A 72,089-nucleotide genomic window follows, 5' to 3' on the forward strand; every position below is an offset into this window, starting at 1 on the left:
GGTGAGGAACTTGTGACATGGTGATGCATGCTCAACTCTCTCCTTGGCTTGCCAAAGGAAAACACCTTTCCATTCTTTTCTACTCTTGCAGAGAGGATGTAGATCTTAGAGTTTAGATTCGTCCATTTTGATGAGCTGAAAGTATTTACTGTGTAAAATCTACGGTTTTCTCATTTTGAGGACAACAAAATACCTCCAGTGCTGGAACACCTCTACTTGCCATTCAGGAGTCCAGCAAGGGAGAAAGCTAAAGATCTGTGTATTTTCTGACTCAGTAATGCACACCCACATCACCAGATGCAGTGATTCAGTGATGATGCAATTATAGTGATAAAAGGAGGTCTGAACTTAGCTGATCAATAGAAGCTCTCTAGATAGCATACCCCTTGCATCTAGTTTTTATGCCTGATATCAGAAAATACATATATGGAGGTTCATAAGGAGCCAGTCCAAGATTTTTCCATACAGCACATTCAGGACTATCTAAAGGGTACAAAAAAAACCCAAGCAACTACAAGTCTGAAAGCAGGCTTGAAAGTCATATCTGACGCTTTGCTGAAGGTTCAGTTTTCATCTTTTTCTTCTATTCCAATACCTAGCATTGTTTTTACAAAATATCTCACCTAAAAACTAAGTTCTGTAGTAATTATAGCCTTAAAACACTACTGTGAAATGTACCATCTATGCATCTATCACAAATAGATTACTGCATGCCACTGTGAGAGTATTTGCTCTTTCAGAGACTATTTTTTTCCCCTACAATCCCTCTCCCTGTTCCAGCTAAGTTCCCCAATGGAAAGGCTGGTTACCAGTGCTTATAACAGAATGCCATGCCAGATACAAGTTAAGGAAATACATACCGATGCTGCTATGCTAATGTTATATTCATGATCACCTAGAATCTTCACATATGTGGTGGAATTTAATCTGCGAGGGTAGTGATGCAGAGATGTAGTTGCTGCTTGCAGTAGAAAAGCTCCGAAGTAAAAGATGAAAGTAGCACCATGGAAAAGGAAGTCCTGAAAAGCAAACAACAGGTTCAGCCTGGGCTGCTACATTTACTTAATTCTTCCAGTCTCAGTATAAATGAAATCCAACACTGAATCACAAAACAAGCAGTGATAACAATAATCATCCATAAGCAATTTTTAAATATAACATATTTCAATAATTGCCCACAATTAGAAGCAGCTCAACATAACTAGTAATAAACGGTAGCCCTCCCTCTCCCCAAACCCTACATACTTTCAAATTAAAAGGCACGTGTTCATCTATATGCACATACACTGATCTTTTAAGATCACTTCAGAGCTAAAAGTGGGAGCTTACAGAACTCCCCCTTAGTGAGGCTTAGATAAAAAATAAGGGAGATAAAGGTCAACTCCATCACAATACAAACAATACAATACAAGCTTGCAGTCTCCAAAATCCCTTCTCAGCTATAACCTGAACTCCAAAAGCTCCCCCTTTCATGCTTAAGTTTTGCTCATGGAAACGCCCAGAAACACACCAGCCCTGACACAGCTGAAATTTTCTTCTAGGCACACAGTCCAAGATCTGCAGCATTTCCACACCTCTCTCTGATGGAGCTCTATACAAAATGCAGTAATTTGGAAATACTTTGTGATACCACTGAATAAAATATCTGGGACTTGAGAAGAGCTACGATTTGCTTTATATTCACATCTCTCCTAGCCTTCTCTAGGCAATTCCCTGTGCTGGGGTGTACAGCAGCTAAATACAAGGTTTAGACATCTAACACTTCTGGCTCTAATACTAAAGCACATGAAAAAGCAGCTTTGTTGTCTCAATCTTTCTGTGGGTTGTGTTTCACAGTGTTCCATGCAGAAAGATCCAAAATGTCTAAAATAAAACATCCAAAATGTTCTTCCACAATCTCCCTCTGTTGATTCTGCAAAGCAGACATTTGCACATCACTCAGTTCCTGATTCTATACACCACACACTTAGTGCACATACATATTCAGGTCTGCAAAAGCAGTCATTTTGAGTATTATACACCAGTATAAGTATGCCTGTTGAAGACAATCATGATAAATGTCCTATGTCTCACACACTAATGAAATCATTACATACCTGTAATGCTGGTTAGCAGTATGTCAAGACTGAGAACTCAGGAAGCACTGCATGTGATTAATCACAACAGCAGACAGCATTCAGATGCACTGGAAGTTACTGTGCAATACTCTTATCTATAGATTATCAAGGTAGGAATGCGCTGCCTTTCCCTATTTAGAGAACACTTCCCTGTTCAGACAATTATTTCTTCACAGGTGTTAGGTTCTTTAAGCTTACTGAAAGAATTTCCTTTTCAAATTAATCATTCCATATTTGTTAGCAGCTAATGCCACTTTAAACTGCACACTGCTCAGTTCTCTAAGTTATGAAATGAGGTGCTACTAAAGTTTTCACTGTGTGACCAATACCAGATCCATCATGGCCTGATACATACATTTCACAGCACAGGTTTCCAGCAACTCAAAACTCTGCATATATACATGCAGCTATGTGTACAGATAATCAAGGATGTTTCCTATTTTTGGGCTACTGAGCATGAAACTACTTCAGTGTTACAGGCTGCACACATTTGGCTCCACAGCTCACCAAGAAGCACAAATAGCTCCGTGAAGAAAGAAGTGAGAGGCACGTTCAAAAGACAAACTCTGTAATTCCCTCCATTCTCCTGCCAAACTGTAATTGTCTTCTGGCAGTGATTACAGCGAAGCTATACAGCAAGATTTCACATTCACATGGCTATAGTTTCTATAACCAGGAAACCCAACATGTTGCTGCTGAAAGGATATATATATATATATATATATATATATATATATATATATATATATATATATATATTTAAAATAACTGTGCACTTGCTGCCTAACTCTCCATTACATTAACACTTGTATAATCACTGAAACCTCCAACAAAAAATAAATAAATCAGTTCCAGGTCTGTGTGATATGTTAGTTCACACCTGATTTTGTAAATGAGTGCTGTGAGTCAGGTCACAAAAAACCCTATTTGTCACAACACCTGCTTTAATTCAGATGTATTAAGGCTCATGTTTTTCTCCAACTTTTCAGTGTGCAACATCGTATTTTTTTTTTCTAAGTATGAGTTCAGTGGAGCTAATTATGTCATAAAGTATTACAAAATGTACATCTGTAAAAAATCCCATGCTGTCCTTCAAATTTACACTTAAACTTCCGGAATCTGAGCCAACATTTCTTCATGAATCTATATATGGGACATCAGCACTCTAACATAACCAAACCATGACCACCCATTCAGATGTAACTGAACGGCCTGCATCTTCTGAGTTCCACTGCAAATTTAGCTCCTGAAGTAGCAAAAATGTGTATTTACATAAATACACGTTAACTTAAAATAAACGGGTATGTCCTTTTATTGAATAATAATATGAAATAATTTCACTACTTCTAGTAATTACTTATTTGAAACAGAAGGCAAAAATCCCTGTGAAGTGCTAGTGAAGACTCTAGTGCCAAGTTGGAGAACATTGGTAGACCTCAGAACAGTGATCAAATGACATATCTAGTGTTATTTTTGTTGAAGAGGGTGGATTTCAGCTATCATGCTAGAGATGAAAAGATTCACAACTTTACTTCAGACATTTAGTTAAGACAGTAAGTTAGAGTCCCACTGACACAACTTTTATACAAGCCATCCAGCAGTTTCCTGACACTGAAAGTCTCTCAGTGACTTATCATACACAAGGAGAGAAAATGAACAGCACAACCAAGCACTGTCAGCATCAAGCAGCCAATATGTAAGACACAAGGTTGTTAAAGATGAAGATTTTCAATCTAGAGAAGACTATCCCCTCATCCAGTACTCTTAAGTAGATTCATAGTTGTAAATTGGCAAATAGTTTCAATGAAACCCAGGACACTACTAATTTACTTAAGTGATGCACACGCTCAAGGCTTGGTTACATCATAATTTGTGAGGATGTCATAGTGCAAATCCTTGCAAAGCTCTCTGTAATTGTAACTCATTATTAGCTTAATTACTGCCTGCAATGCATTGGAAAGCTGAGATTGAACGTGTATTTGTTTTAATAGCATCCTGTTCATTTTAATAGAATCCAGTTTGTTACCATTGATGGGGTTTGAAGTCAGAGCCTCACGAGGCTCTGTAACTGTGCTTTTAAGAGTATTAGTCTCAAGGGGATGTCTGTGAATAACTAGAACAGACAGATAACCAAATACGCTGAAGCTGGATTTCTGCTCTTCAGCAATGATCAAGAAGTGTCAGTAAGAAAATGAAGGGACATAGGAGCAAAGTGAAGGTGATCAGCAGTTACAGACAAACATGCTTTAATATTTTAGAAGTTTTGATACTTTTGAAAGATTATTTTGATGATTCACACTTTGATGACAATTCAGCCATCTGCTATTACTCATTCCCAGTATTAGAGTTGTACCACCTTACATTCAAACACTTGAGCACCAAAAACCTCAAAAAGAACACCCTGTTTATGACAACCAAGGAGTAGATACATTAGCAGCCAATAAGCCAAGATATCTGCATGGTTGGTAAAAACCAGAACCACAGCTTCCCTTTCTAATAGGAAGGTACAGTCTGTGAGAACTTCTGGCACAAGCCACAATGTTCCATTAGAGCACGAATTAAGTCTTATCTTCACACGAGAGAGAAACTGAGCAGAACATAATGAAGTCTGCAGTCCACCCGAGATTCCTTTAAGGATGACAAACATCTCCTAAAAAAATGTTAAGCAATACCACACTGCAGCTTATGCCTTCTTTGACTATCTAAGCTGTAACAGTCAGCTGTTAGTGGAGTCCTGGCATTAAGGAGCTGACCCACCAGGCAGCTGAAGACATTCTTAGGAAATGAATGAGACAACCTGAGTGCTTTGGTCTGGTGCTATCCCAGGCAACTACATCACACAATGAGTTCAAAAACGTATGTAATATTTTCAAGGAAATGATGCATCCTTACACCTCACTTCTCCAGTAAAATGGAGATGTTGGAATGTTGGAATAATGTTGGAAAATATTTTTTAATTTCCAGTTCATAATTATTTCTGTTTGAATCAACTTATTTTCATGTCTTACTAAACTTGTCCTCTTCCTACAGCTTATGCCTTTCACGTGCTTATAGAGGAAAAGTACACTGCTTCAATCACTTTCAAAGCTAAGAACTTCCAGCCACCATTGTAAAAAGGTCCAGTACTTCCCTTGTCACCCTTGTAGCCCTACTCTGTCCTTTTCCAGTTCTGAATTCCTGTTAAGCAGGAAGCCAGGCATTCAGACTTGGCATTAAGTACATTTAAATATTTTCAATATATAAAACAGAATATACATTTTTTACAAATACACATGAATGAACATAATGCATTATTTCTATTTCTACATATTTATATTAAAAATATATTTCTCAAATGTCTTACTGTCTGGTTCCAGTTGACAGCAATTCTATTTGCATAACCGAAGAGGAACACACACAGGAACACAACGGACAGGAACCACGCAGTCACTGCTACAAACATTACCCATCCCTGCAGCAGTGGCAGTGGAACTTGTGTAGAAGCTACCAAAATCCAGACTATCGTTCCAAACAGCTGTAAGAAAACAAAAACAGGTGATGAACTGAGAGAGAACTTTCAATTTCGTCCTCTCTGCCTAAGAATTAGCACTTCCTTCGTATCACATGCCAACAAGCCCTGGGATTGCTTTCAGAAAACTAAATACTTCAGGAGTGCTCCTTCCAGTACTCAAAGGGAGCTTACATAAGCAGCAGGGAGAGCAACTTCTTAACATGGGCAGATAGCAATAGGATACTGGGGAGTGGTGGTAAACTAAAAGAGGGGAGATTTAGATTAGATAAGAGAAGGAAATTCTTTACTCAGAGGATGGTGAGGCACAGGCATGGTTGCCCAGAGATGCTGTGAGCAACCCATTCCTAGAGGTGCTCAAGACCAGATTGGATGTGGCCCTGGGCAGCCTGAGCTGGTGGGTTAGAACTAGATGATCTACAATGTCCCTTACAACCCAAGCTATTCTACAGTTCTGTAACCTCCAAAGAGCCCAAGCGCTGTTCTCACAAACCGTAGGTGCTAGGCCTGACAAAGCCCCTCTTAAAACCATCTTGAAAGTAGGACTGACAAACTCAGGTAACTTCTTACTGAAAATTTTACCATATATATCTATATATATACACACTGAAGTTAGCATGATAGGGATATACATTACATTTGGATTCAATCTCATACTGTTGTGTAGTTGTAATCAGATGAGACATACAAAGGAGATGAAACTGCATCATCTTTTTTAATGTATTTGTAATAACAAGCTGAAAGAGAATACATTAAGTAATAAAGGAAAGAGAAAATGAGATTACAGAGTAAGATGAGTTATAAATAATGATGTGTTGACTAGAAAAACACAGAGCTTTCCTGAATTATTATAACCAGGGGAAGAATTCTGCACCACTGATCTTCTTTTCAGCATACAGATCTTAGTGAATGAGTAGTGAGGATACTGTGCTACAGGGGTTGGACCAGATGATCTCTGGAGGTCCGTTCCAACCCCTACAATTCTGTGATTCTATGATGGTCTAATCAAGAATTTACACTCTAAAGTTTGCCTGGATGGCCTAGCAAATGGTACCATCTCTGCAAATCCTGCCTCTTTCTGATAACTGAAATTAAAAGTAATTAGCATCTTAGGTATATTAATTTGCTATGGAAAGGTTTAACATCATAATCCAATCTGCTGCTGGACAGCCACAATTCATTTCAAAGCGAGCTAGTACTTTTTTACTCAAGTCCTACAGATTTAAAGCTACAAAGTCAGAGTGACACTTCTAAACTCAGAGAACTTTCACGGAATGAAGGCTGGGAGAGAGACATGTTCCAGAAGGTGCCTGCTACAGAATTACTGATAAAATTAGTTGTCCTCTCTCGTGTAATGCTGCAGCTGTATGCAGGTAAACTGCATGGTGAGGTGAGGCTGAGAACTCGCAGCACTTTATGTACTGGCCTTCAGGTTGCTCTCTGGGGTTCCATTTTCAGCTGTTGTGAGGAACCAACCTCTCTGTAGTTCCCAAGACTGCAGGTGCAGGTCTGTTACGTACAGAGACAGGCAGCCAGGAAGCAGAAAGGACAGCAGGAAACAAACGCAGACACATGCCAAACAGTCCCACTACTATGAACGTGAAACCTTCATAAAATGAGCCCTGCCAAGACTTCTCCCCTCGAGCCGCGGTTCTGCAGAGGCTGAACTCAGAGGCGCTCAGCCCTATGTGCCTCCCCTTCAGCACGCACTACGTGCACCTGTAGGAGCTCACGCAGAACCCATAACGCAACCAGAGCAACTTTTCAGGGGAGGTTTTCGGGTGCGGGACTCTCCGCGCCTCCTCCGAGCCCGCCGGGCCGAGGCGAGCCCCGCACGCAGCTCGGGCGGGAACGGCTCCACCTTTCCCCACACGGGCGCGCACAAAATGGTAGGTGAGGTGCCCTCCCCCAGGAGGGAGCGAGGGCGGCGGGCGCGGATCGCAGCATAACGCACGAAAAGGGGAGCCCGGCCCGCGGACTCACGATTTCCAGGAAGATGAAGGCTCCCGAGTAGGTGCGCAGGATCTCCAGGCCGGAGGGCAGCGTGACCCGGGGGGGCGGGAAGTAGGCAGCGGGGTTGGGAGGAGGCGGCATAGACGAGGATCCTCTGGGCAACATGGTGGTAGTGGTGGTGCTACTGCCGCCGACCGCGGCGGGGACGCGGAGCCGCGGGCAGGTGGGCGCGGAGGAGGAGGGCGGGAGGAGGGAGCAGGTGCGGGCAGGCCTACGCGCACCACCCCGGCCGCCTCCCGTTCTGCTGCCCGCCCCGCCCCGCTGCTGCTGGACGGGCTGTGCTGGGGGCACGCGCGGTGTCGTGCGTGGTACGGCTCAGGATGGAGTTAGAGCTGCGCAGCTTGTCTTCTTTCAAACATCTGACTTCTCAGTGTCTCCTCACAGGTTCTGCAGTCCTTTGGTCATCTTTGTCCTTTGGACCCTGTCCGGTCTGTTCTCATCCTTTTGGAACCAGAACTGGGCACAGTACTGCACGTGGTACCTGAGAGCACTGGGTAGAGTGGGCTGATCCCACCTCCCTTGGTCAGCAGGTCAAGGGAGGTGATCTTCCCCCTTTACTCTGCCCTGGTGAGGCCTCACCTGGAGTACAGTGTACAGGTCTGGGCTCCCCGGTACAAAAAAGACAGGGATCTCCTGGAAAGAGTCCAGCAGAGGGCTACAAAGATGATAAAGGACGTGGAACACCTTCCTTATGAGGAAAGGCTGACCTTTCAGACCAGGGTGTGTTCAGCATTGAGAAAAGAAGACTCGGAGAGGATCTGATCCACATCTATAAGTATCTAAGATGCAGGAAGCAAAGGGACGAGGCTGGACTCTTCTCAGCTGTGTGTGGCAATAAGATGAGGGAAAATAGCCACAACTGAAGCATAAGAAGTTCTGCACAAATGTGTGTGGGAACTTCTTCACAGTGCAGTGATGGAGCACTGGCACAGCTGCACAGAGAGGTGGTGGAGTCTCCTTCTCTGGAGACATTCAAGGCCAGCCTGGATGCCTAACTGTGCAACCTGGTCTAGGAAGCTGCTTTGTCAGGCAGGTTGGACTAGATGATTGCTAGAGGTCCCTTCCAACCCCTACAATTCTGTGATTGTGTGATCACATCTCTATCTCTGCTGGTTGTTCCCCCACCAGCATCTAATTTGTCTTTATTGCTGCAGCAGCACTGTTTGCTCATGTCTACCTTGTTGTCCACTAGCTCTCCAAGGTCCCTTGGAGAAAAGCTGCCCCCAACAGATCCAAGCCTGTACTGAACTCTGTGTCATCCCAGGTGCAAGAGCTTGTTAAGCATCATGCAGTTCTTGCTTGCCAACTCTTCCAGCCTGTCCAGGTCTTTCTGTAACAGGGCTCTCCTTTCTTATGCGTCCATCTCACCACTCAGTTTAGTGTCATCAGCAGGCTTGGTTCTGCCAGTCTCAGCATCAAGATGATTTATGAAGATGCTGAACAGTGTTGGGCCCAGTATTGATTCCTGGGGGATCTGCTTGTGACAGGCTGCTAGCCTAAGTAAAAACCACTGATTGTTGCCACTGAGTACAGCCTGGTAGCTAGTTTCACACCACACCTTGCAGACCACCCATCCAATCTGTACCTTGCCAGTTTGTCTAAGAGAGGGCTGTTGAAAATAATGCAGAGTGCCTTGCTGATGTCCAGGTAAGCAATGTCCACTGCTCACTCCATGTGGTTAGATGTTATTTTGTTCCAGAAGGTGATAAGGTTAGTCAGGCACAATTTGCTTTTAAGTCTATGTTGGATTTTCCTGATCTCCTGCTTCTTTTGGTTTGTAGTTGTTTCTAGGAGGATTTGTTCCATTACTTTCCCAGAGTCTGAAGACTGTATGTGTCCTTTGTGATGACAGAGTGCTATTTCACCCAGTGTTACTCCATGCAGTATTTCTGGGTGTTCATCTTCAATGTCTTCATCTATGATTTAAAGTACTATGTTTTAAGGTTTCTTGCAAGTATAGCTGTTCCATATGTTGAACAAGCAAGAGAGTTAATGATGCATTCCTTAACTGTGAGATGCCTGATGTTTCTCAGAGTTCTGCTTTTTCAGTGACAAGCACCTTAATGTGAGATCCCTGTCCTTCCCCCCCAATCCAAAATCTACATAGGAAAGCAGTCAACTCCTCTAAACACAACTTATCTGTGCTTAGAGTGCATCTAAGCACCTAGTACGACACTTCTAAACAGGTCATAATAGTAGCTCAAATTTGAAATCATGTCAGCCAGAGGAGGAAGAAACATCATTTTGTATTTTATTATGTGCTTTTTCCTTATTGCCTTGCTGCTTGTAGCTGGATGACTCACCCACTCCTAAAAGGTGGAAGATATAGATCCTCATTCAAAGCCAGAGAAGCTGGCCTCCTCTTTTCTGAACAATCTAACCTGTTGGTTACCAGATGAGAGGAGTGATACCTCCTCTAGATATATTTGAAAAATGAACCTTGTGTTCCACTCATTTGTCTTCAGGGAAGGATTGTAGATTCTGGAGGCACATGCCTATAGGTCCTGACTTGGTTGTGTTTTGGAAGGGAATAGGATTCAACTTGTGTCTAATTGATGAGCTGTAGGTGGTTCTTTCTTGGGATTGTGTTCTGGAGACCATATGTCCAATTAATTTCACAGTCTGGCCATAAATCTGTTGAGATTGCCCTGCACAGGGTGAAATCTGAGTGGGTGGAAATCTAGGTTGATCAGTTTATGATTTGGAACAAGAAACGTGAGTATGCTTATCTTATACAGAGGAAGTGCAAATAACACTTGGTCATAAACATTTCTATATTTGTTATCCAGCCACACAATCAATCAGTGTGGACTCCAGCAGCAAGGGATTTTTTTTTGATGATTACATACCATATACAGTATTTCATTCTTTTTCTTTCCCTTGTGAATACCTCTCATTTAACCTGCACATTCCTTCTAACACTGATACTCTCCACTTTTGGTTGTCTGCTACAGGAAAGTCTAAATTTCACTGTAAGATGTGTGTACAGACAAGTAATCCTAAGGCAGATTTATAGCAATTCTTTTGCATAAATGTAAGTCTTCTAAATGAAAGCAGTTGTTTAAATTATTTTGACAGTGTTTGCGCTGTACACAGTACAGTGCCACATGTGATTGTATACCAATTTGGATACAGGCTGAACCTTTCAAAAATCTGAATTCTGTAAGGGGTCAGTATCAGGATTTCATTTTGACGCATCCAATGGCAAAAGCATCTGTTTGTGTTGGACAACTGTATTTGTAGCATTTTTGTTATTATTATTTTTTTTTTTGCAGGGCAAACTAATGTTGCTGCTATAAGTCCACCAGAGTCAATCAGCAGATGGAAGTATGTTAATTCACTCTACATAAGAATGTCTGTTTATGCCACCGAAGGAGCTAAACACCTCTCTTAAAATGTTACATGAATATATCCTGAGCTTTCCCCTTAGTGTTCTTGAAGTGCTTATTGCAGCCAAACATAAAGTTGGGATTGTCACAGAACAGCAGATCAGTTTCTGTCATTTTAAGATGAGAGGAGACTCAAGTGAACTAAATTAAAATTCCAGCATTTAAAAAGCTCAAGAGTGTGTAGGTCAGTACGTATGTCAATTCAGTAATTACTGCAGAGGAAACGTCAAGAATAGGACTTCTCTACAAGTCCATAGATTGCTGATAGTGAGTCATTTTTCAAAATGAAGAGAGCACCTTGGTATTTATTTATCTGGACTTCCTGCAAAGTGTATGGCTGAGGAAGCTAAACAAATAATCTACAAGATGCAGTAAGTATCAAAGGGTGAGTTAATCAGCCGAGGATTTAAATTCTAAGTATATTGACATAATATGTGCATACGTTTAATATACATTGAAATAGAAATATCTGGATGTGAATGTCCTAATTATCTCCCTCCCTGAAATGACCCTTAGACACAATGTATAAAAACATGAAACTCTGCAGTAAGCTACTATCTGTCACATGGAACTGGTAGGGATTAGAAGAGAGAAATACATTTTTTGGAAAAACATAGACATACATAGACAGTGATATGAAAAATAATTATATAGCAGTCCTGTGTATCAAGATTCAAGCTGTCTTGTGATACCCAGATGGCCCTGTTTACTGACACATACACCTGCTCACCTCCTAAGCCAGAGCAGAGCTGAGAAAGGTTTTGCTGACAGTATTGGGTGTATGGGAACTGTTGAATCACAGCCTGAACCATTCGATTGAACACCTGAGGTGAGCACTGAGTCAGCTGCAGGAGCACAGGTGAAGGCAATGCACCTGTGTGACCAGAAGGGGTGGAGTCTGGCTCCACCTCTCCCAGACCCCATATAAGGGCTGACCACCACTAGTGGTGATAGAACAAGGAGTAATGGCCTAAATCTGGAGCATAGGAAGTTCTGTACTAACATACAGACGAACTTCACTACAGTAAGGGTGATAGACTGCTGGAACAAGTTGCCCATAGAAGCTGTGGAGTCTCCTTCTATGGAGACATTGAAGACTGGTCTGGATGCCTACCTGTGTGACCTATTGTAAGGAACCTGCTTTAGCAGGGGAGTTGAACTCAATATCTCTTGAGGGCCCTTCCTACCTGAGATTCTGTGGTTCTGTGAGATGGAGATGTGTATGCTTGGTCCATCAGTCCCAGGGATGGCTGGTTACCAGAGCAGGTTGAAGTGGTATCAGGATCGCTCTCAGCAGTGATTCTGGCTCACTTATAAACCTGCAGTGGTACTCTGAGAAATTCCTTAAGTGTGTGAAAGTGCGGCAGAGGTAAAATGCCAAGTGTTGTCATGGGTAGAAGGGAGGATTCTGAGCTCACGTGGTGCAGGAGGCTGGGTGGGTGGAGACTCACGTGGCAGAGCAGAGCAGTTCCCACCAAGCAGCAGAGCACTGTCAGAAATCATCCTGCTGCTCTTGGTGTGGGTTAGCCAGCAGGCAAAATGAATTGTATGGATGTCCCCAGCCAAAACGTGAAAGTCTTGGAGGTATTAACCAGCGTGTATTGTGCTTGTAGATGAGGGATTAGTAAATGGCACTGTTTGTTTAAGACAACATTTTCCTGGAAAACTGGTGGAGGAACTGCACACCAGCAATACTTCCTGTTCTCTTGGTCAGCCTCCAGCTCCATGGCAGAGAGGAGGAGCAGTCCATCTGGTTGCAAAAGAGCCCGGATTTGGCAGCAAATGTGGGAAGATATCATCAAAACGCTGCCAGCACGGGATGCAGCAAAGTGTTGTGCCAGTAGGGCTGCTGGTGGCATGAGGCTGCTCACTTGTAGTCAGTCAGAGCGTGACGTACTGGTCTGTAATTGTAACATGGTGGCTGCTGCTCTTATCTCTTGTCAGAAGTATGTATCTGGTGTTTTGATTAACTGTCCATGCTGACAGAGTAGCTCTTTTTCCCTAGTTGCATTTTGTTTGCTTTAAACTGTTTGTTTTATTGAGCAAATTCCTGGCTAAAATTCCAATAGAAGGCAAAGGATAATTAGGCAAAATACAAAGGTGACTTGATGAATGAGTTCAGAAAAGAGAAGCAGGGAGACAAATTAAAATATGTGTAAGTACGGATGCTCTGTAATGTTTTGAAATAATGTAAAAACGTGCAAAAAGAGCAAGATTTTGAAATGCAGTGAGTTTATTCAATTGTAAGTAAATAGGACTCATCTTGGTATAAGAATTTATATGCATGCGTAATCAGGCCATATCTGATGGTAAGCATAACTATTTGAATGTAATTATGGGTATCATTAAGTGAACCATAAGTAACCTCTCTATAGCTGTAGTTAGTTTCAGTTTGGTTAAAATAGTAGGATTGTACTCTACTGTTATCTGTTGCTTTCCACGTAACTACAGGAGTTTTAAGGCTGAGACGTACCTCCTCAAGTACAGCATCCTTTTACTGACTGTGCTTCATCTGAAAATTGTCTTTAACCCCAGCATCCAGGAATCTTATGCCTCTAGTGTTTATGAACCTTCGAATCTTATGCCTCTAGTGTTTATGAACCTTCTTGTGATAGTTCAAGCTGCGTATAAGCCAATGTAACTGGGCTGCTGCCAAGTGAAGAGATCCTGTTCCCCTAGCCATGATTTCTGCCTCTGTCCCATCAGAGCTAATGTCAATGAAGGTACAGAGTAGGTCAGAACAATGCAAAACTGTGTCGCCATAGTGATCTGTTTATACTGAAATACTAGTAATTTCAGGGTGAAATTCAAATTGTACACAAACAATTGAACATTCTTATGTACAGGTGATTTTAGTGAACTTAGTGTCAGAAATTTATTTGAATGCACCAAATTACAGTGTCTTATATCCTGGGAAACTCCAGAGGTCTCAATAGAAATAAATGGGATGTAATATGTCAGCATGTGTCTCATTTTTTTGGTACTCAAAGCACAAGTACCTGTCTGTAGCCTTGAATTTTATTAACTTGTCTGTCCATTGAAATGATAAACTTCCTTATTGCACTCAGGTGTTTGCAGACTGATGCCTCTTACAGAACATGAACCCTATTTCTAATAGAGCTTTATAAGTCAGTCTGCTTATTAATGTGCTTACATCTGAAAACAAACCCCAGTATTGATGGTGGGTTCCAAACAGTAACTATTTCCAATTCAACCAGGTTAGCATAACACAAAAGAGCAATATCATTATTTCTAATCACACTGTGAGTTTAGAAAAACCTGTGATTGCTCCCATGTGCATAAAGATTCCATTTTGGAGGAAAATACTTGAGGAATCTTGGCTGCAAATACAATGAACTGTCAAGTACTTATGAACAGGGAATTACGGTGAGTATGTATCTCTGGACCTATCTCAACTACTCAGCTCCTACTGAACTCTCAAATACTATTCCTACTGAGCCCAGCCTCTGGTTCTTACACAATGTTTTGGTAAGTTGAAGCATTTGATCAAGTAGGTCTTGATTCATAGGAAAACAAGTAGGTTTGAGATTTTTTTCTTTCATAAATCCTAAACCAGTTACACTGCATTCCTGTTAGCCTGGCGTCCTTCATGAAGAAGTAGTACACACAGTATGTATGCAATTTTTAGATAGAAAGAAATCTGTTGTTCTACTAGCATCCTTTAACTTACGATTCATAAAGCAAGATGAGGTGGACTGTGCTGTCCTCACACTGAGACACACTGCTATGATGTGGTTCAGACTATGAAGAGTAAGTTAAAAACCAACTATCTCTTTTTCACTTCATGATTTTAGTGAGACAACCACAGCAGCTACTAACTCATAATACTGATGAATACTTCAATTCATTCACAGCTGCTAATAAAAGTCTTGTGTTCATCAGTGTTTTTTTGAGCCACCTCTCCTCTTCTTGTTCATGTTCCTCCTTTGGAGTGAGTGTTGTCATCCTTTACAGTGATTCATAGAATGGGTTGAGTTAGAAGGAACTTTAAAACCCATCCAGTTCCACCACCCCTGCCTTGAACAGGGCTGCTACCCATCAGATCAGGTTGTTTGGGCCATGGGCAGCCTGGTCTTGAACACCTCCAGGGATGGGATATCCGCAGCTTCTCTGGGCAACTTGTTGCAGTGCCTTACCATTCTCTGAGTGAAGAATTACCTAAATTCTCCCTCTTTTACTTTAAAACCATTCCCCCTTGTCCAGTCGTTATGTGCCCATGTAGAAGGTCACTCTCCCTGCTGTTTATAAACTCACTCTTCATAAACTTAGAGTGCTGGAAGGCCATGAGGTGTCCCCCAGTGCCTCCTCTTATCCAGGCTGAAAAAGCCCAGCTCTCTCAGCCTTTCCTTGCAGAAGAGGTGCTCCACACCTCTGATCATCTTCTTGGCCCTCCTCTATGCCCCCTCCAACAGCTCCACATCTTCCTTTTGCTAGGTGCCCCTGACCTGAATGCAGTGCTCCAGGTGGGGCTTCATGAGGGCACAGTGGACTTGCCACTCCTTAGGCTGGAGTTGTGCATTGTCCTTGGACATTCTGAATGAGGGGAGGGAAAGGGAAGGTGAATTAGCTACCAGAAAAATTTTGTAGCTTATTTAAAAAACAGTAACTGAAGACCAAAAACGAATGAACTTAAAAGTGGAGTCTCCCTGAACATCTCTTATTCTAAACAAAATTATTATTCTACTCTGGAATCAGATTCAGCATGAGATCTGATGTTCACATATCCTTCTGAGTGTTTAAAATGTGCATCAGTGCATTTCAAGTACTTGCCTTTCCATTTTCTTCCTAGCAGTAGTTTTGTGGAGCTGTTTAAGTAGCTTACATTTTAATCCACAGGTATTTAGAGGAAGGAGGAATCAGTAGTAAAAAAATGCAGCTCATTAGTTTTGCATAATAGCAAAATAATAAGTAGGGCAGTATCCTGTGCATTATTTTGCTAATAGAATAGTCTAATTAGTCTGAAGTTAATGTTTGTATGGTACTTTGAAGATGTAATTTGTTGTACTGGACTAATGTAGTGTTTATACACTTCTACATTTAGGTATACTCCTGAGGAAATTATTAACCTAGCATAGAATCCTTAAGGTTTCTGATGCTCAAGGGAAAATAAAAGAGGTGGATTTGACTGACCAAGTGTGTGTGTATCTCTTAACTACTGGACTAGAAAATGGCAAAGAAATGGCTACATTTGAGGAATGACTTTTTCGTGCTGAAGTAGGTAACTGAAAATATGATGTGTCTTATTGTCAACTATAATGGAAGTTTACAGTGGCTGGGCCTGGTTTGGACATGTACCTTGCAGATAGTGTGAAAAAATCCCTGAACCAAGCTGCAGTTTTCCTGCAGTGTTTTCTGCAGTGAAAGATAAAAGGACTGCCTACAATGAGTCCAATAGAACTCCAGGTGGTTGAGTGACATGACTGACGAAACATACCTTGAAGAGATTGTGTATGCCATATGTGTGGACGTGGTTCCAACTATGCTTGGCATGATGAATGAAAAACGCTGATGTTTATCTTTGCCCTCAAAGTCTGCGTGTTTCTTTCTGTCAGCAGCTGGCAGGCTAAGCTGCTAGAGCAAATCCATTCAGGTCTGCTGCTGTATCAGCCTGTCTTGGCTTCCCTCCGAAGAGGGAAGAGTTCACAGAATTGTTAAGCTTGGAAAAGATCTCAAAGATCATGAAGTCTGATCATCAACCCATCACCACCATGCCCACAGCACAAAGCAAAGCAGGACAGGCATTGCTAGCAATTAGAATCTTTGCCACAGAAGGAGAAGCTTATCTTCTCAGCCTCTTGTCAATAAGCAGTGTGGGTGATATCTTGCAAGCACTTGCATATTCTGTGGCAAACATGAAGCAAACAGACATCCTTGGATCTATGGCAGACCTAAAACCCTCTCCAGCCTCCCCCACATGCACTCAGCTGAGTGCATGACTTCTGCCTCAAGTCTTCCCAGCCTTACAGAAGCAGTTGTGATCAGCTGGTGGTCAGTAGAATCCACATCTATCCACATTTGGAGGACCTTACCTTGAATGTGAACCTCTTTCCTCCCAGTACTTCTTTACGTGTCCCAGCCCGGCTCTTTAGCAAAAACCTGGAAGAGCAGGTTTTCCAGTGTAAGACTGTGCTGTGTTCCTACAAAGCTTTCTCTTTCTTCCTCCCATAGCAGTTTCTCCTAGAAAGTCCAGTGCAAGACTGGGCTTCTGCACTCCATTTTTTTTTTCCAAATCAATCCTAACTAAACTCTGCTTTCTATTTTTTCCTGAGTCACACAGGCAGCTAGCTCTCTCATTTCCAGCTTTTCAGGAAAGCCTTGTCTCCATTGGGGTAGGAACTGTCTGGTACTGTTATCAGTGCACAGAGAACATTCCCTGACTGCAGTAACCAAAAGGGAATGAATACAGGGACTGCTCACAGAATATACAATCTGACATCTCGCTCGTTTTAATTTTCTCCTTACTGGCTGATCACCTTCTGCCTTCCACTTAGTACAGTGTCTCATTTTTACAGATCAGATCCCTGCATATTAGGAGGAACCACAGCCTGAATCTTGTGACATAAGTGAGTTATATGTAATTAGAAAAACTGGGAAGGATAAGCAAGAATACCTGCCTTCGCAACCTTCCATCTTTCTGGTTCCTCTGCTTCCCAAACACTTATGGCTACTTGTATAGTCTTCGTGTTTGCTTCTAGTAATGGCAGTAATTGGTTAGGTACTTTCTGTTTGATGAGAATTTCTAGCAATGTGGCATGGTAGAACATGTCCACTCTACCACCTGTCGCACACTGTCCTATCCAGGGAGAAAACCATATGCAGGACAGTTATATGCATTCCTTGCATAAACTTTAGTATGTCCAATGGTAACCTAGAAAAGGTTCATATCTGAGAAAACAGGAATGAAAAAGTGTGGCTTTATTTGTGTCCTTATTTTTGCAGAGAACATATTTCTACTTCTTCAAGCCCTGAGAAAGCTCTGTCAGTTACATATATGAACTTGCAAACAGCTCTGGGATTCCTTAGTTACTGAGTTTAAATTTCTCCTTGGGTCTACAGACAGCCTTTTAGATTTTCTCAGACGAGCTTCTAAACATTTTCAAGACATAGAAACTGGCTCACAGTGAGAAACAAATTCCACAGTTCACATGCTAAGCATCCGCCAACTCCACAGTCACATTTTTCTGCAGTGTTTTATGTAATCGTCTCCTGACTAAGTGTTGATCATTGTTGCTCCTTCCACCCTCCGCATGGTGTGGTGTCCCACGTGCTCCTGGAATGTTGTGGGGCAACTGATACAAAGGCTGCTATTGTATGAAGCTGGGGGAACTAGCATCTCTTGCTGGACAATGTGCTGCTGGGAGGTTATTAAGATAACTTGAAACATATACTAAAGGGAAAATATGAACAGAGGATTCATGGCTGAAATCAATTTCCAAAAAGACATTACTTGTATTTATTATACTCATAAGGATTGAACTACGTATGGAGCAGTAAGATTAAAGCACTAATTGGCATCTGGCTACTTTTATAAAGTTGTGGCTGTTTTCTAAACGATGTAAGTAAAAACTAATACAGCTATTGTCTGGGTAGAGAGGGACAATACATAGTGAAATGAAATGACAGTGTATGGGAGGGCCACACTTCTGGAGGTGATGCATGTTCCACATCGTACTACTGGGGAGCTACAGCCCTTTCACTGCCCCATCATCAGGAGATCTGCTCTTGTTTGGGCACAGAACTTCCGTGGGATTTAAGTGTAGCTATAACATGAAGGATGGAGCAGGTCTTAAGATTTGGAAGTCAAAAATGCTCGTGACCACACACACTTCTGAGCCAAGGAAATTTCTGTGAGGTGAACTCTGTGCTTCGGTAGGCTACCACCATGCTTTGGTTGGTCGCTGCTGTTTTCTGCAAAACAGGGTGATGCAAGTTCCTGGTCACGCCCATGTAATGAAAATCCAGTGAAACTTTTCCTCTGTGTTGAAACAACGATGTGGAGAAACCTTTCCAGGCTCAGGAGGGTGGGGTGTGGGGCAGTGCTGCATGCCACAGGTAGGCCAAGTTCACACAATTCTTTTACGATTCGCTGTTCTCCCCTCCCACAAGTACAAACCAACCCAGGTTACACTGCCGCTTTGATCTTCCTCCTTCTTTCTTATGCATGTTGAGTAGATTAAGTGTGACTTTAATAAAGAAAAAAAGAAATGGCAATCATGCCTTTTGTACAAGTGTGATAATGTATTAAAGCAAGACAATTACAGAACAACGCCTTCCAACATAACCAGAAGCTGATCTCTCTCCCCGTGACACATTTACCATTTTCATCATCACACGGTGTCAAATTACTTCTCTTTACAACTGTTTCATGCAGTTGAACTACAACTAAAATGTACCATTGAAGACTGTATATAAAACTAAGCCTCTTTATTCCTGTGGCTGTGGCCAAGAATGTGGCACCCCATTGCTTTAGGTATTAAATATTTTTATTATTTTTAAAGCAATTGATGGCATGAAAGATAGTGAAAGAAGTAGATCTGCTTAATGCCCATGTGAGATTGTTTGGAATGCTTGAGATAAATATACTCGTAATGAGATATATCTATTTTGTAGTCCCAGTTCTCTCGGAGAAGGAAGAATGCTGAAGTATTCCTGGTATGATGTAGCAAAATCTTATGCAGCTGACATATATACACTGTTCAGCAACAAGCAGATGTATCAGGAGGTTGGTGTGGCTGAACAAGGGCTGTTCCTGATGGATTTCCAAAGCAAAAAGGTAGAAAAGAGGAGGTGGAAGCAGAGAAAGGCGACAGCCGAAGAATTTTGAAATGCTACCTTAGTATATAGGGCAGCATTATGAAATTCAGAGTTCAAATTGAGACTTGCAAAAGCAAGGGCAACAAGAGCTTCTACCTCTGTATCAATAAGAAAAGGCTGAGCAAAGAAAATGTAGCTGAATGAAGCAGGTGATGCAGTGGCAGCAGGCAGCTGAAAATGAAGCATTCTGTGATTTCTTTGCTGTCTATCAGCAAGTTATCCCATTCTTCTGTGCTTAGGGAAAGTATTCAGAGAACTGCTAGCAATATATGATGGCTGAGTAAGGGATTTCCTGTGAGAGTTTCATCAGAAAATTCCATGGTACCAGAAAGAATGCATCCCAGAGTGCAAGGTTGCAAGGCCACTCTAACTTGGAAAGGTTACGGTGAACGTAAAGGTTTCCTAATGTCTGGAATAGGCAGGTGTTGCTTCCTTCTTCACAAACACCAAAAGATAACCCTGGGGAACTTTAAAATTATCAGCATCACATTGGTCCCTACAGAACTTAGGGGAGCATATAAATGAGAAGAAGCTGACTGGAAACAACCGGTGTGGATTTTATAAAGGTAAATCATACTCCATCAGCCAGGTTGCTTTCTGCAATAAAAAGACTGAATCTATGGATGAGGGGGACCAGTGGATATCATTTATCTCTACTTCAGTGAGGCTTTTGACACTGTTTCTCCAAAAGTACTTTTATATCTGATTTAGGACATTATGGTCTAATCACTGGAACTGTCATGTTTAACATCTCTCAGTTAGCTGGAGGAGGTGAGAAGTCTGTTTTCATCAGGTTTCACATGTCACCAAATTGGAAGGAACAGTCAGTACACTCATAGTCAGGGCTGCCATGCAGAGGAAGCCAGGCTGCTGGAGGGATGGACTGACAGGAACCTTATAGAACTCAGCAAGGACAAATGTAAAGTTTCCTGCAGCTGGGAAGGCAGAACTCTACTCTGATACAGGCTGGTGCTGACTGGCTTTACTGAAGGCCTTTGGGAAGTCTGGCAGACAGCACTGCCTATGAGACAGAATGGGGCCTGGCAGCAGAGGAAGCTCACAGCATCCTTGACTGTTAGCAGGGCACTGCCAGGAAATTGAGGAATGGATTTTCCTCCCAGACATCACTTATTAGACCACACCTAGCCACTGTCTTATTAAGCAACTCCATTCATAAAAGACATGGGATACTTGGAACATTTTCTGCTGAGGATGGTGAAGAGGAGGTAAGAGTAAGAGGATTTATTCAGCCAATAGAAGTGGCTTTGCATGAGCCTGGTGGCTGCCTGCTGGGACCTGAAGGAGTGTCTTTGAGAAGATGAAGCAAGGCTGTACACAGCAGTGTCTGGTGTGAGTACACATAATAGTGGGTATAAATTGAAACAAGAAAGGTTCAGACTGGGTATAAGGAAAAGAAAAACATGGGAAAAGCATAATATTGAGATTAGGTAAAATGGTTTAGGTACCCTGCTCCAACAGACCACAAATCCTGAAGAGTCAGACACCATTTCCTGTGCTCCTGGATCCATCCGCTTCATGTAGAAACCTAAGAAACTTTACCCACCACAGTGAATTTCCATTGGCTAGCAATGAAACCTGTGATATAGCCCAAATTCTTAATTATAACAGGCATGTTTTTCCTGCAAAACATAGCTATAATCCTTGAGTTAGTGCAAGCTTAAGCTCATGTCTGCATGGTACAGAGCTATATGGACTTACCTGCCAGGTTTCCTGTATGGTGCAGTGTCTTATTTGGCTTGGCCTATGAGCTAGACTTCTTGGCAAAAATTATTAACTGAGACCTAGTGCTGCAGGAGTGGTTTGTACGAGCACATGATCTTGCTTATACCTAGTGAGTTGGATCATCTGCGCTGCTTTCTTCTGCTGTCCCTCTCCTGTAGTTAGCAAAAAAACAGCCAGCCAGGATCTATGCATTGTGACTAGAAGAGTTGTTTTTGTTTATTTTTTTCTATTAAAGAAAGAGTGAATCTGGTGTGGTGGGTGAGGTGGTGAGTGGAGGCAACAGGTATTTGACACCTTTCCCCTGTAGGAACCCAGCACAAGTTCCTCACTTCCCTCAACCATGTGACAGTCATTCCTTCCCATGTGTGGGGCATGCTCCTGGGTTTTAACTCACTGTCTGCCTAAAGAGTAGATGGAATCCAGCTGCCTTTATTGCCTTGACCAATCTTGATCCATTGCCTTCAATCTAGACGTGTTCTTTGATTTTGTATGTGAGGGAGACTGGCTGGTCAAATCTTAGGCAGAACTTGCTCCTGCAGCAGAGTATTTCTGCTGCTTTAGCTTCTCCTAGCTTCAAGTTTCCTTCTAAAGAACTGGACAATGGCCTACTAGTGATATTCAGAATAAAAGGTATGTCTGTTTTTTGTCAGCCAGTGATCCCAATATGGCCAGACAATTCCAGAATGCAGACACCCCCATCTGGAAAGCATGTTTTGGTAGCTTTTGGTACTTCTTGGGTCAGAAGTAAAGGTGGGAAGGGTGGGAGTACTAGTGTGACTGTGCCCATCCACTGGAATGTTAGTGTGCCATTTCCTCGTGGCATGTACATACTGACATACTGCAGGTATCTGGACCTGACCTTGAAAAAGGCACTACTTTTCCTCAAGAAACTTTTTCCATTAATTCTTTATCATTATTCATTAATGATTCTAAAGCCCAAATAATTTAACAAGTTTATTACAGTAGATCCTAAAAAGTATAATTCTGATTGATGTTGGGGAATGTAAATTCTCAGGAAGGGAACAATTCATGAGGAGGTACATTATGCTAAGCAAACCTGTTTGCCAAAGTATGCTCTAGCACAGTTGGGGAGCAATGAAAATACATGTGGTCCCACACCTGCATTCTTGGGACTGAATAGTTCCTTGGAGGGTGTGTAGCAATGCAGATAATTTACTGCTGGTAGCAACAAATGGTTTTCTGGAAGAACAAGTAGCCAATAAACTGGCTTAGAAAAATAGCTCTGAGTCACAGAGTCTCCTGGGATGCTCTGGTGTTGGTCATTACTCAGAGATGAGCTTGAAGTCGAACTACCAGCTAGAAAATGGCGTGGAGGATTTTACTGTCGAAGAGATGGCTGACTAAGAATGACAGCTGTCTCGTTGCCTTTGCAGTGCTGTACATGGCTGCAGAGGGAAGTCTAAGAGCTGACCCTCCGCACTGTTCACTGATGGGACTGGTTTCATGTCCAGCTCTTCATATATCCAGAGGAACATTTTGCATCCAGTGCTGTGAGTGACCTGCAGTGTGCACTGGCTGCACTATGACTGGTGCCCAGCAGACTCAGCTTCCAGGTAGCATTCTGTCCTTTTTAGTCCCAGGTGGGGAAAAAATCTACAGACTTTCTTGCAGAGAACCTGGAGTCTTTACTAGGATCTCTTGCTGTGTGGAAAGGTGAGACTTTCAAACAACATGAGGAAAGACTAAGAATAAACAGGCTCACTTCTGAAGGTAAAACGGATGCTGTGTCTCAGGAGCATCGTGGATTTCAGAACAGTGCTGGCAGTGGTGTCATAGAAACCCCGTGAATGTGAACTCTTTCACTGTATGAAGGCATGTACTCCTTTGGTACTAGGAACAATATGAAAATCTGATCCTTTATGCACATGCTGACATGGATAACTGAGGAACCAGGCTCTGACAGCAAATTCTTCACTTTTGTTTACAACCTACAGCTTGCTTTCTTTACACTATTTTGTTTACACTAGACTTTTCTAGATTCTTGCACAGCTTTTTGTGGGCATTCTCTCTGTTCTCAGGTTTCAGGCAAGCTGTGCAGAAGTGCAGAAGTGCCAACTGCTTAGTTCCTCACACCTCAGCCAACCAAGAGGGCGATAGAGTGGGAAGCAGAGATAAGTGAGTCTTCCACTGTGTTAGTGAAACCATGTTTGTCACTGTGTGCTTTAAATTTGCCCAACCTCCCTCAGTTATGCATAAAAATGAAATAAAAATTCACTGTTGGCTCAGTTCCCCCAGCCCCGAGGGCCCCCTGACCTGAGCTGGCTTTATGGTCACTGCCATGTTGCATTAGTTACTCTTGGTTAACCCAGTGAATGCTGGATTGAGCCCAATCCCTGTTTGTCTACTTTCCCTACAGTGCATGAATGAGGAAGGGCTAATGTATGTATAGAAGGTGCCAAACATCTTTTGAGACATGTTTATTTTCTCTTTTTGAGGAACTCACAGATGAAGTAGATGGTGACTTGACACTCAGAGTCGTTCCACTCTCCCGTGCTGAGCATTTCCACGCAGTCCTCGTGTCCTGTGGAGTCATGAGGCTCCCCGTCCTTCCAGTTACTGTAGTTCTGCAGCGGGCTGCTGTCTGCATACACAAACTGCCCTTCTTTTTCCATGTCATTCATCCCAACGAATGCTCGGAAAAGGCCACTTGAGGAGATGTAGTCAGCAAGCAGGGCGTTTGTCACCTCATCTTTAGGCATGGCCAGTGTTCCTCCTCTGTCCCTGCAGTGCATCAGGGCTTCTCTGTAATTCTTCTCTTCTTTGACAATGTAGTAGAATTTCTCATCTGTCTCCCTGATGCCTGCTATAACTTTAAATGGGAAGAACAAATTCTTAATGACATTTCAGCAGCTACTGAAGGTTCTTCTGTTCCACTATGACAACTGCATGGTTCTTACATTGGAATTAATGAAAGGGAGACAGGGAAATTGTTCCCACTGCTGAATTTAGGGTGAGCAATAAAGACATGACCAGAGAATGATGCTACCAGTAGGAATGACAAGAACCTTACACGCATTCAGTTCTGACTGGCATGTGTCCCCTTTGACTGTTTAGTACCGGGCATCCTTGAAGTAAAAGTTACCAAATCAAGGAATGCTGAATGGACAAATAGCAGTGAATAAGTCTGGCTCACCGTGATTGCTTTGTATACTATTGCCAAATCATGTTACAGACTGTGAAAGAGTGCTGTGGGATAGGAGTTCAGGGGAACTGACGAGCTAGGGCCTCTTCCATGCAGAGGAAAATCAAAGGGTCTGCTAAAACAAGTCATTTTAAGTACAGCCTTATGTTCACAGATGCTGTACCACTAAGGGACATTGAAAAGGAAGGAAAGTGTGGCTGCTCAGCCGCTTTAAAAGGCAAATTTCTCAGGCAGCAGGTATCCTACTGAATTAAGCAGTGCCAAGAAGCATTCCTGGGTAGCTGGTGCCAGTTTGTCCCTGCTCTTAGACTGCTGGCCTCAGGCAAATAACAGTCCCCAAATTCTGGAGCTACTCCATAAACAGCTGAGGAGTTAGCAGAGGACCACTCTGTTTTGTAGGATTTAGCAGGACAGATGAGAGCTGTGCCAGTTGCTTATAGTGCCAGAGAATGGCCTCAGACACATTTATGTTTTATGGATTAGACTGAGTCCTAGAAGTGGTTGTGGAGCCTTCCCAAAATCTCTGCTACATCAGGAAATGCTCTTCCTTCTTTTCAGGAGGGCCATTTTGCACTGTCCTGCTGACAGCACTGCCTATAGACATGACTTCTTATAGCCTATGTCTTTGGGGTGTTGGTGTCTTTGTTATTACAGAGAAAGATGCTTGCAATGAAGAGAGGCATGAGAGGAGCACTGTGTGAATGCATCTCTTCTTTGCAGCAGCAAGCAGCAGCAAGATCAAGAGGTTCCTAGTGCTTTTTCTGGCTCTATGGAGCACGTTGGCACAACCTTTTCCCTTTTGTTGTGTGAATGGCCACTGAGTCTGAGGGTGAGTGGGCTGACAGTGCAGAGGCAGTTAGCAAGCTGTGCCATGTTCTTTCATGATTATTTCATTTGTGCTACTGATCATTGCTGTACTGTGGTTGCTTTTATTCACCAGCTGCTTATATTCTTACAGGTGCCAGACTTCTCTTTTCTGTAAGATTTTGGAGTTCCTCTCACAGTGGAGCCCCCTGTCCTGGCCTGTATGTTGCTGTAGACAGCAGTAGTAAAATAGCTGTGATAACTATAAGAGCCAAATAAATCATTACAAATAAATAATGATCCTTACCATTCTTTACAAATTTGATGGATGTGTTAAGCCGAGCAACATTGATATTCAGTTGTCCAACGACTCTGCGGTATCTTCCACAGTCACAGACCGTGCCTGATGCAATACAAAGGACAGAGGATTTATCTGTTCAGAAATATATATATTTTTTGCAGATGAAAGAGTTTGCCAGCTTCCTTCCCCCCATATCTGTGTAGCATTTACACATCCTCTGCCCTTCTTATCATCCATTCCATCTGACTGTGGATGTGTGGTTTACCATGATGATCTCACAGTGTTACATCTGAATGATAAACGTATCCTTTGGCACCTTTGGATCCACAGACAGCACTGATTCCCTAGACTTCTGATAAAAACAACATCACCACTGTTTTCTCACTGATAAAGGATTCAAAGTATGCATTGAGGTGGGACTGGAAAAAGCTTGAAGGATGGACCACAATAGCTGCATGCAGCTGTGGTACAGCAGAAATAGTTGATGTCAACTCAGATAATAGCTGTCAAGCACTGAAATCATGGTTGTATTTTTGGTCGATAAACTGAAATTTGATTTGATATAGTTCTCTAATAATCAGGAAGAAAATAAGTTACTGATGCTTTCTCATTAAAAACCAATATGATATCACATATTAAATGCTTTGAAAGTGAATACAGCTGAACACTGGAGGTGGGAAAACATGCATGGTTATTAGGACTGAGAGGAACCTTCTAGGTGATCAAATCCATATTCTTCTCCTGTAAGTCAATGTGTAGCATTCATCTGACAACAAATTATGCCCTTTCTGAAATTACATATGTTTTTGTCTCTGTGGTTCTAAGAGAAAATTATTAAAGGAGTTAATTCCTTTGGTATTCAGAAAATTTGTTCCAGTTTTCAGTATTGAACTTCTCCCGAGGTGCTGATGAAGTTTTGTGTTATCAACCAATGCCCATTAATTGATGTAGTTTGTCTGTACGCTGTGTAGCATTACCATCAGTCATGTCGCTAGCTTTCATTTTGCTAAACAAAACTTTTCAGACTCTTCCTGTTTGTTTCACCCACTCTGAAGTTTGCCTGTTGGCCTCAACATTCTGTAAACTCCAGACAAACCAAACCTGAAATTGAAGACCCAGCAAAAGCAAACTCAAGCATTCTTCAGAGAAGGATGCCCAGCATACCTGCTTTTCCTTTTTTTCCAGACACCCCTGATATGCCTTTGGCTCCTTTGTCACCTGGATAAAGAGGAAAATATATTCTCAGATCTCAGACAGTGCATATGTCAGGGGAGCATATCTGAAAAACCTGTTTATTAATACATTAGTTGTGTGCTTCTAATAGGAAGGCCTAATGTACTGTACTGGCCAATGTGCCAAATCAAACAAGCCCTGATTAATGCTGGTGAATGAAAAGGAGAACCCTTTAATAACTAACTTGCTGATAACACAGGCATGTTGTGTGCTACAGGTTCCTGGTACTGCTTTTAATATTAACTGCACTATGATCCCGAGAGGCTGCAAGTGCTCAGTAATCTGTGGCAGGTGAAACCTGGCCACTCACTGCCTTGCAGGAGCCTCCTGGGTTTGGCAGCTTCATGTCAGGACAAGGTGCCAGATGAGGCCAGTGGGTGCTGGGGCACTGAATTCGTGTGTGCAACAGGTTGTGTTTGCGGGCAGCAGTTAGCACCTGCACAAAAGGAGGTCACTAGGGAGCAGTGTTTCATTTCAGATACAGCTCAGGGAAAGATGATTTATTTTCCCCTTGCTTTCCCCTTGTTCTGTACATCGTAAAAACTGGTGGAATTGCTTCTCCAAATGCCATGCTAATATCTAAATACAGGTGACCAGCCTGTTTTTTAAGGATCTCAGCTATAATTTGGCAGCTGTTAAAAGTCTCAGCTTTATCTGAAATTGATGTCAGTTCTTTTATAAATTAAAACCTTTCAAGGCCATATATTGCTAATTCCCTCCCTTGTTGATAGCTATGTTTTGATGTGATTATTCTTTTATATGGCCATACTTTTTAAAGAAAGAACTCAGAAGCTGGCATTTCAGTTGGTGTTGCTTGTCACCCTGCCCACTTATATGCTGAAATTTCAGGGTTGCTTCCTTAAGAACTTGAATGTTTAACAGTAAGCCTAAGGAGTGACTTGGTGGCCTTTGCTTCTGCAAATAAAAAAGAGAATGAGCAAAAAAGACACAAGTATAAAGGGACAATAAATTGTACAGTTAGGCTGACAGACAGCTTGATTTAGAGGCTTAGAGCATTGGTTCACTTTCAGATAAACAATCTGTGGGATTGTTATATTCTAGTTTCCTTTGGTGACTGAAGATGTCTTAGGAGATAGTTATCTGTGTCTTCAGTTGTCTAGATATTTTGAAAATGAATTCTCCAAGCCAAATTCTTTTGTTCTTCTCTGATACTGGGGTTGGCTGGAGGCCATCAGAGGTTTATTAAAAAGCATTGGTGTGAGAGGCTCCTGGGATGACTTGTTCCACCCACTCACTGCATGGCGGGGTCGATTGCTTGGTTAGAGACCACAGAGTTCCCCTTAGGGCAGTGGATCCCTGGTGAGCTGCTAAGGCAGATCTCATTGTGGCAGAAGTAATATTTCTTCTTCAGCTCTGAAAGGGATGCCTAATCTCTTCAGGAAGCTAGAGCAGTGACCTCATGGAATTATAACCCGAGTAGAGTTGGAGTTTACCTTGATTTGTGTGGAGTAGTTGTTCCTTGTTATGGAAGTTCTCTCTTAAAATCCTCTCCTTACCTGGCTGCCCTATGTACTTCTTGCTTGCATCTCCCACACAGTGCAGTTGTGGTATCCTGAGCAGCAGCAGAATTGGCTCAGGCCCTTCAAAATTGGATGCACAGGCACATATTTTTTTTCTCTTTTTGAAGTCTTGGAGGATTTGTGTATTTACTTCACCAGGCCCAGATTTCTCCCTTTCTATTTTATCATCTGCTGGGACTGATTTCTTAACTTATTGAGCAAACTATTTTCAGCTAAGTAAGTGATGTATTGCACATGGGAAACATAAATATTTCAGTTAGCTCTAATCACTGATCTTTCTGCATAATTTTCTTTGGAAAGCACTATTTGCAGCCAGTATTTGATGATACTCCATACCTGGAACTCACACAAAACACATATTTACCTTGAAGAAAAAAAAAACAAGAAAATTCCCAGACCAGGGCTTACCTTTTCCACCAATTGGACCTATTTTCCCAAGCATTCCCTGGTCACCAACATCCCCCACAGTTCCTTTATTTCCTAAGAGAAGAAATATGAGGAAGATTACAGATGATTTCTGTCATTTCTTTCCTGAGATGCTGCCCTTCTACTACTGCTGTTTTTCCTGAGCATGGCAAGTCCCAACGTAAGACACAGACACAACAAACATCCTCGTGTGAGTGTACACGTGAACACATTGCAAGCTTTACAGCTTTAGCTTTTATTTAGACTTGCTTGTACCAACTTGGGCTGCTGAGGCACTTCTGTCAGCCGCAGGGCTGCTGGCAGCCCCGTGATTTTGGCAGGGAACAGCAAAGTGGCTCCAGTGCCAGAAAACAGCACTTAAACCAGGTCTGCTGTGCCTTATGCAGCTCAGATCACAGCTGCTGGGGGACCAGCAGGACTCTGCAAGGCACCTTAGTAAAACTGCCTGTTCATCTGCCAGAAATTTTGTATTCTCCTATAGAAAATACAAACTAAAATTGCAAGCGAGTGTTCAAATATTGAATTTACATCACAACTAAACTAGACCATCAGCTGATTGCTTGGGAAGTGTGTCTTTTTTCTGTTTCATTTTTTATTTTTATTTTTAATTATTATTATTTCTCTACTGTAGACAAAAGCCTTTGCTTTGTTCTGGAGGTGAAGTTCTCATGGCTTTGCTGGGTATCCTTCTGGAAGCAGAAGTGCACACAAGGAGTAGCTACTTGCACTGTGCTTGCTTCCCGGCCCTTGGAGCACCAAAATACTGGGTGCCTTTCTGACTGGTTAGCAGTGTAAGTTCTGTAGTCTCTGTGTGACAGTAAGAGTCCAGCTTAGTTAACCTCGGTTTTCATGTGGGTAACATCACTAAGATGCTCCTTAAGTGTTTTTTATTTATTACATGATCTGCTTGAATCTTACCTGATCTTTTTTAAGTAAGATGCAAAGTCATCTGAGCACGTTTAAAAAATGAAAAGGATTTTCATTATGACAGTAGTAACAGGACAATTTTAAAGGTTCCATACAAGAAAAACACCTTCATGATTTGTTTTATAATATCAAGCCACTGTCAAAGAAGAAAGAATGTGGATATGCATTATCCAGGTTACTGATGTCTTAAGCTTTGGAGTTGGCACGTGTAAACAAAGGTGATGCTGTCTTGGTGGCACAGAGTGCTGTGCTTGGGTAGCTGGGAAGATGCGAGATTTGTTTAACTGAGCTAAGTCCTGAGACATCTTATGCCCTTTGCTCTCAGCACTGATGCTCTTGCTCGATCAGAAGAACTGCGTTTCTCAGTGTGTGCCTCAGTTTGCTTTACTACAAAAGAGGGACAGCTGAGACTGTCAGGCTGAGCATCCTGATTCAAAATTCAGTTTCACCTAAAAGATCATTTCACTAACATAACAGTGATCTTTCTGATATGAACTGGGAAGGTATCAGTCTTCTGCATCTCACCACATGAGAGAGCAGCAGTCAATATGCTGGCTTATTACGTATTTACGTTTATTGCCAGACTCTCATTAAGTATTGGCAGGAATTGCACCAAGCTCTCAGAACATGGTTAGGTTCACTGATTAATGTTTGACAGGCATTGTGAAACCCACTGGAGCAAAAGGAATAAAAAGCGTTCACTGATCTTAAATGCAGTTGTATATATCAATATTCATACAGCCAGCAAACCTCCTAAGTACCTTTAGGTCCTTTTGGTCCAACTTTTCCTTGTTTGCCCACTTCTCCTCTATCTCCTTTTTCACCATCATCCCCTGATGAAAAATAAATAAATAAATAAGTAAATAACAGACATAAAGTAAAACGTTATGATACATTTCACCCAATGTAGTAAATGCAGCTATACATCCTCAGAAAGTTGAGTTTACAGTCACTTTTTTTCACTCCTGATTTCTTTTTATTTCATGTTGAAGGCACTGTAGCCATGGGATAAATTTCCAAAGAAGAGCTGACAAATCTGACCATTACGAAAAGCAAAAAATTTTCCATTTTTTTGGAGAACTTTTTCTGGTCCTTTAAGGCCTAGTAGTTGTAAAGCAGATAAAAACAGGTGTTTATCTCTTGGGAGATCTGGGAGAAATGCCAAGGGAAGCAATCGGTGTTTATTAATTGTTCCTCATGACTCTTGAGTTCAAGGTATTTAGATGCTATAGAAACAGGAAGGATGTATGTCGCAGTAGTTCTTAACATAAACCAGAGCATTTAGCATGGCAAAGTCTTACCTTCTGTTTTTTTGACAGGTGGCATATTTTAATATAGCAAACGTTTTGCAGTTACTCCAATACTTTATTTTGAATTAGTCACTCACAGAGTATCTATAGGAGGACAATTCACTGTGTTACAGTAGTGCAGAGATTTCCCCAAATGAGATCAAGGTCTTATTACACAGGTTACAGTATATACCTATAGAAATCTCAGAACAGCTTACAGTCTAAAAGAGCAAGACTGCAATTAGGAACAAGAAAGACATATCGCCTTTAATGTTGCATAGAATTTTTTCTTGAGTTTATGCAGGAAAACAGAAAATCAGAGGTACAACTGGAGATGACTTTCATATCTTTAGTTTCATATCCTTAGTTTTGATCCCAATAACATCTTTTTTTTTTTTTCCCCCAGCATTACATGACAAGACCAATGGCTTGTCTCAGTGAGGACAGCATCTCCAACCCAAGCAGAAGATGTTCATGGAACTGAGTGTATTACTGAGGGTGACTGTTCACCATGAGTGGAGGCATTAGGGTTTACCTGGCTGAAGGACTGCATCCAGTCACATGTGAAGAGGCACTACTTATCCTACCCTGCAAAGTCTTCTGCCTTTTAACCCCATTTGTATTTTTTGTCTTTATAACGTCCTGTGACAAAAAAGCCAAAGATTTAATTACATGCTGGGGGGGGAAAGTAGCTTCCCATGGTTGCTTTCAGATTGATTGCTTCATTGGGTATTTTCTCATTCTTGTTTTGTGAAAAACATCACCCACTCATTCTTCATTTACCTTGTGCTACTTTCATAGCCAACAGGCAGCCTATCATGGGCTGCTCCATGGGGTGAGGAGAGATGAGAGGCAGTGGGTGTTGACTGCAGCATAAAAAACATAGTAATGGGTCCTCTTTGTGTTGGATATGGAGGCTGGACTGAGTTTGTCTTTGTGTGCTGCAAAAAGCTGTAGTGTTGAGGCCTGTTGGAGGAGATCAGGCTCACCACATTAGTCAGGATGTCACAGAATCACAGAGTTGTAGGGGTTGGAAGGGACCTCTAGCAATCATGGAGTCCAACCCCCTGCCAAAGCAGCTCCCTAGCCCAGGTTGCACAGGTAGGCGTCCAGGTGGTCTTAAATGTCTCCAGAGGAGGAGACTCCACCACCTCTCTGTGCAGCTGTGCCAGTGCTCCGTCACTGCACTGTGAAGAAGTTCCCATGCACGTTTGTGCAGAACTTCTTATGCTTCAGTTTGTGGCCATATGTCCTCGGGGGTGGTGGGCAGTGGTCTAAACTAAAGGTGCTAAAGGGCTGAGCTGGGGAGGAAACGCTCCTTAGAGGAAGGGACAAGGAAAGCACATGGATTGTTGCGTGTGCTTGTACACTCAGCTGCTTTGTTTTCGACATCCACTGCCACAGGACAAAATTGGAAAGGGAAAAGGTTATAAGCAGCCAACAGGAGAATTTTTAAACACCTTTTTATTCTTACTGATTCTTCAAAGATACTTGAGAAGTCATATATTTTCAAAAGCCAAGCTCCTTGAAGGCATGATGAAGCTGTAGGTCTGAGCCTCAAGCTGACAGAAAGATAACTCATACTGAGTTCTTGCCTAGGGGTCATCAAACAGCAGAGTCAGAGAATCTGCAGTTTAATTTTGCTGTTGACCTCAGTGCAAACATCATTTATGACTGAAAAACTGAGCAATTGTCCTTTCCAAACTTAGCTATGAAGCCCTTGAGAAAACTATAAGAATCACTTCTCAGTAGGAGAGAAATTCAGATTCCCAGAGGCAGACAAAGACCTTGTAAAACATTGTTCCAGGAAAAGGTTAAGAGCTGATGTGATCATTGTCTGCAAACCCATGCAGGGGAGGAGAAATGTGTGATAATAGAAAGGAATCAGGGTGTGATTCAAAGACTGGAAAATCTGGATGAGTGCCGACTAGAAAGGTAACATGAGGTTGTTTAGAAAGTGGGCCATGATTTCCAGCAGAGGAAGCACAGCTAGGAGACTTCCAGTCCTTACCTATGCAATGAATTCCCTTATGTACATACAACACACTGTAATTCTGGCTCTGTGGGAGAAACAGTAGAGGGAGTTTCTTTGGCCTGCATCATACAGAACAAAGAGGATTCCTGACAAACCTTCCAAATTCTGCCTGTCACCCTGGCAGCGCTCATCACCTGCCAGCCCTGCCAGTTACCTTCTGCGTGTCTCACAGGCTGCTCTGTTGGGTTAAAGGCTGTACTGAGACTGTTGCTTTCTGCAGAAAGGAGGCCTGTCCGCAAGCAAGATGCTTTTATTTATTTAATAAAAAATATTGCTTAGACAGTTAATCTTAGAGCCCTGGAAGGAAAGTCAATATACCAGCAGAGAAGCTGTGATTACTTTTCAAACGTGTTTTCTTTCAATTTCAGTTACAACACAGAGCCAATAAAAGCCATAGTGGCTTTTTCTGAGAGGCTTTGGAGCAAGTTTTGCACACGTGAGGCTGCCAGAGATGAAGCTCGGTTCTTACATGTCAACCATTAGACTGAGAGCTGGGAAGTGAAAGGGGTAAAAAGGGGTGGAAAAGTTTGTTCTGGAGATTTTAAGAAATTCTGAGGTCCCAGTGTTTGCTCAAGCCATGGGACAAGGAAGGCAGAACTATCACCTCTGGAAATTGAAATTATACTTGTTTGCCTGTCTGTAAGAGAAGGAAAATCTTGCTTTTCCCCTAGTATCACATTTCAGTATGGGTAGGCAAGTTCAGAAGCCAGCAGTATTAATTAGTGGTACCATTTCATTGTTAATTTGATAACGTGTTAATTCCAGTGCTTCACGATATGGAGTTACAATTATCAATTAATTGTGCCCAACTTTAGGTGCTGCACGCGTTGATCTCAAATGTTGGCAAGAAATGTGAATTCCTGGGTTATGCTCCCCCCTTGTGGTTTTGTTATGATTTGCAGCGAGGTAGGAGAGACTGTGGAAGGTTGGTTGACCTTGTTTCCAGCAGTGTTGAGTTGGCTTCCTCTCTAATTTATGAGCATCTTTCCATTCCTTCTGGGACTTCATGTATAAGCATTTCACTGTAGTAGACACTTTTAAATTGTTTTTTGTTTGTTTGTTTGTTTTTGATTGCTTTGTTTTGTTTTGTAGTTTGCCAGAAAACTAAATCTAACTCCTGGGTGTGCTCTGGACAGTGTCTGAATCGTTGAACTACTGTGCTTCGTGCTCTGTGACTTGTCTTACAGGAAAAAAAGTTCTGCTCCTGCTGCTCCTCATGTCATATGTTTGTAATCTATGCTTGGAATTTAAACTCCCCTTTGTGCTGCTGTACCTTTGGAAAAGTATCAGGTTAAGTTTTAACCCAATTAGCAAATTTTAACCTTAAAACTGTTGCTGCAAAGATTTCAGATAATGTGTTGCACTAGGATCTGATAGAGCACTTGGAGCCAATAGGTGAAGCATGTCCATCACTCTATTTTGTTCATATTCCTTGAAGCTCCTTTACTTCTGTATCACAGATTTAAAATATCATAGAATCAAAGAATCCTTTAAAGGGTCTAGATGACCCTTTAAAGGTCACCTAGATCAACTCCCCTAAAATGAACAGCATTATCCACAGCTAGATCAGGTTGCCCAGAGCCCAGTCCAGCCTGGCCTTGAAAATCTCCAGGGACGGGGCATCTACTACTTCTCTGAGCATCTTGTTATAATGCTTCACCACCATCACTGTAGAAGACTTTTTCATTATATCTAATCTAAATCTACCCTGCTTAAGGTTGAAACCGTTGTCCTGTCACCACAGACCCTGCTGAAGATTCTGTCCCCTTCTTTCCTATAGCTCCCCTTCAGATACTGAAAGGCTGCTATCAGTTCTTCCTGGAGCCTTCTCTTCTCCAGGCTGAAGAGCCCCATCTCTCTCAGCCTGTCCTAACAGGAGAGGTGTTTCATCCCTTGGATCATTTTTGTGGCTGCCTTCTGGCTGCACTCCATCAGGTCCGTGTCTCTCCTTCACTGAGGACTCCACATCTGGATGCAGTTCTCCAGGTGAGGCCTCACCAGTGCAGGACAGGCAGGATCACCTCCCTTGCACTGCTGGCCACGCTTCTTTTGATGCAGCCCAGGATACAGTTGGCTTTCTGGGCTGAGAGGTCACATTGCTGGCTCATGCCCAGCTTCCCATCCACCAGGACCCCCAGGTCCTTTTTGGCAGGGCTGTGCACTTCTTAATTTGGATGCATTTAGCATTTCTAGGCATTGAATCCCACCACAGAGGGTTTATATGCAATCTGTTGCGTGGTTGTACCCTGTGATCACGTGTTACAAGTTGTTGCTATTCTTCATGGTTCATGCCTGGAGTCCTGCTACAGGCACAGGGACCCTTCCCATCTCTGCAGACAGTGAGAAGGGGTGAGGTGATGCCACTGCCCTGAGTATTAAAATAAGGAAATAAGGACATGTGTAATTCTGAAGCTTTGAAACTTCTCCAGGAGCGACTGACTGCCTTGGAAAAGCTTTGCAGATATCCACAGGATTAGTTCTCAGTTACTTGGTTTCCTATGCATCTTCAGTTTGCAGCCCACTGACCATGAGTAAGCCCAAGCACTCACTGAGCCTCTGCAGCGTATGTGTGCATGTGTACAATCCCATTTGAGAGGTTTGGTCGCCAGAGGGAGTCACAGACTCTAAGAAATAAACAAATAAGTTTGTCTTTCCATTGCACAAGTGTGTCACAGCTACGTCAATGGAAAGCCTCAAGATTTCCTCTAATTTCACTTGCAGTGTCCTTCAGATCCTTAGCAAGTTTCCCGTAGCTGAGGGGGTTCCCGTTTCCAAGCTGTATATGACAAGGACATGATTTCTTGTGATGTCTTGGGACTAAATGAAGTCATCTGGCTGGAGTCAATCGCACGCAATGTCCCCCGCCCCATTCCTCTTCCTGTCAGCCCTCAGCACTGACCTGCGTACTTCCCTCCTACCCTGTCTGATTATGAGCACTCATCTCACCCTGCATTTAATGAATTACAGAAATGGGAAGGGGAATACCAATAATGCAAATCATACTCATTTTTAGTGAGCTGAGTTAGCTCAGTGAGAAGTCTGATGAGTAAACAATTGAATAAGTGCAAGAGAAAGGTAGAGCCCTATGGCCAGAGTGATGGGCGTCCCTTTCTGGACAAGAACCTGACCACCTCGTCCAGCTGTAGTGTGTAGCTTCACTTACAGCCAATCTTCCCCATACCCAGCAGGAAACAGGGTAGTGCTGTAGTGCTCCACAGTTTGTACCAGGAGAAACGGAAGTGTTTTGCTCATACGTTCTTTTCTTTCTTCACTCATCTCCAAGTTAGACAAGTTAGACTCTTGGTGAAGTGGAAAGAATCTCAAGAGTAAATTGGATTCTCTGCTCACTTTTCTGTTTTCTGCTTCTAAACATCCACTGACATCACTAGAAATAGCCCCTCATTCTATTGCATTTCACAGTCAGAATCAAACTCTTAGTAGGCTCAGTGAAACTCTGCTGACTTGTGTTATTTGAAAGTATGGGACTTCATGTATAAACAGGATATATATTGTGCTCTTAATAACACAGTAATAATTTATTTTATGTATGATTCTCCTTTCACTTGATTTGTCCCAATTTTAGGTTCTAAGCCAGATCCCCTGCCGTTATGATGTGATCTCAAAGACCCATGTACCGCAGTGGTCTGAGTGAGTAATCAAACCTACACCGGTGAGAAATACAAACCCAATATATTTTGAATTTTCATTTAAGTGCCCTCATAGTTGCTTTGTAGCTCAGGCTGAAGAACTGCATAAACATAGCATATGCTAAAATATATGAAGGCTAAAATGTGTGAAAAATAGAATTATGTGTTGATTATAAGGTGCTTTTCAGATCAAACATGAGGCGCTAAGAGGGGAGCTTAGTTATAGGTTTGAACTGCCTATAGGATGTGGTGAGGCGTTTCTTATTTTTGGAAGGAAACGTGGATAGCAGCATAATCTGGTTTCTGAGCGAGTTTTAGGTTTTCCAGGAGTGGAATTGCGTAAGAACAATTAAAGCTAAGAGATGGACAGCTATACAGGAGACCACAGTAAATGCTATTTTGAGGTGCTAGCCAGTGTCATAGAGTTTATAAGCACCATTTGTCAAAAATAATAGTGAGGAAACACTTCACATCTGAATTGCTATGGGAAGGAGTCTGTATTCTTCAGTATTCGTCTCATTCCAGTTTTGCAACTTGGATCTTACTCAAGGTCTCTGAAGTCCTGTGCCTGGATTTCAAAGGAAATGAGCTGGGACCTGGGACAGATAGCAAGATCTAGAGACAGACTTCAGGAACACCGAGTTCCCACAAATCCACATTAAATCAATCGTAGTCTTGTTCCACACTTCTGTAAAGCCATCCCCATTCTTCTGCTCCCCCTGCTTCTACTCTCAATGGGAGTTTAGGAGTTGAAGTTTTGGACTATGCATTTTTCTTCACTAATGTTGTTGATGATTGATTTATTTGGGACGAAGCATGGACCAACAGCTGGTGCTTTTCCTCTCATAGCATTAACCACTGCTTCCCCACAATTCTCCTCAAAGCAGCAGTAGTCACCAGTCTACTTTGAGGATTGGAAGCGTGCAGAGTTAAGTAACAAGGCTGTGACTAACCTTGCTAGTCCAAGCAATTGGCTTCCCTGCAAAATTCATTGCTTTATTTATGCTATATCTGGTTTTGCTTGGACCCAAGAAGTTAATGAGTGCAGAATTTGGTCCCTATTGTCTTAGTCAATCAACTGTGAAAAATCATTACCTACCTTAAGTTTTCAGTAGTCTTACACCAAACCATTCCAGCTAAATCCAAGTCATTCATAAACATCTCAGGTCAAACACCAAAATCAGTTACAAATTCTGAAAATGCATCTCAATCTGAAGAACGAATTTGCTTTTTTTTTTTTAGTATTTCAATAACGATCCAAGAAATTGCTTATCAGATTTCTGTTTTAGCTTCTGTATGAGACGGTTGGCAACATACCTCAGCTTTCTCAAGAAGGTAGGACAGGACAGCCATTGCACTGGGGCACATCATTAAAGAATTCCTCTCTTTTTGAGAAGTGACCTCTGAGCATTGCATAGGAAAGGAAGAGAAGTAGCAGCTTTTGCTTTTTCCCCCTTTTTTTCTGAATTGAAAAAATATAATTTTTCTTTCCGTAATTCTTTCAAAACAGTTTTCATTTTCCTTTGCTTTCACCAGCGATGGCAAAGCAGCAGATAGATGGAGGGGACGGCATAGTGCGGGGTTTGTATCACGTATCACCAGCAGAGGTCAGGCTGAAACTCCATTTCTGATTCTGAGCTGTTAATTCAGACAGATTTACATCAAAGTAGCTGAAAGTGCGAAAGACGTAAAGGGCATCTACTGCCTTCCTCCTGTTCCTGGGAGAGTTTATCCATCCAGAGTATTTTCTAGCTCTGTTTTCTGGTTCTGCTGACGCTCTTCAGGACCAGGTGAGTGTGGTGCAACTGGTTTGAAGACTTTCCTGATAATCAGTCTGGAATTACCCTTTCTTTTCATCTCATCACTCATATCATACTTCCCATGTGACATCCCAAGTCTGAGCATAAAAAAGGGTGTATTTCTGAAGGGGAAGAATTTGACTGACACAAATTAACACGGACACATTCAAGACCCGCCTGGACGCATACCTGTGCAACCTGGGCTAGGGAGCTGCTTTGGCAGGGGGTTGGACTCCATGATCTCTGGAGGTCCCTTCCAACCCCTACAGTTCTGTGATTCTGTGAACAAGTTACAAGCAGCAGCTGATTTTCAGGACACCAAACAGGTGATCTTTAGGGTGAGAATACAGAAACGTCAAGTGCTTGCTCCTGTAGCAACTGTGAATGACGATGAAGTGAATAATGAAACCTTCAACAGCACAAGAAACAGAAGGTGATAAGTTTGGAATCTCTGCAGACATTCTCACTTTTCCCTAAGCCTTCTCACCTTCCTTTTGCTGTGTGATTGGCGGAGCAGCACTGCTGCTGTGTAGTACCAAGGCTAATCTCATTCATAGCCTAATCCAGCCTACTGAACAGGTTGTGTCGCAACAGCCTTGCCAAGCTATTTAATACCTCTTAGTTCTTTACAGTTCTAGGTGCTTAGTCCTATTAGATACTAATGTAGAAGGAAGAAGTTGCCACAAGAGCAACCTGGTTGGCGGTGGTAGAAGCTGAACAATGTACTGTGGGAGCTTAGCACCTCCATCGTGTGAGAACACCACTGCGTTCCACCATAGCTGAAGACCCTGAGCAAATTAGAGGCAAATGGTTAACAAAGGAGCATAACAAATGGAGCACCGAAGATAAACCTTATAGTAATGGAAGATGTTTGTCCATTGTCAAGGCTTAACTATTGTCTGAGCAGTGAAGTGTTGCTTATGGCTGTTGTGTGGTCCTAAGGTTGGATTGTGTGTTCTGAGTCTCTAGGCACAAGACAGATAGAGGAAAACTGAATCAGGACAGACTTTCTTCTGCCATATTGGGTCAATGTGTTTCATCAACTACACAGAATGTCTGAGTAGTCTGCCATTGAGAGCAGCTTATAGCTCCCCTGGAGGAGCTCACATCTGGTAGGAACTGAAAGGAGTCTACAGGATCATATCACAGTAACTGCAAGATATTTTGATGATATGCAGTGGATTTGAGCCAGTAATTTAGAGTTGATTTGCTCAACACTTCTTTTAGCAGTCATGGATCTTGGCTATGGTAATCTCATTTAGTGTGGTAGTGAGGACCCTGCCAATAGATTTTGTCTCCTCTTGTATCTGGGTATCAGCCAGGAGGCAGTAGGACTGATATTGCCTAAATCCTGACTTTCTCTGTATCACACTTGCAGAGAATCACATCTAATACTCCCTGTCACAGCTAGACCAGAGAAACCAACTGGAATCCCAGCTACTCTCATGTTGTCCAAAGACCAACTCATTAGCCTTGTGACTTATGAAACACAATTCTGTCAAACTTTGTTCTTCAACCTTACATTATTCATACATTAATTACACAAACTCCTACTTGCTCCCTTGGGGATCATTACATCTCTGCATTTATGCTGCGGCAGCAAAAGTTTAAGCTTGGATTGTAATCATAAAGAAATTAACTTGCTGATTAAAAATAGTCCTTTAAGCAACATGTATTTGAATAATCCATCATAAAAAACAAATTAGTCTGGAGCAATTCTTTTGACTTGATGATCTTTTTTTTCTGCTTAAAATTTAAATCAGTTGCATTTTTTTTCTCTTACTCTGCTGCCTATAGAAAAATACAATGAATTACTAAAAAGAAAGCAATAGCTCAAACTGCAATAGCTGTAGAGTTGAATATAGATTTTAGATCTGTCGCTGCAAGATAGATTTGTATGTCATAGTCCTAATTTTCGGCTGTGGTGCCTTCAGGCAACTCCATTGACATTAGATATGTTACACAAAATGCAAGTTAATGCAGAAAATTTGGTTTTAGATATTTGCAAAGAATTTTGATGATAAAAGAAATGCACATGCCAGAGCTGATTGAGTTCTTCTTGAGTTCTGTACTGAAGGTCCTGCTTAATTCAGCAGGAACTGCTGGATCAAGTCTGATGAATGCAGCAGAACTCAGCTTACAGGTAAGCATTTGGAAGTAATGTCATTACTGTCATTTTAAATATTTCATTTATCTCTCCAATAATATGCAAAGTGAGCTATTAACAGTTCAAAATAGGTGCTTACTTTCAGACAGAGTTCCTCAATTTACAGCTACTAACTGTACTGGTTCTGTAACGAATACAACAAGTAAGAGAAGATTTATGTGGCTGGTGAAAAGTGCAAAAGGACACATTTAATTTGTATGAAAATATGTGAGAATGTGTAACTGAAACTAAAAAAGAAAACCAATTCAAATCTCCTTGCTCTACCATTTTCCCCATTGCAGTTTCCCTTTTCTAGATGTTTTTACAGATAGCAGTAACTGAGATCTTTCGTCCACATCCCATGCTGCAAGCCCTCCACATCTCTGTTTTTTAAAAATCAGCCTCTATCAGTACACGTCTCAGCATTAGTAACCTGATTTTCCTCACCTTTTGGTCCAGGTAAAATTGTGTGTGTCGAGCAGACATCCGTTGTAGGTCGGTTGTCAACATCGAAACCAAAAATCTGAACTTGGAAGATGAAAAGCACTACTAGGGTCCCGTATTTCCTTAGCTGTTGTTCTTTCTTTCTGCTCATCCTTGCAGCTTCTCAGGAAATGCCTTTCGTTGTTACAGTCTTAACAAATGCAGCTGAATCAAAAATAAATGCTCTGCTAACTGAAGCAGTGAAAAGATTGAGAGCTACATGCAAGAACAACTAAATAAAGTGAAGAAAGGAGTTTGACGATGCTGTAGTTATTTCTGTCCTGCACATTATCCAGGATATTTATTTTACACTGACAGCTGTTTATTCCAATTTATCTCTTATCTGTGAGAAGTTTCACTGTTTTTGCCATGGAAAATTTCTTCAATAAATGGGGGTAATCTCTTTTATCATTCTTTTTTTTTTCCTTTTGGCGCTGATTCTTCATGCCCAGCTTTCCACTTACTCAAGAGACAAAAAACTGTGGTTATTTTATCCAAGTGGATACTAATTAGTTATAGGACACTTGTAGCTGGTTTTGTGCAGTAAAAATAATTCAGATTCCTTATAATGAATGAAGAGACTTCTAATGAGATCTTTCTGCCAAGGGCATCTTTAGGGATGATGGACTTGCTCCCGTTCTGCTGTATGTGGATGCCTCTGGTGCCATTTGCTTCTGGATGCCATCTACCAGAAGCTCCATATGAGGAATGAAAGTTTGATGCTAGGAACAGGTTTTCTAGCCAGAAACCCACAAATGATTGTTTTATGTTTACCAATTTTTCCACCATGTTTTCTCCAAGTCCAAATTGTTATTAGACACAGTACAGAAGGACAAACTTCAGGATTAAATCCCAAGTAGGATGTGATTGAATGACTGCAGAACCACCTCCCATACCATCTTTCTCCTCTACTTGCAAACTGGGAGAGACCATGTATCAGGACAGTGGTATAGCACGTGCCTCAAGGCCTTTGCTTTTTTTTTCCTGTGTTACCAAGGAAGATGGAACTGTTTCAAATCTGCAAGAGTTAGCTGTCAATTTTTCAGCAGGATGCTGGGACTTTAAAAGTAGGTGTAGGTAGAGGAATGGGTAGCATGCAACACCAATATGTGTTGTTTTGGAGGGAACTGTCACAGCTATCCATCCGTGTGCAATCTCTTCTTAGAGCAATCTCCAGCTTTCTCTTAGGAAGAACACAGTAGCAAGGAAGCATAAGAGGAGGAGGTGAGTGTTTATAATTTTTCCAGGAATTCCATTAACTTCTAGTTTCTTACACAATGAAGCTGAGCAACTCTTCAGTACTGCCTACAGCATGAGTGTGTATTTGCTTTCCATCCCAGATTAAAAAAAAAGAGTATTTTTTGTAATAATATCATTTGAGATGCCTTCCTCATTATTTCAGACACTATTAGTTCCTCAGTTTCACACATTAGTCTTTCAGTAGACAGAAAAAGTAGCAATACTGGTGTAAAAGTGGATAACTTTTCTTAAAGGTATAGCAGAAATGCTTTGATTTCAAGCTTTTATGTGGGATGAAATATTGGCCAAAGCCCAAGGAAGGGTCAAGGGACTCCTCTCCCTCTCTCTTTCTATCCTGGTCACAGACCGTTTCACTCTTCAAAACCCTTTCATCTTTTGTTAAACTGTATGCAGTACCTTTCATAAATAAATAGTGGTCTCATTCCTAAAGAATGTAATCTAGCTAACACCCTCAGATGTGGCCTTAATAACAGATACATCACAGCTAGAGGAGAAGGAAAGTGAGTGCTGGGATTAGAGATGGATAGAGCTGTACCAAGAATAAACTTGTTCCTCTGTGATTTGTGCTGGGCACTGTGCCTCTGACTTGTAAACTGTAAATCTGCTTTATTTATCTTTTTCTTCTCTTCACTTTCCATTTTGTGAGCAGAAGGTCAATGTAAGAGCAAGAATAGAGAGCGTAGGAGTGGGAAGCTAGTGCACTTAGCTTTGGAGGAGGCATTTTGGGAAATGTTGCCAAAATGACATGAATGATGCTATCTGCTCCACAATACTGAGAGTTTTGCAGAGAATTTTTTGTTATATATCAGTGATCGGGGGGGTATATCTAAGGGAGGAAACCAGTCATTTAACCAGACCAAGACAAAGCACATGGCCTTTTTTTGATACCACTGCTATTAGCAATCATTTTCGTATGATTTCATTCCACATTAGAAATGAAATCAAATCCTTACTCTTTTCTTTTCCTTCATGAATGTCACAAAAACCCATTGCGAGAAATGGAGTTTAATATATACAAGAGCCACTTAAAATGTAGGAGATCCAGATTAAATATTTTCTCTCCTTAATTCAAACTAGTTTTTTAAACTACAGCCTTAAGGATATATAGCCTTATTACTGGGCTGTTTGATAATCAGTTATGTCTTCCTGTATGTTGGACCAGAAATCCTATCCTGAGGCTAGGAATTTGGCCTTAACGGGAAATCTATCACAACATAGTGCTAGCACAAAAGCTTGGGTTTTGGCAAATCAATATTTATCAAACTGGTTTCATTGAAAAATCCTCAAGCAGCCTCAGTGCTGATGGGGATTTAATGAGGCACACTGCCTATTGTGCATGTTAATTCTTATTGAATCAGGCTTTGAGAAGTTTCTGTAGGCAAGAGAGAAAAACAAACTAGGCAGTGTTGTCCAGACATAAAAGACATAAAACAAAGATTTCCTAAGGCGTGAATGTTTTACAAGAACCTTCAGAAGGCAGAAAGGAAAATCCTGAATGATTCTGTTGGTTTGAATTGAGCAGCAGTCAGGTAACCTTTATGTACCACTATTCCTCCTTGGATCTCAGGTACTTCTGTGGCAGGTTGTTTTGCCTTCACTTGGATATTCAGATGTTAGTTGTTAGATTACAGAAGATAGAAGGAGTACAGACAACATGCTGAAATGGTGTTCATCAAAAGGTGGCCAGATCTACAGCTAATTTTAATAATTCATATAGTCCCAGACCCTATGTCACTGAACTCCATATTAATACATGCTGCCCATTACCATGGATTGATCCAACTAGAAGTGCTGAAAGTCTGCTGCCATCCTTTCTATCCTCGATTTAGTATTAAGGAGAACTTTTTCCTTCTGTTCCTCACTCTACTGAATAGGCCCTGGGGAATCTGAAGTAAAAGAAAAAATGGATGGTGTTTCTCTGCTTTGGAACCCTACATGGTTTTCTATTCTCCTTGTATGACAAACTGATTGTGATGATTTGGGGTGTATCAGGATGTCATAGTGGACGCATCAGTCATGATGGCAAAGCTTAGAGAGAACAAAAGAGGAAAAGTGGTACTGTGTGGTTTGCCAAATGTAGGGAGGAAAATAAACCTAAGGCTCTTTTATAAAATATCAGTTTTAGTTTTGACTCCATGCACTGTCTGCTCGATCCTGTAAACGCAGGCTTCACCAGTGTTATTCCTCTGAGTAAGATATAAGCAATGACTAGACCTTAATGTGCTGTCAAATAGCTACCAAAAAGAACTGAACAAAGACAATAATTCTCCAAAATCTTTTTGCTGCTATGATTAGTAAACAGAGAGGAAAGGACGGCAATGATGTGAGGCATTTTTTCTTGAATATTTGAGGTGCTTTGTTGGCACCAGCAGTGTAGAAATAGATGTGCCACTGGTTTCATGCAAGTGAGTTTAACTCTGTTGAGTTTGGTACCTTGAGGAATGGTCAAGAGTGTTCCCAGGTGTGACTCAGGGATGGATCTTTTGGAAAAATGATGTCTTTTTGGGATGCTCCTACCTCTTCCTTACTCCTCCTATTTCCTTCTGCCTTTATCTTTTTACCCTTTAAACAGCAAAGCTGACCGGATTCCAGCTGGAAAAGCCTGTCTGCTGCGAGGTAGGAGGGATTTGAAGACAGCTGGTGCCCAGGGAGCGAGATGGCTGCTCAGAACCAACATCTCAGAAGGAGCTTGGTCAGACCATAGATTCAGAGAGCTTCTGGGCTCCCTGTGAGGTGCTGAACAGACACTGTACCTTGTTTTTTAAGCATCCCTCAATTGCATGTAACTTCTGCTTACTCAGGTCGTACTGCTTTATATCTTTGTGCTTCCAATTTTTGCTCTTTGCCAAAACGTATTGGCTCATGTGTTATAAACACATAAGAATTCTTCTCTGACAGTTAGTCTGCTGGCTTTAATTTTAGTGAAGATGCCTTTGACTTTACTCATAGGGCATGAGACTTCCTGAGAAGCCTGAGACAGATACCTATTGTTATTTTCCATACAATCACTCAGAGAAGCTGTCCAAAAAAGTAAGGCATTCCGATATGTATTTAGAGATGCGATAGAAAGTGAAATACTCACTGTGGTTTGTAATTGTGTTTATCTAAGTGCAGCCTTTTCCTGTGTCAGAACAGATTTTTGCAAACAAGAGGGTAATGATTCAGTTCCAGGGGAAGACTGACAAAATAAACCCCGGCTTCTGCTGACCTGATGTAGTGCTGAATAGTGCCCTACCCTGGGAAAATATTTCCTGCTTCATTTTCATAAATATTTATGTAATTCCTTCTGGGAAACATGTCTTCTTCAGAAAACTGAGCATGCTGATCCCTGCCACAAATTTAACTGTTTGTTTACACACTAGAGATTATGGTCGTTGACCCAGCCTTGGATTTTTACCCTCTTATCTCAGGCATTCCTGCCTTTTAGAACTCTCTTACACTCCTTCTAGAGATCACATAATGCCTTGTGTTGTGGAGCTTAGTTCTGGCTCTGAATTTCAAGTATCCTTGGTGCTCTTTGTAGGATTGGTATTTTGGGCTGAAGAGAGGAGAGCCAAACGTGATGTTCAGCCTGGAATCACGTTTCTGTCCTACCCAGCTATGGCCTTCCCATGCGGCTTTGAGGCTGCTCTCTAAAAAAATTAATTAATTCAAGCAATTAAACAGAGAATTGCATGACTAATGGAGGCAGTTATATTTAGAAACAGACCTAAACACATTTATATGAACTGAAATAGAACTGGCATGCAGTCTTCTGCATTTGCTTCCTAAGCTTCTAGAAGTGATTAGCAGCAAAGCTGTGTGTGAGTTGCTGCAAGAAAATAGAAATATTCCTCGTTGTGACAAAATAAAAAAGGTCTCTTCATTTTAAGAGAGCAGAAGAATGACTGATCTTGAGGCACGCTGCTGAAGTGTTGAGTCAGTGCAAAACTCAACGTTGCTTGACAGCTCTTAACCCTTCCATGAAGTGGTGAACTCTTCAGGGTGCTGCAGAGGAAGCTGTGTGATGGTAGGAGACATTCATGGGAGATGCAAGAATCAAGCCTGTGCCCAGGGTAAAATGTGCATGAGTAAACAATTCCCAGGTTGTGTGCTGGCCTGTGCACGTTGTATGAAACCTGCTTGTCTTGAACACTGACAAAATTCAAAAGCACAAGCTCGTCGGTCCTATGGAGGTCTCAGTTCTTCATCTTCTGCTCCTGGCATTCAACTGTGGTGGTTTGCATTACTCATCTGACCTTCTAATTGAACGTACTTATTTATAGATTATATAGATTTATGGAGTGTTTCTTCCCCCCCCTCCCCCCCTTCACTTCAAACTCTGCCACATACTTTCCAAACACAGCTAGAGCCAAGCAGCTTTTTCCACTTTCTTCAGCACTTTGCAAAAAAAGAGCCAAATGAAACCAGGAAACCAGGGAACAGCTACCTGCCCTGGATTCATGATCTCCACTGGTAAAAGGCAAAGGCAAGGCTGCAAGGAAAACAGTGGGAGGGAGACATAATAAGTAGGATCCACAGGAGGCCAGGGGAAGGTTGAAGACCTCCTTCTTAGCCTATGGGCATGTAATATGTTCACCGTCTGAAACAAGCATTCCTGACCTTTGCTGTGCTGTCCTGTTGAGCACCTTCAGTGGTGACAGAGACTGCTTAGTGCTTCAGAGGGGCTGACTTGCTGCTCTGAGAGCCCCTGCCTTGCTCACTGCCTGAAGCCTGCTACCAAATGCGTGCAGACATCTGCTGTCCTGCTCAGTGAACTCTCTCCTACCTCCTGTGCTGCTTCCCTGGTGTCTGGGGATGCACAGTGTTGTGTAACATGTATTGTAATGTTGGTTTCATGTCTGCGTGGGTGTGTTTCTGGCAAGAAAATGAACCTCATTCTCCCACCTTCCTACTTATTGTCTTAGCTCCCAGACTGTTTGGTAGCAAAGGGGAGGAGGGTGATGGAGGTGGAATATTTTCTGCTTGACATCCTAACAAAACCAAAGGAAAAATACCTTCGCCCAGTCCATACTCAGAAAGCAGTACTGTAAAGCTTGAAAACGAATTAGGCATTTTACAACTCCAAGTTTTTTGTAAAGAAGAGAGATTAAAAAAGGAAAATATTTTTTCTGCTCAGTTCTGATTATTGCTAGTGCCTCTGGAGCATCTGACTGCTGAGCTGTGAGAAATGGAAGGCTGCATTCCAGTCTCCACTCCATATGGAAGTCTCTGAACTGTAGATACTTGTTTACCCATACAGTGTGGAGTCAAAAGGACTGGGTTTTAGTTTAAAAGCAGTTTAGCATATAAAGTACATCACTAGCCTGGACTGGCTAAAAGGACTGCTGTGACTTCTACCATTTGGTGTAAATCATGTCGCTTGTAACCACTGCTCAGCCATCCCTGGCAAGGATAAATTTGAGCTACAGGGCTTATAGAAAGATTTCTGAGTAGCAATTGTTCTGCTGCTGATGGGAACATGTCGTGAGCCACTGAGTTTCCAGCATTTTTCTCCAAGGCAGGATTCCCCCAAACTTCAAGTTTGCATTTATCTCATCCCCATGTAGAAAGTGACACATGCTTGGGTGCTTTGCTTTTTAATCCGTCTTCTCTCTGGCTATAGTAATACAGATATAGAAGAAAGGCTCATAAATCAGCACGCTATTTCTCATCACCAAAATCTGGTGCGTGGCATTGTGCTTTATGACATTCTTCAAAGGAATTTATGAGTTTAGAAATAACATTAAATCAGTTCCAAGGACAATGCTGGACCTTGTCCAACACTATCAATAAGGCATTATGTAGCATTGTCTTTTCTCCAAGTGTTTTGGAGTTCCCAGTTTTGTTATAGGGTTCACAGTCACATTCAGTTGAAGGGATATGAAACTGTCACGCTCTGCTCGGTGTTTGCAGCTGGACAGAGCAGCATGTGCTGAGGTGGAACAGTTGCTCCTGGCAGGGTTTTGTCCTGTGCTGTAGTAAAGAGGTCTTACTCTTAGGCCATCACGAGGCAGAATCAATTCAGAATAAGGCTGAACTTGCACAGAGCTGTGTTAGCAGTAGGAAGCAGCCTTTAATGTTAACTGGTCCCTGCTTTTATAGCGCAGAAGAGGTTTCCATGCAAACATCCACAGTGCTCTATCATTTATCAGATATGTTTTCTTCCCAAAGACCAACAGCCTAATCAAAAGAACAAGGACCATGCAAAGGGAAAGCAGAGCTTGGTCACACAATCCACCATTATGAAATCACCCATCGCTCTTCTGCTTCCTCTCTTCCCACTTCTTGTGCAACGTATGCCCTGATCTCCTGGTGACAAAAATGACTTCAGACAATGGAGGAGGCTGCTTGGCTGAGCTCGGAGGTGCTTCCAGCTCCATGCTGCTGACACGGTCCATTAACTGTTGAATCTGTGCAGAGACTCCAGCCGTGCTGCTGCATTCCTGTCGCTGTGCTTGGCCTCATGCCCTGCTTGCTCACAGTCAGTGCGTGCACACTGTTGCTCAGCTCCCTGCTCCGATGCCCGTGCCACAGGATGGCATGGTGCCTGCTCACAGGAGCGAGTAGCCAACGTAATGAGGCTACAGATGAGCACTGTGAGCGGATTTAGGTTGGCATCCTGCAGGATGCTTCTATGCCAGTTCTCCAGCTGAAAATGGCCTCTTTTCTGCAATAACATTTATTTTTTATTTTTATTTTTATTAAATTCTAGGCTGAATTGATCTGGAAAGGAAATACTGTCTGTTAGCACTAGGAAGTTATTCACAGACAGCACGTGCTTTCCTTTAAGGAGAATCTGTGGTGGGGACTGAGTCATACACAGTGAGTCTTCCTTGTGTGTGGATGCCAGGGCCTTGGTGCCACTCTCTGCTGACTCCATCAGATGTCATGACCATCCCTGCTGTCATCCCATACTACGTGTATGCGTTCAGAGAGTGTCTCTTCATGCTGTGGTGGGGAGAGTGATGGAGGCACATCCTGAATTCCAAGCCACCGTTTTCCAGTGACAACAGTTGACATTTATTGACTAGAAGGACCTAAACGTCACAGTAAAAGTATGATGGCTTCGTCTTTCCAAATATTTGTATAAATCAGCATTTCATAAGTAACAACAGTACACAATGGAGCAAGGAAAAATTGAATCAAACAATCTTGAAAGGAAAAGAGGGGTGGGAAAATGAGAAGTTATTATTTGTCTGTTATTCTAATTGCATGGGGTTAAAACCAGACTAGAAACATCTGCTAATCTGATTTTATTGCTCAGCCCTTTCCTCCTAAGTGGAGCACTTCAAGAGAGCAGGATCTGACCTGAAGTAATCCATAAAACTGTACTCATTACTTAGGCTTTCTTTTTGTGCTGATTTAAAGGTTTGGCCGTTTTGATTTCCTTTGGATTAGCTGAGCTCAAGGGAACTCTGAAGGAATGCGCCATTGCTTTTTGCTAGTGGCTTTTTAAGTGATGCAATGGATTAAAACTTTAATGCAGGCAGTCATTAATTGTGAAAACCAAAGATACCTCTAAACTTCTGCCTATGATTATCTCTGTCGTGCTATATTTGGGACATGTTATGGTTTCTGTCATTAAGAAGTCCTCCTTTTAATGCCCCATAATGGGTAAAAGATAGCCACAAAAATGATGCATATGGACAAAATATAAAGTGAAATTACAGGTTTCCATCCTGAAATGAAACTACTGATGATGCATCCACCAGACACCAGGAATGACACAGAACAGAACTGTTAGTAAACATAGGGTAAACTATAAATATGCTTAAGACAGACATCACGCATTGTTACAAGTGACAAACTTTGCACTAGAAGAAAGAAAAAAGATCACAAATCTAGACAGACAGCGCTCCTAAAAGTTATATAGCTGCATGATTCATTCCCCAAAGAAATCAATGTCAGGATGACATTTTTCTTCAGGCAGTACTGGCAACTGCTCGTAATTTGGGTAAACTTTCTCTGCCCTATAAAAACAAACCATCAAACCAAAAGGTAACCACTGAAACAGCTACCACTCAACCAAAAAAAAAATAGTATTTTAAACAGAGCACAACATAAAACTGCATGAGTCAATCTACCGTAAACTTTCGGCAAATAGGATGTGTCATAGAGATCAACTTTGGTGTTTCCAGAGAGCAGAGACTTATACAGCAGGCTTTTTAGAAACAGACTTTGCTCCAAATAGTAATTCCCTATTTTCAATAAACTCTGACTGGCTGCAACTAGTTATTTCTCCTGATACAGACAGCCAAAATAACTGACTGGTAAATAGAAGCCTATGGAGTTAGATTAATTACAGGGATTACATATAGCACTCTGAGCTTTTAAAACAAGAAGGGATCATTATGACGATCCCTGCTGGCCTCCTACGTAACAGAAGCCTTGGAATGTCACTCCTGCTTACAGCTGCAGGTGATGCTGGGAAGTTTGTGTACAAAAGTGTATAACTTTTATTTAAGTACTTCCAGTGATTGAAAGTGCACCGACTAACTTGCTCTGGGGGCCAGTTATGCTAATTTTATAGCCTACTAGTTCTTTCATAATGCATTTCACTATGTATTTATTTGAGCATACTTAATACATATGGCTGTATAAATAAAACAGCACATTAAAATATCCATAACTTTCTATCAATTTTAGGCCCAACTGGCAAACAGTTCTACATCTTGTATCCTAAAAGCTGATTAATGACACAGTGCATCACAGAGAGCAACTTTCATCCCAATGTATTGCAGTTCTCACCAGTGAATTTTTCTGGTACACAGCAATGCACGTTTCTTGGTTTACTCCTTTATACTACATAACAATGCTGAGGCCCAATGATCTTATCTTGTTACAGCATATAGTGTTCTTGACAAACTCCACAGCTATTTGAGTTGGTGGCTTTGGTATCACCACTGTTTTTCATGGAAGGGAGTGACTGAGATGTTGGCTGGGTGTTCTTAGTGATCTTGGTTGTTCTTTTCTGATGTTCCATATAGTTTTTGTCAAGAAAAACTGAGCTCAACTATTCAGAACAAAACCTCAACGTTTTGCCTGAATATCCTTTCTGATGAGACATCCAGTTTGATAAAGCAAAGAGTCATTTCCCAATTATTCACAAGAAGATGACTGGTTTGCAGAAGAGCCAGTGCTCTGGTTAAAGAGAGAGCTATGTGAGTCAGTTTGGGTCCAGAAAAGCTAAGGAGTTCAAGTTCAGTGCCACAATATTGCTTATGCAATTACTCCAATTACTCCGAAAGTTCAGGTCCAGAATGCTTCTGTCTGTATTTTTCCCTTCCCTGTGGAATCTCATATCTCTGGAGAGTAGAGGATTAATTATAAAAGATTTCTGTAAAGCATTTGACTTTGCACCTCTATCTGGAAACATAAATTCCATGACGAATGACAATAGTAAAGCCAAATAGCTCTTCTAGTCCCACTTTGTTACGCTGCAGAGGCATGTGATGTGAGGTTGGAGAGAGATGCATGGTGAAACTGGAAAAGAGATGAGAGCAACAGAGAATATCCCAAGCTGCCTTTCTGTGGAGATCAGGTAGAGAGAAAATAACGGGACAGCTACAGAACTGGAATGAGCTCCTCCAGTGGGCCTCTGAATGAAAAATTAAAACTCCAGAGAAGGATTTTTGAAGGAGCACATTCAGAAAGATAATGAAGAGTTAAAGGTCTGTGATGGAGAAACACACTCACATCAGTGTTTCTCAGCTTTGGACTAAATCCTTTTGCATTATATAGCATGGGAAATGGAATGTGTAAATACATAGAGCCTAGTTCTTCACCTGGTTCACTTCTGCAGAAAGGCATAAACTCACGGTGTGAAAAGGTATATACAGAAAGACATAAGAGCAGATGTACCAAAGATCCTTCCATTCCAAGTGATTGCCATTCACTTACTTTTGAAAGCAGAAAAAAAAAATACAGGCTACATTCAATAGAAAAATTATATATAGAGATAGTGAGATTTAGGCAGAAGATAACCCAGCAGTTCAATTTTGTGTCCTTTACTGTTTTCAGTTTGTCATGGCTCATCAATCTGTATGATGTTTGGTGCTGAAGTTTCTGAAGTTTGCAGAAGGAGAAATCACTAAGGCGGCTTTTTACATTTAATGTTTATGAACACTTTATCTGTTATCAACATCCCAACAAGGAAGCAATATAATTTATTCTGCCACTTGAAGACTACGTGTGGCACTGTTCAGCTCAGTGAATCACGCTGCAGAGCTGTAAAATAGGCCGTCATTGTCAGTATTTAGTCAATTCCACAGAATTTTACTAATTTGATTTGATTTTTCTTGAAGACAGGAATCTAATTAAAAACGGTCTGAATGTCAGTCCTCAACTGTAGGATATGTCTGACGGACAATCAAAAATCTGGTAGTTTTTTCAGTTATAAATGTACTTGGTCACCTAAGGGCTTTTCCGCTCCATCAACAGTTCCTTATGCCTCTTTGAGTTGGTATCTATGAGCAAACATGCTGAAAGCTACCAATAATTCAAAGAACTCCTTAAAAACCAGTAGCTGATATGGCTTTACAGAAAATAGCTTTACAGATTGTTGTCTTCCACATAATTCCTCTTTGTCTAAGAATTGCATCCTCCTTAACTTCCTGAGAGAATCTGCCATCGTCTGCGTCAGAGACCGAAACTACATGATGCAGTTGATAGTCACTTGGGAACTATTAGCATAAACCTCTGTTTTTCTGTCCTTTATTTTTGTAATACTCACTGGCTGGAAAAATGCATAAACATGTAAGTGTACACTGGCACTTGGAAAATCCAGAACTTTCACAGAACAGTGATATGGACAATCGCTTGTTCTCCGTTTCTAAACTTTGCAGTGGTCTGTGAGAGAAAAAAGACCCCCTTCTGGCAACCCCCAGAGATGAACAAGTTAGAAAAATAGTTGCACTTGGGTACTTCGTTTCCTGACATCAAAGCTTCTTGAGAGAGAAATGTGCTATCATGATGGCATTATTACTTTTTCCTTCCTGTAAAAGCTGTGCCAGATGTTCAGCACTCATTTGCACATTTACAATTCTGATTCATTCAAGGAAGGCTGGAGAACAGTTGCCTAGGGTTCCTGTCATCCTGAAGTCAGAGGTAGCATTTTTATTGGGATAATCTGGACCAGCAGCGGCCACCCTATGCCTGTGTATTCACTGGAGGAAAGGATAAAAAGCAGGAGGAAATAGTCATTGAACCCAATGCACTGAAGTAGGCTGTACCTAACACTGCTTTAATCATTGAGGTGGCAGCTGTGCTAGCTGCTCATCTGGGAGCCCTGACCCATTTTGGTACAAAAAGTTCTTGTTACTCCATCCTGAGAAGTTCTAACATCTTTTTTGCTTCCAACAGGCCTTTGAAACAGTTATGTGAAGGGTGTGCACATACAAATGTGGCAGAAGAAAAAGGAGGGAGCTCTAAATGTAGTGAAAAAATATACATTCCTTTGTTTCACAGAATTTTAAGCTTTTCAGAGATCAAGTGGAGCTGAGGAAAACTGTGACAGCGTGGCAGCACCACAGCCAGTGTGCCTGTGGCTCTACTGCTGCCAGTGCAGCAGGACAGGGTGAGCCAGCATCTGCTGGGATGCTGGAACAGCTGTGGGATGAGCACCCTCCTCTGTCCTGCTCCAGGACCCCTCTTCCACCAGCTCTCTCCACACAGTGTGTGTGGCTGATAGCTGAGACTGCTAACCTGCTTTCTCCATCAGCTGGTTTCTGTGGAGCAATCACAAGCTGTCTGAACTGAAATCCTACTGATATAGAAGAGGTGGGTAAATGTAGGCTTTCTTTAAAATACAGATTAGCAATACACACTTGAAACTCACAATTCCTTTATTTTTTTTTCTTTCTATGAGTGGAAAATCAAGCGCTCTGAATTTGGGAAATACCAGATATTTGTCTGTCTAGCCAGCTTAAATTTAGTGTTGTGTTTGTGTGTTCTGGTATGATTTTCAATTGCCTTCCCTGTGAACTCCGTCTTCCCAGGGGCCCTGATTAAGTTCAGTTTGGTTACAAAATCACGTTGAAATTAGGAAGTATGAAACTTGGGCTTTCCCAAGTATCCTTAGTTCTGCAAAGTTCTGCAACTTTTGTTCTTAGCCTCAAGAAAAAATGTCAAATGTAAGGCTGTTTGGTCAAATGGAAACGTACAATTTCCTAATTTCTGAAAGCTGGACTTTGCAAATGCTACAATCTATTCTTGCTCTTTGTTTTTGTAATAAAAAAATATAGAAAAATTCCTTTGTATTCCAAAAATCTTAAAGCATCAGCAATGTGAGCGGATCGTGGGTTACCAATGCAGCATTACTGCACTAGGGTGTCAGTTCATCCATTCATTTGCACCTGTCATCACTTTTCAAGTAACTGAACCAAAGGCTCTTACAAACTTCAGCTCCAGAACCCAAAACAACTCATGAAGTCTTAGAAAACATCTTCAGACTGAATGAAGTCTATATATTATAGACACTTGTAAATTATTATTATTATTTTGAGTCTTGCAGCAGGCTGCTGAGCTGAGACTTGGCACCTTGCTTTTGCTCTGGATAGTGACCAGCTGCAGATCTGGATATTCAGTGTCTTGTTTTTTTACAGGGTAGGATTTTATTGCAGACTCTCCCATTCCTTCATCTGAACGACTAAGGTGAATCTAATAATAATATCTTACAAGTTTTCAGCTCTAATTTAATTTCTTTTTCTGCAAAGAATTGTTTGCTGACTTTTTGTATTGAAGTGCCAGCAGAAGTGAAGAAATGCAGTTGAATTGTTAAGACAGAGTCCTTCCCAAGTGGCTGTTCTACATCATAACACACTGACTAAATATGATGAAGTTTTCTGCATCAACAGTACTTTGCTGCATCTGAGTGTGTTGACCCCTTACAAAGAGAAGCTTTTTTCTGCAAGAGCCCAAAGGCATGTGAGTTCCTGTTGTTTGTATCCATAAACTAAAAGTGGTTGAAAGTTACTTGAGTTTTGAGAAGATATTACTGTGAGATTTTTTTGTTATCTCAAACAGAACAGCACTTGATGTCATTTTTGGACCAAATTTGACTAAGCATCATTTTGAGTATCAAAGAAACAGCCTAGCACCCGCATGGGGAAAATTGTTAGGAGTGGTTTGTATCCTCAGCTGCTTTATTTGTTGCTTTGGATTTGTTTCAGCAAAATGAGTGCAGCACTTTGTTATCTTGGGGATACATCCAATCCTGAGATTGGTTGCAGAACACACAAAGCACACAGGCTATTGTACTTCTCTAGTGTAAAAGGGATGAGGCTTGACCCAGATTCTTGCTTCATGCTTCAAAGCAGCTCTTGCAGGAGAAGAAGCACTGCGTCCAGTCTCTGTAATAGGTACCACATGCATAAAGCCTCTGTAGGACTTACTACTAAGCCAGCATTTAAAGTGAAGTTTGCTCTGAAGAGAAATTCCCTTGGGAAGGGCAGGTGGGAAGCCTGCAACACCTCCTTCTACATACGTTGGGGAAATAAAACCTTTTAATAGTCAGTCCAGCTTCACAGCTGGCTGATTTCAGACTGTCAAGGATGGGTTGATGTGCTCAACCTTGAACACACAGCCCTTCCTTGTCAGTTTTATTATGTTTTGCTGTTACTTTCAGGTTTCCCTTGGCTAGAACAAAATGAGCTGAAGAAACTGATTATGTATTAAGGTGTCTTTCACTGTTACAGAGAACTCCTATAAAAATTCCTCAGTGACTCCATTTCCTTGAACACCTGTCAGCAGATTGCCCAGTGGAATGAGAGTCCAATAGGACTGGGAGGTTTAGATAAATTCCATGACAAGAAGGTCTGAGTTAACAAAATTAAAAACATTCCTGATATTTTTCCCCAGACTTGCATATTCTTCTTCTTGCGATCCACAGGGAGAGGCGTGTGATACAGAAAAGGGAATTTGGCTCCAAGGTAAATTTCTCAAGAAATCTTTCTTGAAAATTAAGATGTCTGTGGTATTTTTTTGTAATTATTTTCAATAAAGACTGTAGTTCTTCTTTTCATCTTGATACTATTCCAGCCTCTCAAGCTTAGATGTTAAAGAAACAAAAAAAGAGTCAACCGATTCAGACCCAGCACAGCACCTGGCTCTAGAAGTGCCCGTCCTGATTCCTCATACCGTGTGTCCAACAGCTTCTCTTGCACAGCTACCTCTTTGATTTGCAGCTTTGTGTGTCTTTGTTGGTTTGTTTGTGCTTTTATATTTTTGTGTTTGTTAGCTTTTATTTTGTCTCCATGTGTGAAAATATTATGGTTTCTTTTGTAAATTTATTCAAAGTGGTTTTCCAGACATACAGCTAACTTGTGGTAATTTTAGCCTTGCAGGCCAAACATATGAAAAAGATTGTTCCAGTAAGGTCTCCATAAGTTGATCAAAGCCTGCTGAAATTGAACATGTAGAGCTGCTTGGTTAGTGACTGAACTGGAGAAAACTCTCAAAGAAGACTGCCATTCCAGGAAGAAAATATAAAGTAAGTTTCATCAGGCCGTGTTATATAGTGTTTTTTTCCATGATATACAGCTATTTTACACTAAAAGTGGGCTCCTTAGGAAGAATTTATGGAATGAGATTGAAGCACCAGGACTGACAGATGCATTGTGAAGAGGAAGGCTGAGGGAAGTAAGACTTGTGCAGTCACTTCCCTACATTTCACTGAGGGTGTAAATATGAAAACCACTTGAGTGTTTTTTTAAAGTGCAGCACTTTCATTGGCTAGAAGTGTTATTACTCTGCCATTTCTATAGATAATATGGACCACACGGGGAAAAATAAAACAAAATTGTTGTCAAGATGTAGTTTTAATGGATGTTGTTGAAAGTGGAATTTTTGTTTTGGATATGGCTGCTATTGTTTATGAGTAGCTACAGCTCAATTCAATAGAAGAGAAAAAAGTTGGTAGGCTTGCTTGTCCAAAACCTCCCTCCTTGATTTTCACAGGCATATGCAGTTGGCCTACAGCTAAGTCTGTTGGACATGGCAGTTTCTTGGAATATTTGATGTGGGTTTGTGGTAACTGCAGTAGAGAATTTAATTAAGAGGCATGAACTCTACAAATGGGTTCAAGATGCCTACTGATCTCTCTCTTTTATTGGCTTTTCACTTTTGTATCAAATTCTCTCTATTTCTTGCAAGGCATATAATTACAGTGTTAAAATATTAGGAATTATTTTGTCACTATTTGTTTTGAACCCCATCAGTTTCATCATGAAGCAATATTGTGCATCTGTTATGCCTAACTACTTACAGAAGTCTTACACAATTTTTGTAGCTACTGTAGAAAGAATCAATATTTTGTTACATTAGATATACCATTAGTACTGCTACTATTATGAAGTTTCTGCTCTTCCTTTATTATACTATAGCACTTTAAAATTTGTGTTAGCAAGTTGCTCTGTGTCTCAGAAGTTAATAGGTTCAGCCTTCAAGTCAACCTCTACCTGTATCACTGGATCATACAGGCACAATTCTCTTAGCTTTGTTTAGAGAAATACTTTTGACAAAATAAATCCCATCTTGTGAGCGTGTTAATGAGGGAAGGAGCAATTTCTCCTGATGGAAGGTGGGATTAGAGTTGCAGCCTCAGCAGAAGACATTGTGATCTACAGAAAGGTCATTCAGTTTCTGTCACAGATTAGTCTGCTTCCAATAACTTTAATATATATTAGTTTTTTCACTTATATCTGTGTAAGCAAGTAGAAGGAAGAATGCATAAGACTTACTGTGTTATCAAACCAGTCTCTGTTAGAGGGGAGAAAACCTCCATTAGAGAGAGTATAGCAATTTTTGACAGTTAAACTCATCTTCCCTCACCAGAGGATTTGTTCAAAGAGTATATTTCTGCTGTTAGAATATGTTGTTATTGCAAATGATAAATCCCTGAGAGTAAAGTTTGTCATGGAAACACTGACTGCTCCTTAAATGAATATGAAGCAGGAATGCTAGGCAATGCTTTTGAAAAACAAAGGTATATTTTAAAAATAGATCTGCCATTCCCACCTTTATACGGACTTGAGAAAATTAATGGTTCAGCTTCAACCCAGAGGCAAAGCCAGTCATGCTGACTGGACTGCACCAATCACAAACTTGGTCCAAGACATTAGTTATATTCAACTTTCCAGAGATCTTACAATCTAACTAGTATCAGGCAGACAGGGGAATCATGGAAAGAAAAACAATGCCATAGGATGTGGCACTCGTGATTCAGCAGATGACATTCTTCACCCTGAGTCAGTCGTGCAACAACAGGCAGCTTCCCTGCTGGGCTGCTCTCCTGCCTCTCCTGCACATGAGTCCCAGCACTGAGGCTGAGTGCTGACTTCCGCGTGCCATGAAATGCTGGATGACATTTGTCACAAGAACAGCAGCATCTGTCTTGGTTTTCAGTTCTATTTCAAAATGGGTAATCACCTTAATGTCCTGGCTGCTCTAATTGCCCATGGTTGTTTCTTCTGTGCTTCCTTCCTCTTGCTCTGTCATGCTGCTGGCACAGTTACAACAGCTGCTGAATTACTAGGGGTGATGAGTTTTGCTTGATGCCCAATGGGATCCAGCTAGATTTCAGTGAGTGGTGAGGTGCTTCTGAGCCATTCTTTTTTAGCTTTTTACACTACTGAAACAAAAACTGAACTGCCTTTTGTATTTGGAAAGTGGTGGGGTTCATGTCAAAATAGGGACACCATCAGCCTGAGGTGCCCTGGAGACATGTGCTGTGCCAGTAAAAAATACATAGCACCACAGGCACCACAGAGCACAAAGTACAATAGGCTGAAGATTCCAGTCCCATATACTTGGCTTCAGTCGGTTATTATATTTTATTTCTAGCACATACTTGAAGCACTACCAGCTAATTGTCAGCTGTGTGTATCTAGCTCAGGAACACAGCCCGTGGTCATAGAGAATGAGCAGTAACTTCACTCCTTTGCAGCTTATTTTTTAAATAAAGAAGCTTTTTGTAACACATATGGGAAAATAAGCATTGCAGTTTATGTAAAGGACTAAAATTTGCTAGGTAATAAAAGCCCAAATAAACATAATTCTGCTAAACTTGAGTTGAATTTTATCTAGAAGGCTGTAATAATAACTGATTTATTTTCAGTGGAAACTACTTAATCAAATGTAAATTTTAGAATGACTCTGAGGCTCAGAAAATATACAACAAATATCTGTTTTCAGTCAGTTTTTATGGTGACATAGTGGAAAAGCTGATAGAACTGTAGCCATTGCCTTGCTATCAAATGCTGCTGTAATTCCAAATTAACATGACTCATGTCATCTGCTTGCTCAGCTGCTTGCTTTGCATTCACTATGATGTGGAAAAATGCTGATTCTTTGGTAAGAATGCTGGTTCTTTGGTTCCTTATTCTTCTAATCGAAACGTAGCAGAAAATATTCTTTTACTCATTGTTAGAGACTTGATCTTGGTGAGTGCTGAGTGTTTTTTGCTTGGTTCTGTTGGTCTCTGAGAGCACTCAGAGACTCACAAGACACATTAGCACCTAGAGAACCATGCCCTTAATCAATCAGTGTGGTGCTTGGGTTTCAGTTGGCAAAAATTTGTGCAAACCATTGCCTTTTATTGTATTATACATTCCAAGCAAAATGGTTTTGCAAGCCTTGAAGCTTGCTTTGAGCTTCAAATTCAAGTGCGTCTGAAACCTTAATGTAAAAATTCCTCAAGGTATCACATGTCTTGACTTTCATAATGAAAGCAAACAAACTGTAAATTTCCTAAAATTTTGGTGAAAGAAAACTATGCAGTATCACTATGTTTGCAATTCAGAGCAGATTCAGAAGCTATGTCAATATTAATGGTCCTTTTGATACATGTGCTGTGAGTTAGCAGTCACTTGCTAGACCCCAAACACAGCACACTTCATTTAGACCCTAAAACAAGCAGAATCAATATGGTCACAGTCAGAAATTGTTTCACTCAGTTCTGTTTGGTATGGGGCCAGCCTGCATCTAGCTTTTGCCAGAACTCCCACTAAAGTCAACAGAACATTGAAGCACTCAGCAAGTATCATCTTACTTCAATTCCTCAGTTATTTTTTGACCATTTATAGATTCTAAGTGCAGGTACCTGTGCATTTATGCAGGTCCTTTTAACCACTTCATCCAAATGGCAACTTATCCTTTCACACCTATAAGGCAGCTGTCTATTTATTCCTTTTGTGCAAAGATTAAAAGGGATGCAGATATATCTTAAGGCAAGAACTTAAGCCTTAAGAATGTCTGAAGGAATGCTACATTTTAAAATAGACCATGAGTTCCCATTTGAGGTGTGTTTATCCAGAGCTGAGGACTGCCTGCATTGCAGAACTGATTCCTGTGATCTTCTTATAGTTTACTATAAACCCAAATATACATTATATCCCTACATTATGCATGATGGTGCTTTCACCTTGAGATATTGATCCATATTGCCAGATGAGCTAATCTAAGCTTGGGTTATCACAGCTCATTAGTTACCAACAGGACCCAAGCTGCTTCCTTTTCCTTGCTGCTATTCTTTTGCTCTTTCCCAAAACTTCTCTCCTGCACAAAAAGGCATGGAAGTTCCCTCTCAACTTGGACAGGAGCATTTCAGACCTACAAGCCGTATGTCCAAAGTCTGAGGGCACACACTGTTACCCCACAGGGCTTCATACCATGCACGGATGACTTCAATCCAAAGAACACAATTCAGGGGTCACTTCAAAGGGTGACCACTACTGTTAGGTTAAACTGAGCTTAGATAACATAATAACAAAGTCAAGTTATTCTCCCATGTTCTTCAAAGTGTTACTGAAATATCAGTGAGACTTCATGCTTTTGTGCTCTTCAGCACCTGTGAAAACCAGACCACAGTTCTTTTTGTGCATTTATTAATGCTGAAGCAAAATTGAGACACTTCAACGGCAACCTCCAAGTGAGGAACAAACACAGGGAATGGTGTCTGCCAGGGCCTCATCTACAGGTTGCATATTAAACAGTTCCTAAATGAAAAGGTGGCTTACTGTGCTATAAACTTAAGTCATCATTTTGAGACCTCCAGCCCACCGGAACGAGGGGACAGGATGGAGTGTGCCTTTTCCAGTATTCTCCACCCACTGACCTAGAGCATGAAACCCACAGAGTTCTTGGAACTGCAAACAGTGTTTGAATTCAGACTAAAACTGGAAAACAGAAACAGGACTTTTCTTTTTTTCTTCTTCTTCTTTTTTTTTTTTTTTTTTTTTTTTTGAGTCACATCAGTCAATGCTATTTACAAAATTGGTTTATGGAGACCACAGGTGGACACTCTGACTCATTACACATGAATACTAAATATATCCAAGACGATCTTGGAAAATCCCATAAAGAAAGAGGGAATAGCCATCTAATTTTTATATTTATAACCTTGGGTTTTGGATGCCAGTAATGGAAATTATATTGTTTTCACAAAAAGCAGGTGAGGGACAGTAAGGGACTGAATGATTGCCAGGCTGCATGTGGCTGGAAGGAGAAGGCTCTAAGCTAGACACGGAGGAAGGTTTGTCATGCTGTAGTAGTTTGCCATTCACACTTGCGGCGGGCTGTGGTGAGGTTAGCAATGCATTCCACAATTGTCAGGAGTTAAGCAAATGTTGTCTTTTAGCCAGAGTGAAAAGCACACCTGCCCATGAAGCTGGCATAAAATTCAGTACTGTCCAAGTCCTACATGGAGAATTTGAGTAGTACTTTCAGCCTCATATCCTGCCACACATTTCAGTTTCTCTGATCTTGAAAACCAGGGAAGTCCAAGGTCTGTAATATATACAGGGAAGCAGATAATGGATCCCTTTATGTTTGTCATCGCTGACTTTCGCTGACTTGTTTTGATAGATGTTTTAGTACCAAGGCTTCTCTTATTCTCACTGCTGGTGTAGAGCTATTGCTGGACTTCCTACTACCCATAGGCTGGCTTTGAGAAATGCAACAGGGTGAAACTGAAAGAAGACATAGCATTTCTAGCCTGAAAGCTGACTTTTTACGTCAGCTGAGAAGCAGTGTATGTAAGGAGGAACAAACTGAGGAATGAATTCATTATTCTAACCTACCCAGTGTCTTGAATGACCACTAAAGTAAATAAACTAGATGCCAAAATGCATTTTTTTTTTACTTATAGATCACCCAAAAGTATATTGTGGGTTTATGATATTTCTTATTACCAAGATCCTCAGCCAAATTCTTTACAGTCATTGCAGAGCAGTTCCTCGCTACTCCAGTTTTCAAAACAGCCACAAGAACGAATTTTTCAATCACTACTGCCTTCTTGAAAGTAGTGATGAGTGGGTGGCCACAAACATGAACGTAAACTCAAATTAGCTAGTTGTAATTTTTATATTCAAAGCCATATAGCAGATAAAAATCAGTGGTCTTCCTACTGAGATCTGCTAATTTGGCAGAGCTAGCTGATCCTTTAGAAAATTGGACACATTTTCAGAGAAGTCACTCTACTGGTATCCTAAATGACTAAAATTTAGGAGATAGAGATGGAAATACCCAACCAGCCTATCTGGCTTGCTGTTGCCAGTTTCCAATGAGCCCTACATTTGTTCTGTGCCTCTGGAATGCTCCCTGCAGTCTGCAACTACAGTGCTTTTGCTGAAAAATTCTGCTTCCTGATCTCTTTTCAAAAGAGTTAATTCTTCAGGATGTTATGCTTGTTTTTCACCCACTAGTACTATCTACTTCAATAGGCTTAAAATAAATTAAAATATTTTTTAAATACTTGGGATGTTGTTGTTGTTGTCTGTTGAATTTAATTCATCATCAGACACAAACAGCACAGCACAAATGGAAAAGTTTATTGCAAAACCAGAGGAATGGCAAAGCAGTATCCTTTTTTTTTCTCCTAGAAGAATGAGCTTCTTTGTTTCAGCCTTAGGCCCAGTAATTTCTAGCAGCCTTCTGTCTGCAAATCTTATTTCTGCATTGATCATCATAGTCACATGAAATTATTTAATAAGTATTTTGTTGCCAAGGACACATGAAATTAGTTAACAAAAACTTAAAAGTGAATTTGCCAGCTCATCTCTCATTGAAACACACTTTTGGCTAAAAGAACATGCTGAATTGTAAGAATGAGTAGCATTGGGCATTTTCCCAATAATAAGATAGACATAACAGGGAAGAATGCTTGGCTATGTTGTAGGGTAAATTAACAATGCATCTTTGAATTTTATATGTTTATATTCTTAGGCAATTAAAAATGATTTAGATCTGAGGCTAGTTTTAAGTTACTCCGTGCAGGAAAACCATATAGGTGGCCTCCAGCCTTCTGTTAAGCCTTTCCAAGAACCCCCAACAGAAGTAAAGGGAAATGTAAGTCTTTTTATGGAGGAAAGTGGAAAGAAAACTTTCAGGGGGCGAAGGATCATTTTGTTAGCCCATGTTTCATTTGAAGCTTTGCAATGGGTCTTCATTTCAATCCACCTCCATTCTGGGCAGACTTTGGTCTGTATCACAAAGAAGCAGCATTACCAAAGATTCACTTGCTTTCATGAGGTAAAAGATCAAAAGAACAAAAAAGCTTGAGCGTTTTCATACTGAAAAACTGAGAGCTAAGCTCTGCCTCAGGAGAAGAGTTCCCTAACTGCCTTATTGCCAATTGTAGGCCTCCCACAGCTGTCTCTTTGTTATCATGGATCTCGAATTTGGGTTGCAGAGTAACCCTGGGTCGACAAGAAGGAAAATGTACTGCATACTCACTGTGGTCCATGGCTACGTGTTCTCCTGCAAAGCAAGAGCCATGGATTCAGGATCTACCAACCTATAGAAGGTTCACAAGTCAACTCTTCTGCTTGGGCAAGAAAATCTTTGGGTTGCTGCACAGCTCACTTCTTCCTGCTGTCTTTAACTGAAGGTAGCTGTGACTGCAGATCTTAGTGCACTCCACGTGTGTTGTGAGCATACCTAGTGAATCCAGACATTTATGGCTGCAATTATCTTTTTTTGTGGATTCCAAACAGTGTTTGTCAGGAGAAGGGCTTCTGAATGCTGATCTCAGCTGAAGTAGTGGGTTTTGTGAGCAAAAGCAGTAACTGTAGTTGCCCAGCCAATTACAGGTGTGTGTATGGATTAAATACTGATTTCCTGGATCACTAGGATTCAGAATCACACATTTTGTTCCATTTTAGGTATTAAAGGAGCTCGTCTTCTTTATTGCAAAGAGGTTTGTTACTGAATGTGTTCTTAGACATTAAAAAAAAAAAGCAGAACTATTTTACAGGTCTTCTGAGACCCAGAGTTCATCTAAGTGAGTAAGAAGCACTTTGTATTTCAATAAAAAAGAACTGAGGCCTTTTCAAGAGGTTATTGTGCCTGTTCATGTCTTAGAGGCAGTTGCTCTTTCACTACCCTGACTGCCCCGCATCCTTCAAATGAGACCACACTGTGTGCCAGCTAAATTATTGAAAATAAAAAGTAGATTCTTTAGCAGTCGGTGTAAAATTGGACTCTACAAAGTGTTTTAAACAAAGTTGAGACACCACAAAACTTCAGGTCAGTACGAATTGTTCTCTGCGCTACTTCAGCTAAGGAAAAACACACCAAGTATTTCCTTTGCTGAACACAAGCATTCTTCTCAGATGTGCTGTGAGAGTTTTGGGTTTATATCAAAGGCTTTACTTTTTAACCATGATAATTTCTTGCTCGACACAGTGTATGTGAACTTGTGTATATGCTTATGATTTTAAAATAAATATATTACACTTTCAATCCCTTAAAATTTACCACAACTGTGTTCTACTTTTATTCATTTAACTCCATTCTAACAAAGTTAACCAGAAGTTTTTCTTGATCATATAAGAACCTGAATAGAGTTCTCCTTTGCCTAATTTAATTAAATCGGATAGGGTAACATTTGAATTTGTTCGTTTGGTTGTTTTCCCACTAGCAAGAAAAGAGTTTTTTGATGATTCAACACCTCCTTAACTTGTGCAAAGTTATTCTGAGATGATGCAGATCCAAACCTTTGAGTTCTTGTCCTATGATATTAGCCACTGTATCACTAGGAGGGAAAGCAGAACGTGTTAACAGTTTTTCTGACAAAAGGAGAGCCTGAGAGCATCTCAGGATCAACCAGTATCTGTTGACTCTATTATGACCAACAGCATAGACAAGAGAGGACTTGTAATATACCGCTTGCTTTCCTGCTCCTGTAAGCAATGTTTTAGCCACAGAAGTGAGAGAGGAAAGGGAAAGGATGTGCTTGGGTATGAGAACCTTGGGTTTGCGAACCTCTGTTTACAGCAGAGCATTTTAAGTAATTCTCTTTGTGAATCAAGCTACCAGTAACAGGAAACCATTTCCTCTGATTTAAGAGACGCATTGCTCCTACAGGAGAAAACTCCAGCCACAAGGAAGTCCGTGGCTGCCATCCTGCAGTGCACTCATTATAAACAACAAATGTGTCAAGGAGCTGCTGCTGTGAAAATCCCCATGCAACTGCTGTGATGAATAATCTTCCCAAGAAATGCTCCATGTCCATGGGAGTGTGGCATGGTGCCACTGTCTGAATGAAGGGGATGGCAATGTTAGGCTTTGGGCATGCAGCCATGCTCCAGACACTGGCATGGCCTAGGCCGCACCACACAGAGGCAGGTATGGCTGAGCGAAGCAGTGCCTCTGTGGTCCTGCAGGGCAGATGGCTGCTAGGCTGAGCCTCATCCCTGTCTCCAAAGGCAAAATGTGCTCAGCAGCATTAAGAACATACAGCAAGCCGGGAGCTGCTGCCCTGCTGTTTTGTATGAGCATGTAGTTCCCACTGTGGCTGGAATGACACCCTCCTCTCTTCTTCTCTCAGCCACTGGTCCCAAGCCATCAAGTGGGAAAAGGAACTGCTACTGAAAAGCAAAGAGAGTGTGCATGGAACTCATGAGTGTTGACTTCCAAAAATTCCTTTCTCTCAAATCTGAGCTCCAGAACTAATGATGAAGTTAGCATAGCAGAGAGGCCAAAACCAGAGGCTAAAGACCAGGAAACAAAGTGATCAGATCTGCAGTGTCTGTGTCCTGCTGCCTCCGTGAGGTGGCTATTAAATATCACTAGGCTCAGATCCCCAGGGCCTGATTAACCTTTTCCAGAATACACAGTTATCTCATAAGTGAAATATGATAACATAATGCTTTTCATTCTCACAGAATTCAACACTAGTTTCCTATGTGTATTATACAACACAAGTTACTTACTTAAGATTATTGATTACATTAGGGAAATGCTACACCTTCCTTTTAATCTATTCCAAAGCAAGAGCTTTTTGTATCTTTGCATGAGCTGTAGTCCACAATGAATAACAGCTTATGCATCTCATCAATTTCTTTTTACTTCCTTACTTTTTAATAAAATGCAATGGAAATTCGATACACTGATCCATATTGTATTCTCACTTCTACCCACGTAACTTTTCAGAGCTGTCAGATCTCATTTGCAAGCTTCCCTTCTCCCATCATCAGAAAATTATGTCAGTATTGCAAACCACCTGCTGCCTCCTCTTGAAACTTTACCTAAATATCAGAGAAAACCCACATAAAGTACTAAACAAAGCATGAACCATTATAACAACTGTTGGGCCTGGAAACAGTGCAGTTTGCAAAACATGTTTTTCTTATTATAATTTATGTGAATGTCCTCAAAGACAAAAGGCTAGATGTGCTCAGTGATCTCACACACAAGCTATTACCTCTAAAATACAAATACTGAAGGAACTTTGGAAATGGGTTGTTTCCCTTGGGAATTGGAAAGAACAGAATAATAAATAAGTCTGAATCCAAAACTACAATTTTCCCATAAGAAATACATTAGTAAATTGTAAAAGCTAAGAACTATCTGAACTGATACCTGAGTTGATGAAAAAAAAAATCTTACCAACAAATTGGAAAGAAACCCACCCAAATTCTTACAATGGAATGAAATGCATCATTTCTATTCCATTTTCTCTCTAGTTCCCTGGAATACAATTCTCAGAAGTTTTACAATTAAGAGTTTTCAACTAAAAAATTAAAGCTCCATCGAGTTTCTTTACTGGAAAATCCTGCCATCATAGAATCACAGAATCACAGAATCATAGGGGTTGGAAGGGACCTCAAGAGATCATCGAGTTCAACCCACCTGCCAAAGCAGTTCCCTACACCAGGTCGCACAGGTAGGCGTCCAGGCGGGTCTTGAATATCTCCAGAGAAGGAGACTCCACAACCCCCCTGTGCAGCTGTGCCACTGCTCCGTCACCCTCACCGTAAAGAAGTTCTTGCGCACATTCATGCAGAACCTCCTGTGCTGCAGTTTCTGTCTGCTCCCCCTTGTCCTGTCTCCACACACTGCTGAAAAGAGTCTGGCCTCACCACTTTGTCCCCCACACCTCAGATATTTATAAACCTGGATCAGGTTCCCTCTCAGTCTTTTCTCAAGGCTAAACAAACCCAGTTCACTCAGCCTTTCTTCATAGGGGAGATCTCTGGCCCTTCACCGTCTTTGTGGGCCTCCGCTGGATTCTTTCCATCGGTCAAATCTTTGCTCAGAAAAGGAGAAGGCTGTTGTGATTCCAGTGCAAATCCACTGTTTAATGAAATTGAATCCTCAGTTACTGCAAAGTTTAACCTTGGGATATCTTGTTCAATACTTTTCTTGTAGATCACAGAATGGATTGGATTGAAAGGGACCCCAAGGATCACCAAATTCCAGCCCCCCTGCCGCAGGCAGGGCCACCATCCTCCAGATCTGGTACTAGACCACGTTGCCCAGGGCTCCATCCAACCTGGTCATGAACACCTCCAGGGACAGAGCATCCACAGCCTCTCTGGGCAGCCTGTTCCAGCACCTGGCCACTCTCTCTGTAAAGAACTTCCCCTGACATCCAATCTAAATCTCCCCCCCCCCACACACATCATCTTCGTGGCCATCCTCTAGACCCTCTCTAACAGCTCCACATCTTTCCTGTTTTGGGAGCCCCAGACCTGGATGCAGTACTCCAGGTGGGACCTCACGAGGGCAGAGTAGAGAGGGACAATCCCTTCCCTGTCCCTACTGATCACCCTTCTTCTGATGGAGCCCAGGATACTGTTGGCCTTCTGGGCTGCAAGCATACACTTCTGGCTCATGTTCAGTTTTTGTCCACCAGGACCCCCAGGTCCTTCTCCACAGGGTTACTCTCAAGGAGTTCTTCTCCCTGTCTATGTACGTATTTTGGATTACTCTGACCCAAGATGATGAATGCTCAAAGAGAAACATTTGATATGGTCCACTCTTAGTATCTTTAATATCAAATTCACTGTTATATGATAAATCTTTGGCAAATATAGGGAACCAGAAAATAGTTACACTATTACTCATTCACTTCTTAGTTGTGGCGACAACTTGCAATGGCTACAGTGAGACTGCCAGCCATTCCTGGACAAAAACACCACCACAGAGGGCAATTAATACTGCTTGTTTATTTTCTGGCACTCGGAAGTACATACTGGGCCACTGAGGAAGAGACAAAGGCTATTATTCAAGAATTAGCAATAACATGCTGTGGCAGGATTGTAGAGATCGGACTGAATCTACATTAGTTTTATTACGCTCACAAAACACTGAGACCAAATACACGCAAAGATTTTCCTGTGCGCTTCTAAATGCCACTTGGATTCTGGCACTGAACATCAGACTTTATTTATTGTTATTATTTTATTTTATCATTTTCCTTCCTGAGTTACTTCCCCTCTCCTCAAAGCTGCCCTCTAAATTTCCTGTGATTGAGAAATGCATTTCCTTCTATAGCCCATCTCCAACTATTTGGTAGAAACAGCTCTAAAATATCACAGAACAGGCGGCTGGACTGTTCTTGGTGTGACTCCCAGGAATGAAGGTTTGCATGCCAGTGGCTTTAGTTTGATTGGAAGAGACAGCTGCTATCCTACAGCCAAATGGGAAGATTAAATGATTTGGAGACAGAGTTCACTCAGGAGAGAAGGGGTGGAGAAGACAGTGTCTTGGCACAGTGAGTCTCTTTTGTGTTGGGATAGCAAGTGTCTGGACTGAGCTGTGCTGTGCTGGGAGGTACAGAAATGACTAAAGCAAATGGCCCTTGAAACATAATTTGGAGCAGAGCCTACAGAATGGCTGTGGCGCACTTGAGATAAATCCTAGAAACGGTTGGAAAGGACCTCTGACTGCAGCAAGAGGCCATGTCTTACTTTAAATCGCTTGGAAAAGATGAAAAGGCCCGGTAGAAAAATGGACTGGATGTTAAGAGCTACAGCCTACATGGCAGCTGGGAAATAGTGCCTGGTACTGCCCCTGGGACAGGCAGATGATTTGCCATTCGGAGAGAAAAGCACTGTGGTGTGTTTAAGAGCCTCTACCACCCTTGAACTTGCTTCCTGATTCCCCCGAAAGGGATTGGTGTGATCAGGGGAAAGATTAACATTCCAGATGTGCATCTGGGTTTCTTTGAGCTCACATGCATTCCGCTGAACAAAGGATACCTTAGAAGATGCTTCCTTGACTTTTCAAAGCAACTCAGAGGCTTAAAGTCAATGTAAATTGATTTTCTAGGGATTACTCCATGTGTGTATTCCCCTATGCTTTCTCAGCTGGCACAATTACCTTCCCACTTTTTTGCAGAGAGCAGACTCTGAACTCAGCCCTGCACTTGGAGCTCCTTCAAAATCTGAGCTATATTACTCTCTCCATATCTAATCAAGCCTTTCAAACCTGTTCTGCATCTCCTTACCTCCTGTCAGATCTGCTAGGCAAGCACTGACAGGGAGACAGAAGAAGAAGCTCCACTGGGAGAGATTTTTGTTTTCTGTATTCCAAACAAGGCCTCTGGCTAGTATTAGGAGAAAGAGATTTTCTGTGTGTAGGACTTCTTCCTGGTTTGCTGGCAAAAACAAGGGACAGGTTTAAATAGCTCCTGGGTGGATCTCCTTTTGAAACCGACATCCCCAGCTGAAGTTCTCTTGCAGATTTTGTGCTCACCTGATGTGCCCCTAAAACAAAACACATCCTTGCCTCCAAGCTGGAGAATTTACAGGAGATAGGTGAAACTGTGTTCAGAGAAGGAACATAGGCTTTCTGGGAGGAAACAGCAATTCATCTATATGAGCGATAAATAAAAAGCTCTCTCCTGGTAACTCTGCCAAGAGTTTGTTAATTTGGTTTCCTGTCTGCCAGTGTAAACATCGAATAGCAAATGTCCTTTAACCACATGACTTCATCCTTCCACATCTGCTAACCCTCTCTCCCAGGATGGTGGCAGTGTATATAATAGGCTTAAAGTCCTCAGGTGTGCTTGTGCAGCCTTTCCCTAGCCCTTTCAGAAACGTTTCTTGGTTCTTTCCCGAGACTGCTATAAAAACCTACTTCAGCATCAATTGATGGAGAGCTGAAGTTGCCAGAGTTTGTTCAGACTGTGTTTGTTCCCTACAAAGGATCCTGAAAAGTTACTGAACAGTTACTCTTGCTGCCAACGGGTAAAATCATCCTGGTCAGACAAAGGTTTATCTAGCCTCTCCTTGTAGAATCCTAGTGACAGTGAAGCCAGAGCTTCTCCACATATTCTCTTCTGGTATTTAACTGTCTTCCAAGCGTAATGTATTTTCTAGAGTCCAGCCCATATCTCTCCTGTCATTTTACTTGACTTCTTATTCTTTTGTGCTCAGTGTGGGTAGAGAACAGCCAGTTTTGCTATTGCCTTTCTGTTTTTGGAAGACATCTTCCCTTCATCTCTTTAGACTAAGTCATCCCATTGCTGTCAGTCCCTTCTTACCATAAAGCTCTCTTCCATTTGCCCATTTCTCTTTTGAGTAGATAAATAGCTACAAAAATGCTCACAGTGTCCCTTGAGGGACTCTGAATGAAAATTTGTAATCTCAGTAATCATCATCTCCTTTATCTATACTAATAAGGAAGGATGAGGTATGGGTTAAAAAATAAGCCCAAGGCACAGATAATACAAAAAATACAAAACAGAGATGGTAAGTCTCCGTTTTGTAGCACCTCACAGCATGGGAGGTGTTTGGGCTATTTTCAGCTCTAAAAGTCCAGTAAACAGATTTCCACACAGAAGAGGGCAGCAACTCTAAAGTAAATGAGAACACTTAAGTTTGGTACAGCTGGCATATAGTCTCTACCATTTGCTTTCCAGCACTGCACTGTGGTCAAGTGTCAAGGAGAAGTAGGGCTCAGTGCACTCAAAGATACCTATAAGTAGTTGGCATTTCCCATGGTTTGTTCCTTTTGTCTCAGAACTGGCATTCCTGTACAATGGTAGATAGAATATGTCATTCTCTCAATAGCTCCTTCAAGGGAGCTCCAGGCAATATTAACCAAATACCATCTTCTAGAATTACTTCACCAATTTTTCCCATCAGCTTGGGTTTTAGTGTAGGGTTCCTTGGCTGCATGTAGAGTGTGAAGCTGGAGAGTCCATAATATTGCCTGTGAGTC

At 41.5% G+C, this 72,089-nt stretch overlaps 2 protein-coding genes across 2 annotated transcripts in view; both read right to left on the bottom strand.

Annotated features, from left to right (window-relative positions):
* The window catches only part of MAL2 (mal, T cell differentiation protein 2), a 10,924-nt gene extending 3,124 nt beyond the window's left edge, over nucleotides 1-7,800 (bottom strand). The window contains exons 1-3 of the mRNA XM_065752419.1: nucleotides 7,609-7,800; nucleotides 5,461-5,631; nucleotides 861-1,019 (exon numbers count right to left, since the gene is read on the bottom strand). Coding sequence (XP_065608491.1) covers nucleotides 861-1,019; nucleotides 5,461-5,631; nucleotides 7,609-7,743 — 465 coding nt within the window. The 5' untranslated portion in view covers nucleotides 7,744-7,800. The remainder of the gene's footprint in view (nucleotides 1-860; nucleotides 1,020-5,460; nucleotides 5,632-7,608) is intronic.
* A 14,603-nt stretch (nucleotides 7,801-22,403) lies between these two features.
* COLEC10 (collectin subfamily member 10) lies at nucleotides 22,404-41,654 on the bottom strand. Its single transcript, XM_065753661.1, has 6 exons — nucleotides 41,364-41,654; nucleotides 30,762-30,833; nucleotides 29,056-29,127; nucleotides 27,038-27,091; nucleotides 25,880-25,975; nucleotides 22,404-24,435 (listed from the first exon to the last, which is right to left on the bottom strand). Exons 1-6 carry the CDS (start codon nucleotides 41,509-41,511, stop codon nucleotides 24,044-24,046), a joined length of 834 nt encoding a protein of 277 aa, XP_065609733.1. The 5' UTR covers nucleotides 41,512-41,654; the 3' UTR covers nucleotides 22,404-24,043.
* Between the last annotated feature and the right edge of the window lie 30,435 nt (nucleotides 41,655-72,089).

Source organism: Cyrtonyx montezumae, unplaced genomic scaffold, assembly GCF_038088225.1.
Source record: "Cyrtonyx montezumae isolate F1298 unplaced genomic scaffold, pur_monq_1.0 scaffold_8, whole genome shotgun sequence".
NCBI classification, from domain to species: Eukaryota; Metazoa; Chordata; class Aves; order Galliformes; family Odontophoridae; genus Cyrtonyx; species Cyrtonyx montezumae.

What these genes read in the sequence shown, in the direction of transcription:
- COLEC10 (XM_065753661.1), bottom strand. Translation starts at nt 41,511, where the DNA reads ATGAGCAGAAAGAAAGAACAACAGCTAAGGAAATACGGGACCCTAGTA. An exon ending in TGGACCAAAAGGACCTAAAG is followed by an intron (nt 29,128 to 30,761) that starts GTACTTAGGAGG and finishes TTCTTCTCTTAG; the next exon opens with GAAATAAAGGAACTGTGGGG. An exon ending in CATCAAATTTGTAAAGAATG is followed by an intron (nt 24,436 to 25,879) that starts GTAAGGATCATT and finishes TCCCATTTAAAG; the next exon opens with TTATAGCAGGCATCAGGGAG.